Source organism: Thermobia domestica, chromosome 13 (genome assembly GCF_964235325.1).
Source record: "Thermobia domestica chromosome 13, izTheDome1.hap1.1, whole genome shotgun sequence".
NCBI classification, from domain to species: domain Eukaryota; kingdom Metazoa; phylum Arthropoda; class Insecta; order Zygentoma; family Lepismatidae; genus Thermobia; species Thermobia domestica.
This window is the reverse complement of record NC_137466.1, coordinates 16,888,134-16,949,081: the sequence shown is the minus strand read 5'-3', so window position 1 is coordinate 16,949,081 and position 60,948 is coordinate 16,888,134. Positions and strand designations below refer to the sequence as shown.

The following is a 60,948-nucleotide window of genomic DNA, read 5'->3' as shown; positions in this document are numbered from 1 at the left end:
CTTTGACCTTTGACCTCGATGGTCAGTATTTTGGAACATGTAGTAGTTGATGACCTATTGCTAAATGTGGAAACACCACCTCAATACGTTGCTTCGTTTTCGAGTTATTGGGTTTTAAGTATTTTGACCTTTGACCTCGATGACCACTAATTTTGGGACATGTAGTACCTGATGACCTATTGCTAAATGTATGATATTCGTACTCAGCATTGTCGAAAACCCCCATATGCCGAGTTTCATCCAAATCGGTTGAAAGAGCGTATCGAATCGCTATGTTACATAGGTATTCATTGTCTTAAAATAGGGTTGAAAAAAAAATCTTATGTAATTTCTGCTATGGTAAAATAGGGGTTGGAAAAGTAATCATAAAAGAGAACGAGTACACCCCTTAAAATGTATTCTCTTGTCTGCTGTGTGTTCGTAGTCTCAGTGTAATTTCTGCTATGTTAAAATAGGGGTTGAAACGAGTACACCCCCTGTGCTATGTCCGCTATGTTTCGTAGTCTCTGTTATGGTAAAATAAGGGTTGGAAAATATGCTCATAAAAGGGAATGAATACACCCCTAAAATGGAGGTTGTGTTTATTATCTGCTCTGCTATGTGTTCGTAACTGCTATGTTACATAGTCTTATGCTAAGGGGTTGAAAACAAATACACCTCTGCTATGTGTTCGTAGGGGTTGGAAAATATGCTCACAAAAGAGAACGACCACACCCCTAAAATGCTGTGTGTTCATAGTCTCAGTCTAATTTCTGCTATGTTAAAATAGGGGTTGGAAAATAAGCCATGTTCTTTTATTAGCTGTGCTATGTATTATCTGTTCTGCTGTGTGTTCATAGTCTCAGCCTGTTCTGCTGTGTGTTACGTAGTGTTATGTGTTATCTTCTCTTCTATGTGTTCGTAATCTTATGTGTTATCTCCTATGTTAAAATAGGGGTTGAAAAATATGCTCATAAAAGAGAACGAGTACACCCTTGTTATGTTACGTATTCTTATGTATTATCTGTTCTGCTGTATGTTACGTAGTGTTATGTGTTATTTGCTCTGCTGTGTGATGTTCGTAGGGGTTGGAAAATATGCTTATAAAAGGGAACTAGTTCACCCCCTAAAATGTGCTCATAAAAGAGAACGAGTACACCCCTAAAAAGTGGTTATAAAAGAGAATGAATACACCCTCTAAAATGATTATCTGTAGACCGTGGGGTGTTCGATTGTAATCTTTGCTCGTTATGTTAAAATAAGGGTTGGAATGAGTTATGTATTCTTATGTATTATCTGTTCTGCTGTGTGTTCATAATCTCCATGTGTTCTATGCTATGTTAAAATAGGGGTTGGAAAATATGCTCATAAAAGAGAATGAATACACCCTTGTTATGTTACGTATTCTTATGTATTATCTGTTCTGCTGTATGTTCATAGTCTCAGTGTAATTTCTGCTATGTTCAAATAGGGGTTGGAAAATATGCTCATAAAAGGGAACGAGTTCACCCCCTAAAATGTGCTCGTAAAAGAGAACGAATACACCCCCTAAAAAGTGCTCATAAAAGAGAACGAATTCACCCCTAAAATGGAGGTCGTAAAAGACCGTGGGCTCACGGTGTACGGTGCTCAATTTCCCAGGGGCTTGTGAGTTGGCCTAGGTTGTCCTAGGTTGTTCCAGATCGATCCATTTTCTACTACTTTAGTAGCGCAAAGACTAATAGTATTAAAGGAAGTGTTGTGAATTTCGGAAGAAACCACATCTGTGTTGTCAGGAAATACCAAATTCAGGAGTATGAAGAAAGCAGATACAGAATTTCACAAATTAATTGAACGTCTCATGGATAATTGTGGATTAAATGGAGCAGGGTTTAATGAAATTTTGCGTAATTTCCCGAACATCTTGAATGTGGCATTTTTCGAAAATACAAGTATGGTATTCCTCTGAAGTTCACCATACTGCGTCTTCTAACACACTTAGAAGTCTTTGGGCTATTAATACTCAAAGTTCAATTTTCTGCACTTTCCCGAGCTCATAAGTCGAAAAAGACGCCACCTTCGACTTCGGTATAATGAATTTTTTTTGCTTGTTTTCATGTCTACTTTCAACCCCCAAGTGCTGTAATATGAATTAAGAAACACCATATTATATATATATATATATATATATATATATATATATATATATATATGTGTGTGTGTGTGTGTGTGTGTGTGTGTGTGTGTGTAACGAGGGATGGAGCGTATACCTACCTAAAAAATTAGCATTACATCACTGATTCAAATACATTAATAAGCAAAACAAAACGAAAAATGATCAAATACTGTAACTAGAATCGCTACTTCTGTGAGCAGCAAAGAAGCTAAAACATAAGTAAATAATGTGGTATATGTTCATTTCTGTCAAATAATTTTATCGCAGATCTGATAAAGAATGCAAGTAAAGTAACCTTCTATAATGTAGAGCTGGATAATGAAATTTTTAGAAAATGGTTTTCTAATAAACTTTTACAACAGAATTCACAAAAGCAAGATATGCAATAGCTCAAACCTTATAATAATAATAATAATAATAATAATAATAATAATAATAATAATAATAATAATAATAATAATAATATATGTTTCACATTTCGTAATTTATAATTCATATTTTACGTGTGTTTCGTTGCGTTACATTATGTTACATTACGCTAAAATGATTAAAAAGAACTGGAAGCTTTTAAAATATGGATCTGTAGAAAATTGAAGAGAATTAGCTGGGCCGAGCGGAAAACCAATAAGACAGTGTTAGAAATGGTGGAGGAGAAAAGAACAATTTTAGATATGATTAAGAAAATGAAGAGAAACTGGTTAGGACACTGGGCAACAAAGAATGCTAGAGGATATAGTGGCAGGAAAGAGAGGAAGGGGGCGAAGGAGACTACCATTAACAGATGATATCAAAACAGAAAAATCGTATGCAAAGACGAAGAGGTTAGCGGAAGATCATGGAGCATGGAAACTTCTGAGTTGCGGTAAGCGACTTGCCAATAATTGCAAATTACCTACGATGATCTCTCGTTGCACGTATACCTATTTTCCTCTTTCTTGGCAAAATTAATGACACTATAATGTCGTTCTGTGCCGTATTCAAGAGGGGGACTTTAGTGTTTAACCCACCATGAGCAAGATATTATGAAAAAATAAGCATTTGTTATATTAAGATATAAGTACAAAAATCATGCTTGTCCTTAAAGGGAATAGAATTGAGTAGTTTGTCCCCCTTCCCCTTGATGAAAGTCTACGTATGCCATTGGTGTCACAAAATACAGTAATTTCGATTCTTCCGTGTTATTTTCTCCGATACAATGAACATACACATGAAGGGTGGTGATCATAGCTACTGGAATAATCACCAAAAATAAAACAATTCCGGGATAAAATTAAAGCAATTATTCCATTAAATGGCTGAAGGTAGTGATGAGCAAATGCAAGACCAAGACTAAGACCCGGGTGGTCTTGGTCTTGCACATCTAGTTTTGGTCTTGGCCTTGCACTGGAATCCTTGGTCTTGGTCTTGCACACCCAGTCTTGGTCTTGCTTGCAAGAGTCTTGCAAGTCTTGCTTTTAAGAAATATTATGCTTTTCATAGGTAAATTTTACTCTGGATGTAAAGGATAATAAATTTTACAATGCACCAATAGTAACAGAAATACAATGTATGTTTCTAAATGTAATATAGTTTGCTTTCGTGTAAGTATGATGATAGTGTCCCCCGCTGTACAACATAGGCACAATCTTTATTTTTTTTAATGGGTGCTCCCTTTTCACACTTAGAAGTTTATATTTTTTTATATTTTTTAACATATCCAACGCCCACTGATTCCCAAACTGGAGAGGCTATCCCTGAGACGCATAAAAGAAAATTGAGACGGTACAGATTCCTGAAATATCATGAATTACAAAATCATTTTTACACTCTAAAGGCGTCATTTGTTTTTCTTTTCAACCACGATTATCTAATCTTTGTATTGAACAAACCACCAATTAAATATTGAGATTTTGTTTTACTGATTCCAATATATATATATACATATATATACACACACACACACACACACACTCATATATATATGTATATATATATATATATATATATATATATATATATATATATATATATATATATATATATATATATATATATATACATATACTCTATGAGGCAGAAACATGGACATTACGCAAAAGCGATGAAATAAATTGGAGGTTTTCGATATGTGAACATAGAGAGAGAGAAAAAAGAGAGAATTAGCTGGGTTGAACGGAAAACGAGTGAGGTGTTAGAAAATAGTAGCAGTAGGGAAGAAAAGAATTTTAGATGTAATTAAGAGGAGGGAGAGGAATTGGTTGGGATATTGGCTAAGCAGGAACTGTATAATGAAGGATGTGCTAGAGGGTATTGTGGAAGGAAAGAGAGGGAGGTGGCGAAGGAGACCGCAGTTGAAGAAAGGTATTAAAACAGAAAATTGCTACGTGAAGACAAAGAGACTAGCTGAGGACCACCGTAGATCGAAGCTTCTCAGTTGCAGCAAGTGACTTGCCAATAATGGCAGAAAAGTTATGGTGATGATATGTTTAGCAATGTTGGTCAAAACGAGAAAGAGAGAAAATTAAAATAATAATTATTACAATCAAATCTCTCAATATTTTATAATAATTTGCGTGAAAACTGAAAACGACTCAACTCTCTATGTCTTTTGTGTAAACTCAATTTATATAAATACCTTTGACGTATATCAGAAGTGTAAAATAACGGCTTCAAACTGCAAGTTATTTGAAATAACTGTACAAAATCACTCTCACTTGTGAATATGGATAATTTATTGTTGTATAATGTTATATCGCTCAATCCTCGATGTGCCGTATGCCTAAGGAGACTGAAAGTTTTATTAATAAAACAATAAATTATTCAATGTATAAGCATCCACCCATGAAATCAAAGTTGCGATCACATGAACTAAGTTTTTGTCAATGTCATGTAAATGTTAATTCGATATTAATTTTATGGGCCCACATTAAAAATTTGCAATGGATGCTTGAGCCTCGTAGCCAAGGTCATATCCATGTAATCGGCATCTATGATGTACGGAATTACCGATGTTCAATACTATATTTCTCTTTAGTTTTGGAAGAAGAACATCACTAATACGTTTTGAAATGAAATGAAGTATCTAGTTTAACGTCCAACGTTTATGCACAGACTAAGGGAGACGGTGATGATGAGAAAAATGATGGTGAAGATGACTAAAATGGTGGAATGAAGAAAGGGGGAGACGGAAAAACCCCGAGAAAACCCACGCACACGGTGTCTGCCCACCAAAAAAGCTCCATGGTGCAAGATGACATCTGTGTGGCTTGGAAACGAGTAATAACTACAGAAAACGCGAACAACCGATTCAGAAAACGACATACTGTAGCTATTTGCTACAGGGGCAGATCGACTCACACGGATTGCACAGACTATTGGGAAGACTCCAGTGGCATTTTTACTGAAGCCAAGTAATTCAAGTAAAAGATGTAATGATGTTTCCCCTTCCTTTTTACACTCTATAAAATAAATTCAAGTAGCACCGGTACTTGTGCAAGACTTGCGTAAGATCTTGGTCTTGGTCTTAGTATTGCACATCTTAGTCTTGGTCTTGGTCTTGTATCGGAATTCCTGGTCTTGGTCTTGCATGCAAAACTCTTGCGCAAACTGCAAGACCAAAACTCTTGCGCTCATTACTAGTTAAAAGACTCCTAGAAAGGGAAAGGAAATTTAAAGTGGAAAAAGAAATTTGTTACTTCGATCAGGGTTTGAATCCATTTAAAGGGTACACGGGAATAACGATCTAACTCTATTTTTAAACTTTGTGAAAAAAAAAGCTATTTAAAAATGTAAGGACCATTTTGAGTTTGTTCTCGACAAATTACGTTTGTTTTTTTATTCTTAAGTAATAGACATTTTTTATTGATTTATGCAGTCATTTAGATTACAATGATTAACAGTTACAGAACATTGCTTGAATAAGCAATACATGCATAGAGATAATATTTCGCCTTTTCTCTTGTTTGTGGGGGTTTTCTTTACTGAAACTTACTTACTCTCTTCGTCCACCTCATTTTTGCGTATTCTCAATGAACTGAGGTTCTGCTGCGCTTCTGGCCTACAGAATTACTTCAAGAATTGCAAGTCTTCAAATTTTACACGGAAAATTCCAATCGGCTGTCCCTGCTTTATTGGAGGCAATGGATCTGCTTTCAGTTCCCGAAGTTGAGAAGTTTCTATGATTTTGTATGTTTCATATAGACCAAACTATGACTTTCGAAGGTGAACCAGTATATCCAGTGTATCGACTAGTCTTTGCATTGAATCAGTGGAACTATGGAACTGAGAACTTCGATCGTTTTTCCGATGGACCTGTGGACTTCGATTGTTTTTCCAAAGTACACGATCCTTCCAAAGCTATATTCCAGGGACATTGATCACATTTTCGAAATACATAGTTTACTATATGTAAGACCACTATTCGTTGTTTAAAATGATAATAACTCAAATTCGCAAAAAAAAAAAAAAAAAAAAAGTACTTTTGTGGATCGTCATTCCCGTGTACCCTTCATTTGTTTAGCTGTTACTGGAGCATTAAACATATTGACATATATAACATACAACTATATATATGTTTTCAAATGGCTTTAACGTTAGTATCATAGAAAAAAGCATTAATCGAGTAGCGCATGTTAGCATGAACTGACCCGCATAATATTGAGTGAAATTCTCATACACTTGACAAATGGAAATATGCTAATTATTGTATTTGTATGTCAGGAAAAAATGTAACGTTATCATCTTACGTACATGTGAGACTTACACAGATAAAAATACAAGTTATTGTCAGTTAGTTATCGAAACATTTAAGAAAATTAACTTCCTTTGAAGTCTACTGGAACACTATCGTTTTCAGAGCAATAACAGAAAATGACAGCACAGAGTTGGGTATCTGTTGAAAGTTTTCGTTGCCCGCATGTCCAGTGAAGGAGGTGATAGGAGGAATGGCTTGCTCAAACAGCAGAACAGAAAACGGAAAGGAAAAGCGATTATGGACACATAAAATGAGGGATTATCCTTTACTGCCATTTTGAGTTTAATGGAAGTTCTCAGCGATAAATACAAGAAAATAAAGAAGAATATCTTTCAAAGGCATTGTCCTGCGATTAAATATCCGGTTTCTTTCTCAAATTACACAAAATATTTATGTCAAATTATTTATTGTGGGAAAATGCATTGGTGATTTAATGTAATTGCAAATGGACATAATTATTGGTTGTTAGTATGTTTATAAAATACTGCACTGAGGAATATATTTCTAATTTGAAATTGTATTAATAAAATTAATTTTTGTTAATAGCTGTTCGTTCAGAAGAAAGTTTAATATAATAATTATAACTTACATTTAATCGCAGGGAAAAAATATATTTAGAGGAATATCACTAAAAACGATATGAAAGAGTCACAGTTGGTACTTTCTTTCATTAAAGAATGAGCAAGGAATGAGTTTAGATTGTTGATTTTTAGTGATTTATTTATCTATTTACTAGCAGATTGCCCGTTCTTCGCACAAAGAAAATACGTTTACATAAAAGGGAATGGAGGCTGAATTTGGATATAAACGGCATCGGAAGTACCCTGTTCGACTCCGTTATTATTATTATTATTATTATTATTATTATTATTATTATTATTATTATTATTATTATTATTATTATTATTATTTGGAATATAATATTAAGGCTGTGAAATAATTATAACAGAGTTCTTGATATATCTTACGGGGTCAGTGAAGGTAAGCAGAAAAGTAACAAACGAAATCGAAGATAAACATCAGGTTGGCCTAGGTAGTACCACTTAAATAACTTTCTTTGACGCCCCTCCCCAAATTTTACATGCCAGAGACGCCAGTGAATATAACAATATTTAAACTATACATGAGTGGTATACACGTGAAATGACTTTTGCATCTTTAAATGTTGAGAAATGCTCTACATTGTGTTCGTACAATCAATTCATCAATTTGTAGTTTTTATACATTGAATCATGTAACAAGGAAACAATGTTTGAGGTGTAAGACTTGGGTGAACTAATGCTGCTCACGACACTCGAGAAATGTCTCGTCTCGTCTCGTCTCATGGGTAACACTAGCATTTGGTAATAATAGTCATAACTGAATTAGTTTCGCGAAAGATAATTGTTGTTTACTGAAGTTTAGCGTCAGTTCTCAGCACCGAGGCTCTATGAGACGTGAGTCTACAGATTAAGGTGAAATTCGAACAACCACAATGCGTTCAATGCTCTCACGTCAAGAATCGCGCCTGGAACCCCAAGCACCAAAGGATGAAGCCACATACAATGCATCTGATGACAAGTTTTGGTCCCTGTGATGAATCTTATAGTTCCCTTGATCATAGAAATGAAATGAAATGAAATCTTTGTTTTACGTCCCACGGTTATGCCGGTTAGGCTAAAGGAGACGGTGATGATGAGAAATGAATGAAATGGTGGAATGAAGAAAGTGGGAGGAAACGGGAGAACCCCGAGAAAACCCACGCACACGGTGTTTGAGTAATGAATGAAATGGTGGAATGAATGAAGTGGGAGGAAACGGGAGAACCCCGAGAAAACCCACGCACACGGTTTGTCCACCACAAAGTTCACTTGGCGGGGGCTGGGATCGAACCCGAGACGCCAAGCACCAGAGGTGAACACTCTACCACTGAGCCACCGCAATGGTGAAGATTGCAATGGTGAAGATTTAAGGGTGGAAACCACCCTTTGAACGTTAGGGGTGGTCTTTCAGCATAGACTGGAAACAACCATTTAATTTAGAAGAAAACATACTGGGGGGGTAGGACAGCTAATTCAGATTCTGACGTCAAAATTACAGAGTTCAAAATGGCGGATCCAATATAGTGATTACAATTACAAAATGTCTTCTGGTTTGAAATTCTCTGCATTAGCCAAGAACAATTATAGTTGCAAGAGATTACTGCAAGGAAGTTGCAGACCGATTTGAAATCCCTTTCTGTACTTATTTTAATGGGATGCTTGATTAAAGTCAGTCTCTGCACGTCTCACTATACCATTTACAGAGACACAAACAGTAGAAAGTGTGGCACAGTCAATAAATTCTATGACTCACACCTACACCATACAGCCTTTAATTTCTGAAAATGGTGTTCTGTTATCACCGTTGTTAATTTGGTAGGAAAGAATGGAACATTTGGCCGTATAACCCAAAACAACATCTTTTAATCTGAAAATGTTTTTGTGAAAGAATCAACTTCGGGAAAATTATCATCAGGTCTCGTGAGATCATGATTTCAAGAGGTTTTCCTCCCAGCGTACGTATAATGCAAAGTCCATTTTATTATTAGATTCGTGGAGTAGTCATAATGAATCAACTTTTCAACCTATTTTATGAACAAAAGAGTACTTCAAAAAAGAAACCATTCGGCACTAACAACTGGTAGGATTCAGCGTCTTGATGTGTTAATCTTTAGGCCGTAGAAAAACTTGAGACATTTTACTGATATTGTCTTCTGCAATTATAACATATATTTACATCTCCGTAATAATATAATTTAGATCCAAATCACTGATTCATAATGAGGCTTCTTCTCCCAGAATTAAAATCTTTTTAGATATGCATGATACAAAAACAGTTATTTGGAAGAAGATTGTGCTGCATTTTGCGATTTGTCACAGTTATTGCTGTAGTAAGGTGAGCTTGGTGTAAACAATGTTTATGCTCACACATTTTTAAAAAAAAAAAAAAAAAAAAAAAAACGAAATATCAATACTGTGAAGCGTTTTCTCAATAAATTCATAATTATAGCAATTGAGGATATGTGAAGTCCTGACATAGTGAGAGGCGAGGGGACTCGCTATAGATCCTTCATAAGCACCCCGAATAGGGGGAAGTGTTTATACTCACTTTAATCAAGCATTCCGTTAAAATAAAGGGGTTTCAAATCAATAGAAAGGAATTTCAAATCGGTCTGCAACTTTCTCGTAGTATCCCCTACCAACTATAATTGTTCTTGGCAAAGTGAAGAGAATTTCAAACAGAAAACATTTTGTAATTGTAATCACTATATTGGATCCGCCATTTTGAATTTTGTAATTTTGACGTCAGATTCTGAATCAGTTCTTCTAAAACCCCTCTGGCAGTATGTTTTCTTCTATATTAAATGATTGTTTTCTCTCTATGCTTGGAGACCATCTCTAACGTTTAAAGGGGAGTTTCTACCCTTAAATCTTCACCATTGCCAAACCAAAAAAAAAAAAAAAAACGTGTCGATTATTTTTCGATTTTCTACAAGTATGCAAAGTTTCATTCAAATCGGTGAGTGACACTTCCGTAAGCCTCCTTGTGAGACATAAGACGTCCTTTATGTAACCATATCGTCTTCTTCTTTACTTCCTTATGTGCGGTCCCAGGTTTGATCCCCGGTTGGGGCACTCAGTGAAAAACTATAGCAGATATTTTAGGACAGCCACACTGAGTGAGGTTTTTCGTTTGTTTTTCTCATTCATACTAAACAAATGCCGGGATGGTGCTATCTAACATAATAGTCACAGGTCGTTTCCTTCCTTCCCCATTCCTTTCTTCCTCTCCAATTCCTCGGACAGTGTAGTCGCCGAGGTACGTCATCGCTCATATAGTAGGGGAGAATGGGGTAAAACTGAGAAGTCGGGTACAAACCGGGTACCCCCTTCTAGCCTCTGTATGTGCTGTGATCGCGCGGACAACGAACGAACTACATTCTACCTTGACGAAGGAGCAGTGGCCATTACCAGAACGCAATAGACTCAATGCTTTTGTTGCTGTAAAGAAAATTCTGTTTGAGTGTTTTTTACTTACGATTTTTGAAGAAAACTAGATGGGTTATACTGCGTTCCTGTTTCTGCAAGAGTAAAAGTATGTAGCTGTCTTTGTACAACATTTAATTACCTTCATTATCACTCTAAGTAATTGTCTGTAGAGTATAGCGTTTTGTATAGTCAAATGACGCCATGTGTGATGAAACCTGTACGTGCGGGATCCGGTTTTGCCCCTTAGGTTTTTAAAACATAGAACGTCTATTATTACGTTTTAAATACTTTTATTTGGTCATATTAGTTTACATTGTAAGAGATTACGAAACAAGATATATTAAACAGTAATAGTAAAATATTATTATTGTATATAGGCCTAATATTTATTGTAAAATATCCTTATTGTATTATATTAATGTTTAACATAATACAATAATAATACTTTAGAATAATAATCTTGCATTTTTCCGCTCTCGTGAATTGATTGGTTGGTTGGTTCCACTTTTACGTTCTGTATCAACACTATGGCTATATGAGACGGGGTCTACTGCTTAAAGTGACAACTCAGGCACTACTCGAATTTGTATGCGCGTTGTGAGGCCCCCAGCGGGATTTGAAGCAAGAACGGAAGACACTGTAGTGGTAGGGCCAAGGAATCCTCAAAGCCAGCATCAAGACTCAACACTGTTAAAAATACTTACTTAAAAATGAGTAAAATTGTCTCAAATTTGAGAACATTGTGTTCTCAGAATAGCTCCGAATACATTGTTCTCAAAAGTGAGGAAGTGTGGGTGTTCAAAATATAAGAACAATATGTACTCAAATTTGAGTAAATTTTACTCACTTTTGAGTAAAAATTCTCTTAAAGGCGAGATAAAATATTCTTAAATAAAATGAGAAACAGCTATTTCTCAAAAATAACGAGAACACATTTTCTCAAAAATGAGAAAGTTAACCGTAAAATGAGATGAATGTAATCAACATTGAGAAATTCTTTGTTCAAAAACTAGTAATGCTCTCCTCATAATTGAGAACATGTATACTCAAAATTGAGTAGAAAAGTATTCGAAATGCTCAGATAGCCGCAAAATTGAGAAACACACGTTCTCAAAAATTGAGAATAGTTCCTCTCAGATTTGAGAAAAACTCTTCTCAAAAATGAGAAGGGTTTTTTTAAAAAAAAAAATGAGTAAAAAAGTACTCAAAAATGAGATTTTATTAGTATTCAAAAATGAGAAAGAAAGTGCTCATTTTGCTGCCTTCCTGGCACACAGAAAATTTCCGGAACTAAAAAGGTAAATAAATGACACACTGCACTAGGAAATTTATAGTTAAGTACTCCTTTTACATATTAATATTGAAGTTAGACAATTTTGTCTTCAAAGCTGGAAAATAGAAGTAACTTTTAAAATACTTTAGAAAAGAGTATATATATATATATATATTTGTTTCGTTTTAATTAAAAGAAAATATGTTGTTACATTGTATGTTTTATTTGTCAAACTAAATCTACACATTACATACTTCAAATAATTTTCATGGAGATATTCGTAATTCAATAAATAAGACTTTTGATATTCCATCCGTGATTATTTTGTTCGACTTATGTTTCAAACGCACTTACTACGTTCATCATCAGAGTTGTACTATTTCAGGGAATTGTTATATAATTATCGTTATATAAATTTAATTGTTACATGCATTAGAAGGGAGCCATAAGACAATATTTGAAAATGCGCAGTTATATGCAGATCCACTCATGGATATAAAAGGTTATTAAGAGAAACAATAGAAATTAACTTGAATGATGGGGCATTGAATAGGGGATGGTTTGAAACTAAGTGAAATTTAGAATATTTTATTATTATAAAAAAGGAGAAAACGAAAGCAATATTAATAACATTGAAGAAAACTGTTAATTTATAAATCTGAATCAAACTGTAATATCTAACCTTATTTCTTTGTTAAATATTCAAATATAAAATAATAATGTCAGAATTAAATTATATAACAATTCTCCAAATTAGTACAACTCTGCTGATGAACGCTGTAAGTACGTTGAGACATAAGTAGAACAAAATAAACACGGACGGAATATCAAAAGTCTTATCTATTGAATTATAAATCTATACATCTTTAAAGCACATTAGTTGAACAATTTGTAAACAAAATTATGTAATATTTAAAACAAAAGTTATATTCTAAATAACAAAGAAATAAAAAATATTACAACTGAAGGAAAATGTAATCATCGTTACATTTTTGAACAGTTTTCTGATTATATATTACATTTGCATTTTGCAGTACAGTTTTTACATGTTATCAGTAATACCTACTTATTATTTGTTGAACATCTTTTGTATCGGAAAGCAACATATAGTGTGTCATCAAATTGTTCATACGATTTACGTATACATAAAGGATAATAGTTATACAAGTCAGTTATTCTAGAAACTCCCACGTCCTTAGTCCCCTGAAAAACATATGAATGATAATGCTCACTGAAGCCTACAACTGTGAGAAAATTAAACACAACAACTGGCTCCTCATTCAACAGCAGAATATCAGTAATTTTTTCCAAACACAGGTACTTCTGTCTCATCACTATATTCAACACATATCTGACCAGTTATCGTAAAACTGCACATAAGAGTATTCATTACTGTGAAGGCTACTAGGCTTGCAGGTTCGTAAATAACTTTGATTTTAATTCTTGGGTGACAGAAGATACCTGTGCTGTGGTGTCAATTTTGAAAAAGCATTCGTTGAAAAAGTCCCAAACGTTTTTGCACACGGGGCTGAACTCAATGTTTAACTCATAGCACAGTTTGAAGGCAATGTCAGCAGCTTTCAAAAGCGACTAACCTCCGGTACACGATCCTCCACTATGAGAAAAACTTGTACCGGTGTGTATCGGTTGCCAATGGACAATATAAACGACTGTGTTCGAGATCCTCCCAGAAGCCTTTCATTTTCCATAAATGTATCTATGCCTTCACCTTCCTGGAAAGAGAGAGATTATGTAATTAATGACAATAGAAATAAACATCAAATTAAAGATTTGTAGACCTGATTCTTCTATGACGATGTATCGAATAATATTAGTGTTACTACGTTCTAATACAAATTAGTATCAACTGAAATAAGAAGATATAAACTCTAGTAAAGACAGTAAAGTGGACCACGCAATATTTCTTCAATTAATATTGAAACCAGAAGTTGTAGCAGATCTACCACTTAGTGTTTTAGTAGAGTGATTAGAGTGGAGATAGAATATATTCTAAGGACGCTTAAACGATTAAAAAACCGCGTCTCGCTATCTTTTACCGTTTGTACTCTTCAGCGACCAACATTAAAACCGGAAGTGGCTGATGTCTAATACTTCCGATTTGATCTCTCAAAACTGGTATCTTTTCTCAGAAGGCCAATTTAATTACTAAAAAAGAACGCTTTTTGTTATCACTTATGTTTTTATTCTATGTAGATCAGTATTGAAACCAGAAGTTATAGTATATTTCTACCATTTCCGACTTCGGTACAGAGCTAAGGTTGGAGATATTCTTGGTACTTAACTGATTGCATGAAAAAGCTTGTTTCTATCTACTGCTTCAAGTAAGTGGATTACATCCATTAACTAAGATAATTATCTAGTTGTTGATTAAAGAAAACAATTTAAAAGTTATCTTTTGTTGAAGAGTTATCGTGCGGAGTAACGGACGTACTAACCAGAGGTATTCACCCTCGCAAGGGTAAAACTCTCAAGAGCGTCCTCACCTTCAAATTCTCTCGCCCACAATAACGAGGAAGATGACAAGTTTCGACAGGGAGGGCGAGAGCCAACTGTCACTGCGAGGGCAAGGGCGAAGGCGATGGATAACTCTCTTCGCGAAGGTGAGGGTGAACGAGGGCGAAGGCCAACCACCACTGCGAGGATGAGGGTAAGTAAGGTCGGAGTAAAATGAACACGTATGGGACTAACATTACAATATTATATATATATCCCACCTGCGTGATCTTAATAAAAATCAAATGAAAGAGTTGAAGACCTGATTCATCTATTGCGATGTTTCGAATAATATTAGTGTTGTCACGTTGTGAAAGGAATTAGTATCAACTGAAATAAGATTATAAAAATAAGGAAATTGAAAGGTAACCAAAAACATTTCGACCTATTTCATTTATGCAAGATAAGAAAACAATAATCGCGAAAATTAGTTATTTCCGCTTATGTGTGACGGGTAAAAGTTAGTGGCGTGTTCTAGGGGAGCTCGGAATCAAAGCATGTTCTGGCACACTTAATTCATTTACCCAAAGTCGAACAGTTTTAAGAAAGAGCATGAGTCACCAACTAAGTAAAATCCTTTCAAGTTTCCTTCACGGTTTCCCTTCCAGGGGAAAAAAATCACACTACAAATTCTAATTTCTGTAAAATTGCACTATTACTCGATTCCATCTTTTTAAGCAATTGTCAAACAACAATTACTGGAAAAATTGGGGAACTGTAGCGTAACTAAGGATGGGATGCCCCCCTCCACCAGCGAAAATATCAAAAGGGCCCTTCCTCTTTACACATTCATTACACACGTAAGAGTTGTACAGCAGTACAATTATGTTTTCATCTGGCAAGTCACTACTTGCTCATATACAAAAATTGCACATTATTATTATTATTATTAGCAATTACATGGAAGTAGAAATGTTTCTTAAAAGAAATAATTTCTTCCTAAATAAATTAATAAAGATGTTCACATTACAACTAACACATGAAAACTCGTCAAAACTTGTGAAACTTGCTCACATATTCCCAAACAGCTTTTTTTTTTTTTTTTTTTTTTTTTTTTTTTTTTTTTTTTTTATTAAGGGGAATTCGCTTACTACCCTTTTCAATATCAACCACATTCTTCGCTTTCAGTGCTCAGGATTGGCAAAGGGCTCAACCAGTTTCGTACTTTTGCACCGGAATGGAGCAACTGTCCTCCCAATTAAGCTTGCAGTTTATTGAGAGGACCCATTTGAGTTAAAATTTTCTTACTCCGTATGATACGATGTGAACAGGAACTTGTAAATGAAACTTGGAACAGATTTACCACACCCCAGGAAAAAATACTTAAATGAAACTAAAATGTATTCTGAATCTCATTCAGTAAAATGCGTCCTATTAGAGCCCCCAGATATATATTTTTGTAAGGCTTTGAACTGGGTGAAACAATATCTCATTTATTTAAGTTGTGAATCACCATACTATTTCCAAAAGTACTGAAAATAAGTTAAGGCGTTCCTGCTGCCCCACCATGTGAACAAAATACATTCTTTTAAGATGAAATATAAATGTAATCTGGGTCCTACTTTAGTAAAACATCATCTGGCACCCCTAGAAAGTATCAAACACGTTTATTAAAGATTTCACTTTAAGGAGGGGGGAACTCTTCATATTTCATTATTATTCTAGGGAACCTCAACTTTATATATTTTAGAAGGTCCAAATATTAATGCTTGATCTTCCAAGAAAAATTTCAAGTTACGGGGCTGAGCTGAATTTCATCTTCGACATTGTGCTACGAATATACGTTTTGCTGGCTTTTAGTGTACCGAATGATCGCTCAGGATTGGCCTTCGTCACAGGCAAAGTGACATACAGTTGCAAAGGAGTACACAAATTCAGAACACTACTAACATTGACATTTCTCTACGACGAAATATTTGGCTAATTCATTCCAAGTTGAAATTTCATTAAATTGTTTCTTCATTCCTCGTCGGAAACTTGTAAGTTGTTGCAACAAAGATGATACATTTTCTGAGTAGAAGTTACAATATCTATTAGACAATATCTGTGTGTCGATGACAAATACTCTTGTGTACATATTTACACATGGAACCTGAGAATTGATAAATATACACGAAAACTTGATCTTACTCTAGTAAAAGCTTAAAAAAAAAAAAAAAAAAAAAATTATCACTGACAAACAGAGGACACTGAAAACAGGCGGATCTACAGCTTAACTTGGAACGCGATCTACAAGAGCTTCCACCCGTAATTGAGGTCGAATTTGCCACACCAGTCTCATACGCTAACCATAATCACGAAGGAACATCTCAATGTGGAGTATGCAGCCGTTTTTCTTACTACGATCAGTATGTAAGATTAATATTTCATGATCATGCTCCGAGGAAAAGTGACAGTGAAAAATGAATGGAAACAATGAAGGAAGAGGAAACCAGAGAATACAAAAAAACCCTTTGTAGGTGATGATTGCTTATTACACAAGATCAAATAGGGAAAAATAAACACCAAAGATGAGTGTTTACAACTGAATCACTGCGGCTGTTTTTTCTTTCTTTTTAAATCAACATGAATATGTCACTGGCATCGCGCTACTAAATAAAACTATCTTCCACAACACAAAGGATACGATGAAATATTACGTTCCTAACTAATTGTACAATGTACTTACTTTCTGCCGTAATTTCCTGTGTCAAAGTATGCTTCTGAAGGAAATCGTTAACTACATCCTCTGCACATTTTCTGCCACAGTTCCTTGCTTCTAATAAAAGGTGGTCAGCTATGAGACCGAAGTTCAAACACAAAGAGTCGCCTGTCTCGCCAAACAACTTTTTAAATTCAGCGTCGATCTGAAATATAAAGGTTTAATTCTTATACAAATATATTCTATTAAATAATATATTATAGCTTGTTCTAGTCATGAAATTCTAAAATAATTCGTTGTCATACTGTTTTACTGCAATGTTAAACAATATACAGGGTGTCCGAGAAGTCCTTCCCTGATTACAGAAATTGATAACTCAGGCTAGAAATAAGATAGAAATATGAAACTGGTGTTGAATTGTTTACAAACTATAAAAATTTTTGTCTGTGTTAGGTTTGTTCTGTTTTACCAAGTCTCAATTTTTTTTTGTTTTAGGTTTGTAGTACGTAAGTAAGAAGCCCAAGAAGCCATGCCAACCAACCAGGAGAAGGCACAGTGTGTCCTGTGGTACCATGAGACACGATCACCAACCACGGTGCAGAGACAGTTCCAGACAACATTTGGGAGGACTCCACCTGATATCAAGAGCATTAAAGCCTGGTATGAGAAGTTCACGAACACAGGGTCGGTTGCTGACCTTCCGAGGTCTGGTGGAACCAAGAACCTCAGCAGACACGCCTGATGTGCTACGTGCTACCAAGGGTGCTCATGTGGAAGTGTACTGATGTGACCAAAACTTTTATAGTTTGTAAACAATTCAACACCAGTTTCATATTTCTATCTTATTTCTAGCCTGAGTTATCAATTTCTGTAATCAGGGAAGGACTTCTCGGACACCCTGTAGAAATACGTATACCTGAATAATGTGAAATATGTCACTTTATTTACAACTTATAAACAGCAATTATATATATACTCTTGTTCAGGCAAATCAAACTATGATAAAACCAGGCAGCTCCTTTTATGTTATTGGTTGTACATACAACTAGTAAGGCAGATATTCCCGAAATTAGTATGACGAATTGCTACCTAATAATATTTATTTTTATATTAATTGGGTATCTAATAAAACACTGAAATAAGACTAAACTTTCCAGCAAAACGTATAAACCTGCTCTTCAAAAAGTCTAAATATTTTTAGTTTACATCGTGTTTTTTGGTATTGAATATTATATTCATGACATTTCGGTAGCGCTTGCTACCTTTACAGATGGACGAGTAACTCACACGCAAAATATTACACCTCTGACGATGTCATCATACAGTTTTGCATACATGCTTTGTCTATAAGTTACCTAACTATAATGAGGAAGGTAGAAGGAGCTACCGAAATTATCTGAATTAAAATGCTTAATACTATAAAAGACGGAATGAAAGACAAATGCTAGAAGTATTTTGTTACTATTACAAACCTTGTGAAATCATATCGCTGAACAAAACTGACATGAAGCAAATGAAATGAAATTTGCAGTATTATGTCCCACATTTATACTCCGCATGCTTCAGAAAATGGATATTCATGAAAGTGAACGATTATGAGAACATTGGTGGATCAATAACGTGGAAGAAATCGAAAAGAATTCAGAGTATGTCCACGGATACGATGCTGTCCCCAAACCAGGGTGCGAAATCATTAGTCAAAAGTCGGGGAGGAAGAGAATTTAAAAAAAGAAAACTTCGCACTGAAATGTTTTTCGATATAGAGAATAGAAATATTTTAATATAGAAAGCATCAATAATTATTAAACTATAATATTAGAGATACCAGTAACCAGTAGTTCATCCATTTAATTACATATGAAATGCATGTTACATATGAAATGTATTACATACGAACTACTGCATTTGTTTTATAAACTTCTGTACTATTTAACTTTATTAACTATTTAATTTAGTATTAATTATTTAACACTATTTAATAGGTGCCCTCCTGTCAGAAACGAGCGCTCTACCACTGAGCCACCGTGCCCAATATATATCAAATGATGTTTACCAAAAAGTAATAATCCAGCACAATAACAGTAAAATGCTGTGTTAAATAGGTACTACTTACTATTGTAACATCAAGCAGTCTGGGCCATTCTTCAAAAATTTCCTTGACAGTTTTACTTTGCTTTGCAATTTCGAATCTACGTCCGTCGAATGTGTCTTTCATGAACTGAAGTATATTATCTTGTGGAAAAGTATTTTCTTTTAACCACTGTTTTTTCTGTTGAAATAAAATTGAGAAGTCCGCTTCGTCAGGTAAGCAACGAAGTTTGGTGCAACAATCTCTCTCAGGACGGCCTTTCTGCTGCTTCTCTATTGTAGTTACTTTTCGAAACCTATGGTTCTTTATTCGCTGCACAATAAATCCTGAGGAAGGACTACCATGTGATCCAGCACAAAACCACTACTCCTGTACGGGGAAAGAAGAAAAATAAAAATATACCATTTAAACACTGAGCTATTGTTTGTGAAATACCAAACCGAAGATAGTACAATGTATTTAATCTTACATTTATCCGTGCTATTTAATATTTTGGTGAAGTCTGAATGCTTATATATATGTATATAGGGTGTCCCATCCAACTTTGCGACCTGAAATAGCCTATTGTTGAAACGACCTAAAATGTGACAAATCCAGTAGCGCAGGAATGTACCCATGTCAAGGACGTTACAATTTCAAGTTGGCCTCCGGGGTTCTATGGTGGAAACCCTGGATGCACCTGCTGTTCACAGAATTTTATTGGCCCCTGACATGGTTACATTCCTGTGCAATAGGATTTGCCACACTTTGACAATATTTCAGGTCACAGAATTAGGTGAGACACCCTGTAGAGAAGGGGACTCAGAAGTAGAGATGGACGGTCCCGAAAATAACTATATTTTTCTAACGAAGCTTTTCCTATGCATTTGCCTGGTAAATATGGGACTAAAAACTTTCAACCATAATGAAGAAGTAATAGTACATTCCATCTTTCTTTACCCTTTATAATCTTAAAAAAAAAAATCTGATTACTGTATTCTACAGAAAAAACGACATGAAACAATTCAGAAAGCAAGGAAAATCCCATCGATACAAAGAGCAGTACTCTGGTTGAAATGAGTTCTTTAGTTGCTATTAATTATTCCTAGAGTTATTAGAGTAATGAACAACAAACAATATATTTTAGTCAAACATTTAATAGTGCTTGGAATAATGGTTCTCAGAATGCAATAGTTCTTATTTAGATTTCATGGAACAAACTTATTTTCTTGCAATTTATGCCTGAACTAATTCTTCCCTTAGTATCATTTTTGGAGCTGAAGACACCGTTTGTGTAGGAGGTTACGCAGAAAAGATTATTTATACACAGAGTATTTCGAGGCGTTAAAATTCAAGCGAAGAAGATTAAAAACGCTATACCGAAGTTTCCTACTTCAAATTTAGTAACGTGGTACAACACTAAAGGAATAACAAATTGTGTAATGAACTTTTACTTCATTATACTAATATCATACTCATAATGGCTGTCATGATTTACATTTTGTAAACTGCAATTATATTAAGTTCTAACAGAATATCTGAATCTTACAATAGTGCTTCCCGAACGCAGAACGATATGTAAGCAAAATTCTATACCGAAACAAAAATGGATTCGTATTTGTTTCTGGGTTTATCATAATGTTTCCTTGTCTATCAGGTTAAATTTAGGAAACCAGTACGAAACACGTGGTAGGATGTATAACTTGGAGGAACTTGATAAAGTGGCTACTCAACCAATAAGACCCTTTTATGTTGGGTTACATAACATACTTTTGACCTCCAATGAAATGTAAACTTGAAAAGCAATTAGATATCAAGTGAACACTATGAAACACAGGCAGTAAGCACTCCAGAAAATTTCACTGAGGGGAGTGTTCAAAATAAAAGGGGATATATTCAGGATAGTGGTATATATTTTTACACAAACTCGAAGAAGGTAATATAGTTTGTTATGCAACTATCAGCGAAAATAATTGGTTCAATGTATCCCCACGTCCTCGCAACTTTCATTCATGCACCTCAACCTGCTTAAAAAAAAAAAAAAAAAAAAAAAAAAAAAAAAAAAAAAAAACTGTAGTTGATATATTTCTCGGAAGGGACCGTAACGTCTAGAAGGAAAGAATTTAGCGTGTTTCTTTCTTTTGTCAACTGTCGTGAAGGCCGAAGTCCTGAAACAATGAGGTCGTGTGTTTGGTGAAGCTGTATATGAGAATGTGATTACTTCGTATCTTGAAGGGAAATAAATAAAATCAGAAGGATATTGGTTTCTTCCTAAGCATAATTTTGTTTAATTGAAGTAAAAAAAAAAGATATGATATGGATTGATAGAATTGGATTTGGAGGACGAATTCTTTTCCATCCAAGGGTGTAGTAAGCAAATTCGGGGGGGGGGGGGTTTGTTGTCCTCTCTGAACACAGTACTCACTGTGATTCCAGTACAAGGAAAACGAAGGTGGTACTTAAACAAAAAATAAAAAGCTTAGAAATTCAGATTGTTTCAATATAGAAATATTCATACCATAAATTCCAAGACCATCCAAACAGCCATCTGGTATAGTCAAGTGAGTTGCGATTGCGGTTTCACATTTGCGGTAACAAGAAAATCAGTTGCCTGTTAAACGATAGCTTAGACTATGAAAGATAGAAATAATTTCAGTATTCTCTAAATCATTATTCCCTTATTTAATTTAGTTTTCCTTAAACAAACGAAATTATAAGTTCTACGTCCCACTTTTATGACAAGTATTCTAAACGGGATAGCAATTATGGCAATAAATGAAATGGTGAAATGCAGAAAGTTGGAAGAAACAGGAGAAATTCGAAAAAAACACGCACACGGTGTTTGTCCACCACAAAGCCCACTTGGCGCGAGCTGAGATGGAACCAGGGACCCCACGCATTAGAAGTGAACGCTCTATCACTGAGCCATCGCGGCCGCCTCGTTTTCATTAGATTCCAGAGCACAAGCAAGGAAGGTGAGAGTAGTCAACCTTAAACTAAATTAATGGAAGTTAATTACTAACATAATGTTTCTGACTGTACCAATGTTCATGAAAATAAACAAATAAATAAATAAAAAACCAAATCATTTCTACTTACTATTCCCTCTCCATCGTTCCCTTTCAACACGGGGAATGTAGACACTTTATTCATTACACCATTATCGTCCACCTAATTATCATCTCCCACAGTTTTGGTGCATAAATGTGGAAACTTAAACTGAAACCATGCATGCTTAACATTTTTTGGTGCTGGTGGGAGGGGATGCTCTGTTCAAAACAGAAATCTAGAATCTTTACTTGATCACAACTATTCTGAAATTAGAATTTATAATTTCGATTGAGGCCAAACATCGCTAAAACAACCATTCAATCAATGAATCAAAGAAAAAGCATCAAAGTAAAAAAAAAAAAAAAACACCAACAAAAACAATAGTATCGTGAACATACCGACGTATCATATTCTTTTCTAGTATCAAGGCAGCTTGTAAATTCAAAAGGATTCGGAATATATTGAAATAAAAAGTCAAAAGGACGATAATTTTCGAAACTACTGACTCAATTACTTCTCGATTTAGGCCTACAATAAAAAAAAAAGATGTTTTGTGCTCTACCGAGTTTTGAAAAAACGCTCTTCATATGAAAGATGGCTCTATTAGATGTTATTTTCCGCCGGCAGTGTACTTCTGCATAGTGTGCAGAAGCTATATTTTATGTTTACAAGTGGAACGTTACTAGTGTAAAGCAATGGCAAGTGCTATTCAAAATCGCATATTTGCCAAAATCCACTTCTTTTTAACTGTCCATGCTTACGTGTATACCCACCATCGCTGACGCGCCTGCTCCCTTCGGACGCTTACCCGCGCGCGGGTCCACCAGGCACTTGTGCTTTTTAGTGGCCATCTAGCAGAGGTTAGTTTGTGCTTTTGCAATAGTTTTTTATGCCATACATCCGGAAACCCTATTTATACGCAAATCGAAAGAGAATTGTAATTTTTCAACAATTATCTCTGGTGGTCCCCTTGAATTTTATCTATGCCAACCGAGATATTTTCATATCTCCCAGCGCAAATCTTTTAGGAGACAATAAGAAGTAAATTAGTGAAAGAACTAGAATTTTTCAACAATTATTTTTAAAAATCTTTGTTTTACGTCCCATGGTTATGCCAGTTAGTCTAAAGGAGACGGAGATGATGAGAGATGAATGAAATGGTGGAATGAAGAAAGAGGGAGAACCCCGGGAAAACCAACGAGCACGGTGTTTGACCACCACAAAGTCCACACGGCGCAAGCTGGGATCGAACTAGGGACCCCAAGCACCGTAGACAATTATTTTTAGTGGTGCGCATAAACTATACCTACACGTGATTTTTTGTAAAAAAAAAAAAAAAAAAAATTGCTTGGCCTCCTCAAGCCGACATCACCTGAAAAAAACCCCACTTTAAAACCCTCCTGGGTTTTTGACCTATTTGTTAGTATATTATTGATACAACTAAGGTGATCACATTGTAAGTGATTTTTATCAGATTTTAGACTTTCCTTGGGCGAATTGAAGGCTTTCACATTAAGGTATATAACAACATTCAACATAAAACCTTTATCAAATTCTGAATGCACTAAATGATTTTTTTTTTTAACTTACCTTAGATTGAGTTAGTTACAGAACAAATTAACGTATGGATTATGCTTATAGCCTATTTGAAGTAAAATAAGCAATTTTGTACTTTAGAAAATATTTTCCGTGAATAGTATGCTCGTCGACTTGGCGACACCGTTGGACATAATCACTCAGACTTTTGACGGGTTTAAGGTCATAGGTGCCGGGACTAATAGTACATATCAAATTAAATTGTCAAATTAAAGAAGCTTAATGCTCGGGGTTCCGAAGACTATGTAACGCTTACTATTTCAAGTGCTGAGTTCAACTTTCCGTACTAGTGGAAGTTTTGATGTGAACGCCGTGAAAGAAGTGCTCGGGAAATTCCCGAATTAAACGCAGAAGAATCGGAAATGAATACTTTAACAATAAAACTACTTATTTTACGCTTAAGCCTGCCATACGTCCCGTAAGAAACGGGAATGTCAAGTTTTTGGGCCCGAGTGTCTCGCGTCCCCGTAAATTTAGTTGGAACAGGGAAATGTCCCGTATTTTGACTCCGTTCCATTTCTGCTATCAATATCAGCTTATTCGAAAAGTGAAAAACAAAAAATTCTGACTGACTGGGAATCCTGTAATTAGTGAATGAACAGTATGCTGTTGCATGTAACAGTTTCGAGGAAGTTATAACACCACCCTGTTCGACTTGATAGCGAGCGAAATTTGCAATGCTACTTTTTCCATTGCATTTGATGGAAACTCAAATACTCTCCGGAATATTAAAAAAAAAATTAAATTAAATTAAAAAAAAGCTTTGTGTGTTTCTACATTTACAAACACAGGGAAGCTGACTAACCTTTTCTTCAGCAACACATTAGATACGTCAACAAGAATTATAATCTTTTTCAGAGGCTAGAGGCAAAGAATTGTGCTTTGGTCCAGGTCTTAGAAAAATGTAAATCTGGTCCTGAGAATTACACACAACACAAGGAGAAAAATCAGCTTTTCATGAGATTAAACTGATGAACGTAATTTTGGCAGATACAGTCATGTAAATAAATATTGTTAAACGCGCGAAAAATATTGAAAGTAGATTGTACGGTACCAATAATTTAAATAATTTGCATATTGCTTTCCTGTAAAGCATTTTTATAGCACATTTTAAGTTTTTAGGCATATTCAATCCAGGGATGTAATGGAGGGTATACGTGAGTATACAGCGTATACCCACCTCTAATTTTTGGAAACTATCGTATAGCCACCTAAAATTTAGGAAGTACGCGGATATACGCTATCCATAGTATACTCACTTCATTGGAACAAAAAACAAGCAACGAGTAGTGTACGAGACATGAACCCACTACCGGGAGCGGATATTGATTCCGATCACAATCTCCTAGTGGCGGAAGTGCAAACGTGGTTAAAGTCGATCAGAATAAATGGGAAGAGAAATCGAAAATGGAACGTAGAACGAGTAAGAAATATTGACACCGCTCTGAAAGAAGAGATTAAACCCGAAAAAAACCCATATGAGCCCATGTGGGTAAGTATTTGCTAAGATATTACAATTCTTTTTCGATATGTTTATAAATTCGGCTTCCGGATGCATGGCATAAGAACTAGTGCAAAACACAAACCAACCTGTGCTAGGTTGCCACTAAAACACGGTAATGCTTTCTAACCGAGTCAGCGCAGGGCGAAGGCGGTGGGCTTGCGAGGCAGGGCGGAAATGCGTCCGAAGGGAGCAGGTGCGTCAGCGATGGTGAGCATACGCGTAAGCAAGGATAGTGAAAAGTAGGGGTTAAGTTCCAAAGTTGGGCGTCCGTTTCCATGAAACTTTTTAAAATTTACAGGAAAAATATGGATAATTTAATCGTTTGTGTGCTTGATACTATATAAAGGTCTCGAAAAATCTGTTTATGTGTTATATATAAGCGGTTATAAACATGGGACTATACGGCGAGCGGAGGGAACTACTTGGCGCAAGATAACCGAACAGTTGCATTGTGGGAAAGAAACGAGCATTTATGTTATCAACATGGCGAATGTACAAGAGCAATGAAGTAACAGTTTTAACATTTGTGAAGCAATACGTTGATAACGAGCAAAATCTTTTAGAAGTTTGTGAAGAGCACGGATTAATGAACCTAATAACAAATTGCAGAAAATATGGAAAGGAGATAATAGCGAAAAAAACGTGGCGAAAGCGGACGCCCAATTTCGGAATAAATGCCAAAAGTAGTGGGATCTAGCAAAGATACGAGTTTCAATAGCACTTGTCATGGTTTAATAGTAACGCTCCATTTGTAAACATAAAATACAGCTTTTGTGCACTGTGCAGATATACACCGCTGTTGAAAATAACATCTAATAGAGTAATCTTTCAGATGCACTCACTTATTTTATCCATCATAAAGCACTTGTCATGATTTTACACTGGCAACACTACATCTGTAAACCTAAAACAAAGGTATATTACTTTGCATAAAATTCTTTCGCCTGCAGAAATGTGTTCCTTATGTCTTTTCGGCAAATATTTAGCAGAAAGGGTCCAACTCTTTTCACTAAAAAATTTTACAATTTTGTTCTTTTCATACAAAGTATTCAACTTTACCTCTAAATCTTCCAAAATGTGGTCCACCAAAACTAGGCTTACACCACCACCGGATTTTCAAGTATTAACTTGCTTTAAATTGGCGGGATTAATTAACAACCCGTTATGTCTTAACAAAACGCTAATTGCCTTCTAGTATCTACCATGGAACAACTAAGTATCCTCCAATCAGAAAAAGTCATATATGTCATATACATTTTTACTTGAGGTTATAGTTAAGGAGCCGTACTTCCCATTTAGGGAAGGACGAGAAACGCCATACTTTCAGGAATTATTCATTGACTATCTAGGATGTTAAAAAGTAGGTAATATACTGAGTTCTTGCCCTTGTACTTAGGGTGTTTAGGTAGTGCAACAGTAAGATGTATCCTCGTGCACGGGAGATGAGAAGTAGCTGTTCTTAACTATTACCTTACTTGATACGACAGGTGCATAATTTATAGCTATTTCCCGACTTGTGGCCCCAAGAATGCGAGCCCTCCCGCTGGTATAATGGCATCGGCTCGATTTCAAAGGGACGCTAAATTCCAATTAACCTAACAAACGATAGTGCACAATTTACAGAATAAATTGGAATGTCGCATATCACTAACAGAACAAACACATAGAATGCCTAGAAGCATAGAGTGAAGATATATCAGTGGCTAGAAAGATTGTTCATGATTTTAGAAGGAAAAACTGCACCGCCAATCGATTACAATGTTCGTACACAAACAAGGTTGTTTACACAAGGTTTCATATTGTTTACACTTAAAAATACACACATATTTCATTATATAGATATTAAACATATATTGCAGGTAGTACTTACTCGCAAAGTCTTCTATCAGGCTTGTGAAGCCTATTTCTTCTAAAATACCTTCCATGTTGATCGAAAACTGCCACAATTTCTTCCATTATGCCTCTTCAAATTTTAACTATACCCATCCGCTAAGTAGTTCCTCCATCAACCAGAATGAGAACATATAGTTCCAGGATTATAAGGAAGTTTGTGCACTTATGTTAGCTCGTTTGTACTTGTTTTCCATAGCCTTGCATTTGCAAACTGTCTTTTATATCTCACGATATTTAGTGATATATCTATATCATAAAACAATATTTTTTAAGACTACAGTATTACTCGTTTTTGAGAACCAGTCTCTGACTCAAATATGCAACTAAATTTCCTCATTCTCATTTTTTGAGTTATTTTCTCCTCAAAATTGAGACAAATTTACTTTTTTTTTTTTTTTTTTTTTTTTTTTTTTTTTTTTTTTTTTTTTGAGTACTAAAATGTATTCATTTTTGAATAAATCATTTTTAACAGTGAACAAACAATGAAGGTTTAGCAGTAAGAGTCCCAAAAGGTCCTGCAACAGTTGTTCCTAATGTGTCAACACAATCGATTCAACACCTTTTGAACCTGAACCACTCAATTTACACTGCAGTTCAGTGATGCCAATTCCTTCAGAGTCGTTTTCCCTTCACAAGCTTCAGAATTTCCCTTTTCCGGACAAAATTTCCCTTCATCCAAACAGTTCAAGTACTTAGCAAACGTATTTTTAATCGTTTTCGTTTCCACCCCCTCTCCCAATCTTATAACCACATACAAGCAGATACCTGACAGCCTTCCTTTGAGCTTACGCAGAATTTGATTTGATTTGTTGTTTAGGTATCTAAGGCGTCGCGATAGAGGAAGGGAAAGGATATGGAAAGGTGTAGGCCAGGACCTATGCTAAAGGTGCAATCTGTCCATTTGCCTAGTGTGGCTGAGGAAAAACCCTATAAATACCTCGGTCAGGACGGACAACCTAAATAAATCAAAAAATATAAAATAAATATTATGTAAATTTAATTTTTATCCTAGACATTATTATAGATTTTAATATTAATGTAACCTAAGGTACAAAGAAAATATTAAGTATATATTTGATATGTACTTACTTCAGAACAGCTCTTCCATATTTACTGAAACGAATACGGACAGTTACAAAGAAAACTACCTGCTACTGTCTTTGGCTGTACACGAGGAATGTTCGTAAGCACAATACAAAGTTTAGAGATGCGGAATTCTTAAGAATTAATAATTCTGTGCGCACAGTCACCAGAAAATTTGTAAACTTACACAAACACACATACACTAATGACTCAGTATTCGCCCATATATACATATTTACATTCACGACACGCAGATTTTCTTCTCTTACATCGATTAATCCTCTTCACAATCAATTTTCTGGTTGGGAAAAACATCTTCTGATTGGGAAAACCAAACTGTTACAATAGTTGGAGTGATAATTTAATTGAGAAATATTTCATCTTATTGCATTGCATTTAATTCAACAATGGGAAGATTAATTTTGATAAAAGATTTTAAATCATCATCATTATCATAGGTATTCTGCCTTTATTGGCAGGTCACTTGCCGCAGCTGAGAAGCTTCCATGCTCCACGGTGCTCCGCTAACCTTTTCGTCTTCGCGTATGATCTTTCTCTTTTAATATCATCCATTAATTGTAGTCTCCTTCGCCCCTCCCTCTCTCTCCCGCCACCATACCGTTTAAGACGTTCCTCATGATACAATCATGATGATCAGTGATTTTAAATATGCATTGTTTTTCGAATTTAACTGAATATGTTGATCGATGTGCAATGTTGATAAATATTAACGAATGCAAAGCAAGATAACTTGTGATAATATATGTGAAATATGTGCAACGGATTATGTTTGGAACAAATAGGATGTTGAATTTATACTGAATTTTAATGAGAATAATCAAATACGTAAATATATTCAATCTGTAAATGATTGAAGAGAGGTTCAAATTTCCCTGCAATATTGAAAGATCACAAGCAATTTCCCTTTTTCCCTTTTCTCCAAAATTTACTCAAAATTTCCCTGCGCCAAGGGAAATTTCCCTTCAATTGGCATCACTGCTGCAGTTCTTAGTCCTTCACACGTAACTCGAATTACGTGGTGAGCTTCGACTGAGTGTACTTCTGTGCTAGGTCTCCAGCCGATTTTGAGTGCTCTTTAGTTTCGTTGTTCTCGCATTATAGTGTATTTGACTTTACTAGTGTTCTCTTCCTTTTATTTACTACGTGTGTGGTGCATTAGTGCAAGGTTTTTTTTTTTTTTTTTTTTAAATTTTTTTTTTCACTTTCGTCGCTGCCAAATATGGCAGCCTCCTCAGACGGCCATGTGCTCCAAACAACTAATATGGATACTTCATCATCTACTAATTCTACTTCTCCTGTATCATCTGTGCCTTATGCACACACTACCAACAACAGTTATAAAAATCACCACCTCGGACCCTATGTCGTCCACGTGTCCTCCACGTCTGCCTTGGGCAAGCAACATCCTATGAAGTTAGGTCGACTCTTATATAATAACAATCTTACCGATGTCACCGATATTCGCACTCTTGGCCCTCAGGGTTTAAAGGTCTTTTTTCGAACTGGCAAAGCAGCCAACGATTTCCTACATCATCCTTTATTAGCAGCACATAATTGGCGTGCTTATATTCCGAATTACGCCGTTTCATGTCAGGGTATCTTACGAGGAGTCGATCCGTCCTTAACGGACGATGAACTCATCACTGCGTTACGCAGTAGCGCTCCAATCTTGCATGTTCGCCGTATGTTTCGAAAACGTTCTTCGTCTGATGTTCCTACAGCTCCCCCTCCCTCTGACTCTTCTTTACCTCCTATCTCCGATTCTCCACCTCCTGTTACGGATTCTTCCATCCCCACCGGAACAATCGTCGTCACCTTTGATGCCAACACTCTCCCCTCCCATTGCAACCTTTTCTATTTTCACCTACCCGTCGAAACATATATTCCGAGACTCAAGCAATGTACCAACTGCCTTTTTTACGGCCATTTTAAGCAGGCCTGTCGTGGTAAACAATCTTGTGTTAGGTGCGGCCTACCCAACCACCCCTCTTCCTCCTGCTCTGCACCTCCCAAATGTAAGCACTGTGCTGGTGACCATGTGGCTACCTTCCCTCAGTGTCCTGAACGTCTTCTCCAAATTCAACTTAATACACTGATGGCTACAGAACATCTATCCTATACTGATGCCAAACGACGCTATTTAACCACGACCCCTGCACAGCGCTCCTTAAAGGGAGATCCACTTCCCCATTCCACTTCGTCCCTTCTTGCCAATTCTAGCTTTACTCCGTCCTCTATCCCTACCTCCGCTTCCTTTTCATATTCAGCTGTTACTTCTCGGCCTTCCACTTCTCATTCTCCTCCCTCTCCTTCCGGTGTTAGAAAAAAGCGCTCTCTCAGTCCTCACTCTTCGCCTTCTTTTTCTGCCCGTCCCCCACCTCTTCCAACTGACCGATCCCCTTTAGCATTTTCTCCCCTTCCCAGCACTGTCACAGCTTTTCAGAAACCGTCAAATGCGGCAGATCCCATACCTTCTTTTTCCTCCGCTGTTTCGTCCATCCTTTCTATTTTAGAAAAATCGCAACATAAATTTTCTCCTCCCGACTATAAATCTTGCATCACCATACTCAAGCTATTACAATCACATTCACTATAAAATCATCTGGTTCCTGCTTTTCTACTCTCTTACAATGGAACATGAGGAGTTCTCGCAGTAAAATGTATGCCTTACATCACCTCATATCTCTATTTCATCCGTCTTTTCTTTTACTCCAAGAAACCTGGCTTACAGATTCCTACCGTTTTAACACCCCTTCCTACCATTGGCTTCATGATGTTCGCCCAGATGGTCGAGGGGGACTCTCTCTCGGCATTCATAATTCTTTACCTTACGTACTACACCCTCCTCCCATCCAATACCCCGAAGTTCAATGTCAAATGGTCACCGTTCACTCTCTCACCCTGGTTAACCTCTACATTCCTCCTCACGTTCACCTTCCTGATCATCTCTGGCTCTATCTTTTTAATTTCCTTACCCCTCCCTGGATTGTAGGTGGCGATGTAAATTGTAATCACCCGTTCTGGGGGGCTCCTTTTTCCAACCCCGCTGGCTCTGCCCTGTATCGTCTACTTCCCACCTTACCCTGTACTCTTCTGAATACCGGCACTCCTACGCGTCTTCCCCGTCCCCGTGAACTTCCTACCGCACCTGATCTCACCTTTTGTTCTCCAGCTTACTCTAGCCACCTTACATGGACTGTTACTTCCGATCCTTATGGCAGTGATCACTTTCCCATCATTTTACATAACTCTACTTCTCCTTCCTTTTCATCCTCCTCCTCTATAGGTCGCCCATATTCTACTAACCTCGATTGGTCCCTTTATTCTTCCTGCTTTGACCATTTCTCTCCCCCTCCCTCGTCTAGTGATCCTCTCCATCTTCACACTACTTTTTGTTCTCGCCTTTCCCAAGCAGTATCACACTCCCACCTTGCTTCCTCTCCCTCCATTCGTTCCTCTTTTGTCCATTCTCATTATCCTAAATGGTGGACTAGGGAATGTCAACAATGGATTTTTCGACGACGTCAAGCCCTTAAAACATACCTCGCCACTCGCTCCTACTCCAATTTCCTGATATATCAACAAACCCAAGCCACTACGACCCGTATTCTTCAACAAACCCGTCGTAATGCCTGGCGCCAATTTTGTTCCAACTTACGTTATGGTTCCTCTTTATCCTCCATTTGGAAATTTTACCGGTCCCTTCGTAACAAGACATGTCGTCCTCCCTCTGGTGAATCTATTTCCTCTCCCTGGCTTCATCAATTCCATTCCCAGTTAGCACCATCCACATGTCTCTTCCCTCCTCTTTGGCTTTCACCTCTCTATTCTCCAGAACCATCAACCCCTATCCATCTTCCTTTCACTATGTCTGAACTTTCTCTCATCTTATCCCGTCTACCCAACTCCTCATCTGGCAAAGACGGTATACATTACCGCCACCTACAACATCTTCCTCCACTGTACCAGAACTTCCTACTCACCTTATATAATACTGTATGGTCTTCTGAACGCATTCCCCCTCCATGGAAAGATTATGTTATTATTCCCATCCTCAAACCCACCAAACAACCAGGTATCGCTGAACATTATCGTCCTATTGCCCTCTCCTCATGTCTTTTAAAGGTCTTCGAACATCTCCTGAAACAACGCCTCCAATGGTTCTGTGAACACCACCTTTTATTTTACAAACAACAATACGGTTGTCGACTAGGTTCCAGTGTTTCTGACTGTCTGTCTGTTCTTATCTCTGATATTTGGCTTGCTTTTTCCCGTACCCAGTTTGTTTTTGCCGTATTTATTGATCTTTCTCAGGCTTATGACTCAGTTCCCCTTTATGATCTCATAGATATACTTTGGCAACAAGGCATCCCGTCGAAATATCTCCGCATCATTTACAACCTTCTGGTCCAACGTATCTTGTATCTTCGCCTCGGTTCCCAACTCTCTGAAGGTCGCACCACTTCCCAAGGTCTTCCTCAAGGTTCTGTATTATCTCCTCTTTTGTTCAATCTCTTTCTGGCCCCGATTCTTCGCCAAACCAGTAACACTGTCCGGGTTCTTTCCTATTGTGATGATTTAGTCTTCTATATTACTTCTCCCTCCCCTCAACTAGCTATACCCCAACTCATTTCAGCTCTCACCACTTTCTCCACCTGGTGTTGTACACATGGCTTAAGAATAAACTGGAACAAAACTTCCTTTCTAGTCTTTACTCGCAAACGCTCTCCCGCCCTACCCTCCCTTACTTTCACCGGTATCACTCTTCCTCGCCGTCCTTCAGTTAAATACCTTGGAATCGTTTTAGACTCTTCTTTACGTTGGACCCCCCATTATCATCATCTACATCAAAAAACATCATCCTTCTTACGTTTAATTCGTTCTATTTCTACTTCTACTTGGTCTACAGATTTTCGTGTTCTCCTCCTGTTCTATAAACAGGTTTACTTACCTATTTTAACGTATGGTGGTTTCTTTCTATCTCCATCTCCTTCTCGAGTCTTTCAAAAATTCCAATCCCTTCAATATACTACTCTCTGCCGTACTCTTAGTCTCCCTTCCACCACTGCTGCCACTGCGCTTTATTCTGAGACCCGAGTTCCACCTTTAGCAATTCACTTGAAACACCTCTCAGACAAATTCTGTCTTCAACGTTTCCAATTTACACGATCCTCTCTCCTCCCTAAACTCACTCTGCTTCGACACCTTCATACAGGCCGAAAACGTTCTCCATATCTCGCATCTCTCCCTTTCATATACTCCAGTTATCTAGATCTTGCACCACATCTATTACACATCCAGCGCACGTATACTCTCCCTTGCTACTTGCATGACTATCCAGTTCTTTCTCAATCATTTTCTATAATTTTTCCCCAATATCCTTCTACCCAACTTTTCCCTCCCGCAACTTACCAACATTGCTTTTCCTCATCCATTCCTCCTCTCCCTCAGGACACTGTTCATTTGTACTGCGATGGTTCTGGCCAGGGCGTGCATTTGGGATCAGCCTTCTACGATTCCTCTCTTCAACAATGTTTCAGCTTTCAACTGCCCCATTATGTCTCTACCTTTCTCACTGAAGCTTATGCCTTGTTTGCGACTCTTCTTCATTCTCTTCAGCATCAGTATACATCTATCTGTATCGCCACTGATTCTAAATCTCTCCTCCAATCCTTACAATCTTCCCCCTGGACTTCAAAATCCTCCTGGATTCTTTATGAAATCCGTTTTCTTTTATACCGCCGGACTACCCTCAACTATACTACTTGCTTAATTTGGTCCAAAGGCCATGTCAACATCCTCGGGAATTCTCTTGCCGATGCCGCAGCCCGTTTCGGAGCCCTGCATGGCACTCCCATAGATCTTTCAGTCTCGCCTATTGACCTTTTCCCACGACTTATTACACTTCATTATCAACGCTGGACTGCTTATAATGCCTCCTGTACAAAGGCCCGTTGGTACTGGTATCATCCTTGCTCTCTCCGCTCTCCATCTTGGTTTATTCAACATCCTTTCTCTCCCTCCTACCTCCATTTTCTGCTCCGTAACAGACTTCACATTCTGTATACTCCCCAACGCTTATATCTTCTCCGAAAACGTACTACTCCACTTTGTAATTGTGGTCTCGATACTGGCTCTATCGATCATCTCATTTTCTCTTGCCCTCTTTATCAACAATATCGCCCGCCATTTCTCTCTATTCTTCATAAATTTCACGGTTCTGGCCCTTTTAATGTAGATTCGTTTATTTTTACTTTATCTCCACCTGTTCTTATCGCCTATTATCTATATTTACAAAGAACTAAGTTATTTAGCATCTTATAAGCATCTCTAAAGATTCATCTCAATTCCTCATCTTTTTCTTTTCATCATACCGTATATAATTGCCGGGAGAGCGATCTTCGCTAAGGCAAGATGCAACCACAGAAGAAGAAGAAACACACGTAACTCTAAACGTTTTCTCGAAGCATCATTCAGTGTTTCACCCTCCGAATTGATGCCCCCCCTTCCATATACTGAAAGAAAGACGCAGCCGAAGGAGGACAAGAGAAAAGGAAAAACTATCATTTTGAAGCATTAGAAGAAAAGGAAAAGAACAATGAAGGAAAGAAGAACAAAGATGGACAGAAGACAAATAAACGAATCAAAGAAAAGGCAAGTTTTAAAGATCTCAAAAAGGAACAACAGAGAAAATAAGCGTCCGTAACAAGAGAAACCGAAGGAGCAAATATGGGATGAATCCAGTGAAGAGGATGATAATACTGCCTGCATGAGTGAGGACTTCAATGGGTGGTGAGGAATGGATCCAAAGCATCCAGTTGGGCTCATGAAAGCTGCCCCAGTGATTCTTTCAGGGGGTGAGCCGGGGGGTATTACCCCCCCGGAACTTGAAGGCTACCCCCCCGGCGCATTCTCAAAGAAAACAAAAATGTTAAGAAACCTATATATTTCTGTACTCGAAAAAAGAAACAACACAAATTTTGGCTTGAGTACGTTTGCGAACGGGAAAGAGAACAAAATGTATAACCATCAGATATAGAGACAACGGTTGTAAGCTGTCCTTTTGCAAAATTTTATTGGGCAGAAACAATGAAGTTAGGTCGTATGGCGGTAGTGATTGTTGCTTGGTGGCAATCGGCTCGTAGCTGGAATAGACGGTTCGCTTTATCCCTCCTCTAACCCCAGGCCTGAAATGCACCTCTGTATATAGGGTAAAGGTACCGAATATGGAATACTTTTTGTTTTTTCTTTATTTCTCAGAAACGTGTATTCCAGAATAAAATTATTATACATCATAATACTTGTGGTACCTTTGTAAAACAAAATATAGGTATGAAAGTTTGTTCCACATTATTGATTTTTTACAATATTACGAAATTGAAAGAAACTCAATTTCCCATATTAGGCACACCCCGCTCCTAATATGAAACACTACCTGTTCTTAAAATGGAATACTAGAACAAAATATGCGCATCTTCCTACAATGCGACATTTGGATAATTAGAGCATGGGCAATGCTTTCGAGCAATTTATTTGCTTATTTAAGAAATAAATTTATCTATTAGTTCAAGAAAAGGAGCAAAGGCCCAACTCCGAGATCACATCGGCCCTTAAGATAAGTCTACGAATTGGAAAAGACTCGATCCTGACCTCAGGGAAAGAACCATCCGACATACGCCTGATAGGACTGAGGAAAACCACAAATATTTCACGCAGGATGGGTGGTCTGAGCAGGGATCGTGCCCATGATCGAAGTATCCAAATGTCGCGTTGTAGGCATTGCAGCCTATATCTCATATTTGGTAGGTCTATAAGACAAGTGCACATAAAATTACATAACATTCTTAAGATAATTAAAATATAAAACAGCAGAAATACCAGAAGTACAAAAGATAATTACAAAGATAATTACGTAGTACAAAGATAATTATTGAACTTAACTTGACTTCTTTATTATTAGGTCTATGTTTGTAATTACTGTAATAGGCTACTTATTTTAACTTTTGGAGTAGCTATAATATCTTTCAACTTGGAATAAGTATGTTTACTAGCTACAACCAATAATAAAAATAATAGAACGGGAATCAAACTACGTGCGACAAGTAAAGTAAAAAAAAAAAACTATATAAAAGAAAAAGTTCAAACATACTGGATTAGCGTGTCTTATGGCGTCTAAATTTTGATACCAATTTTACTTTGCAGAACAATGGCCACAAATATATTTTTCTCCACCCTTCACGGAAGACATTTCGTGGGATTACCTTTTACAAACTGGGCATTTTAACCAATCTCCCTCCCCTGCACTGAGCGACTACAATTTACCACAATGTCCGCTTTCCCCATCATCGTCAATATCATCAGTAGGATCACTTAAACTGTCACTACTTTCGTTCAAGTCATTCACTGATTCTTCGGATTAACTATCTAATTTGTAGTAGTGTGAAGTCCTTTTATTAGATTCGATTGGTTGTTTCGATTGGATTTTGTTGGGTGGGGCTTAGAAAGCTAAACATCTTTTTAATTACTTGCAATGATGAGGTAAAGGCCCGTTGTGATGAAGTAGAGGCAGCTTCTAAATCGTTTTTGTGCGGAGTACTCGTAAGTACTTTTGTCCACTTTGCTTTCGACTACGTGTGCTGCGATGCTGCGGCTGTAGTTGTGGTAGCGGACTCACTACTTCAACCGGTACTGTCGTGCTGTACTCTTCAGTTAACACTGTATACGACACGGCAGTTGAGACATTTGAACAAATAATTAATCTGTGAAAGTTTTATTCGAATTGGTTGATGTGCTCTGGAGTTATCGCGAGACACACAGACACACACAAACAGATACCCACATACAGAGTGTCCATAAAGTCTGGGCAAATAGGGAATTCTAGTAATTTGTTTTTATTTTTCAGATTGAATGATGACTGACTAAAGAAGAACGAGTCGAGTTGGTATTCTTAAGTGGACGAAAACGATGATCGTATCGCAAAAATGCGCAAGAATTTAACCTTCGACACCCTCATTGTCAACCTATTTGTTTTACTGCCGTCGGGAAATTAATCACCAAGTTTAAAGAAATAAGCAGTATGTTGGAGAAACCCCGTTCTGTGCTAGGACCTTTCTTCTTTGATGAACATATAACTAGTGAGACTTATCTAAACATGATGAGAGACATACTGATGTCTCAAATTGAGCGTTTGAGTGAGGGGCTTCCAGACTGGTTTCAGCAGGATGGGGCCCCTGCCCATTTTGGTGCAGCTGTTAGAGATTTATTGAATGACAATTTCCCTCACTGGATTGGGAGAAGAGGTCATGTGAAGTGGTCCCCTCGTTCGCCAGACCTTTTTCACTTTTTTTTTTTTTTTTTTTTTACTGGGATATGCTGAAAGAGAAAGTTTATTCCATGAAGATTAGAAATTTAAATCACCTGACAGAACGCATTACCAATCGGTGTGCTGAAATCGACGGCAATTTAGACCTATTACATCGAGTTCACCTTAATCTTAAAAAGCGCATCAAATTATGCATTGAACAGCACGGAAATAATGTAGAAAATATTATTCATTAGCATTAAATTGACTAAATTATGCTTTTCCCCTTGTATCCAGACTTTATGGACACCCTGTAGACAGACAACACAAATGCGAAACATTTCGACTAGGAGACTTCCCTGATGCTCGGTCTAAAACAATGTCAGGTCTAATATAACTTACAATTCAGTTATTCTTCTTCACTTCTAGTTCACATACGTATGAACCTATTTAGGAATATTCCATATTAGGATCCTGGTGGTATTCCATATTAGGAAAATCGCCATTTTGGATAGTTATCTTCCTACATACGCTTACGTTATTCTCTGTGTACTGAATCTTTATGCCTTTATGGTACAATATATATGTAATCTAAATATCACAAACTCAACAATAATATATGTCTCTTTGCGTATATTCAGCAGCCTGGAAATGTACGACCGAAAACTCAAGTTCTTCAAAAAACTATTCTGCAACGAAAGGAAATGTTATGTTATCGTTCGGCAGCAAACCACTCATGCGCAGACGGAGGCTGACACAGTGCACAAGTTTACGTAAAGTCTATTCGGTGGCAGCACATAGCAGACAAAATAGTCTGGTATTTCATATTAGGAACGTATTCCATATATGGCGCACCCACCCTATATATATATATATATATATATATATATATATATATATATATATATATATATATATATATATATATATATATATATATATATATATATATATATATATACTAAAAACATGCCCCTCTTTCCCTGCCTGTTTATCTTTCTATATTTATTTTAAATGCATTTTATTACTATAAGAGAGAGAAGTGGGTTCGGACATAACTTGGCTGGCGTCTTTCGCTGTGGACAATTTTGAGACAGTTCTATAACTGCAACGTACTGTTGGCGTGTGAAGTGTTGTGTGGCTTAATTCTAAACTTTGAATGCAGGCTGTTTGACAATTCCACAAGAAAACTTCAATTTTCTGTTGTTCTTGTAAAACCTGAAAAATGTGCGCTGGGAGGAGACGGTACAATAGTGTTTATTGCGTGATTGTTCGATTTTGCGTGCTATAACTAACTTTCAAATTACATTTTTGATGTTCTTTTTTATTATTTATTTATTTTTCTTGAAGTGACAGATTGAAAATCACAGTGATGAGCACAAAACGAAAAGCAGGTACTTTACTGTCATACTTTACCAAAAAAATAAAGCATGGGTCATCGCTCGAAGAGTAAGTTCAAGAGTACCAGAAGGTAGTCCCACTATTTCCTCATCTCACCCACAGGAACCTATTCCTTCAACTTCTTTTAACGCCGGATGTTCTGCTGTACAGGGAAGATCGAAACATGAATATCGTTTCATGACTTCTTGGACAGATAAATACAAGTGGTTAGTTTATGACGAAAATCAGGGAGGTGCATTTTGTGGTGTGTGTTCAAGATATTATCAAAATGATTAAAATGTAGCACAGAAAACTAAAGGCGTATTCATTACAGTTCCGTTCACAAATTTCAGGAAAGCAACTGGTACTACAGGGAAACTCCACAAGCATGATTCCTCTGAATATCACAAAAGTACGATGGTGAAAGAAAATCTTCGAATTTTACATGAAAATAAACCTATTCATTCAATTTTACAGCAACAGAGCAGCACTGAAATCGAAGAAAACAAACAGGCTGTAAAAATTCTCTTGCGCAGTTTATATTTTCTTGTGAAAGAAGAAGTGGCTCATACGAGTAAATATGAACATATTGTAAGAAATTTGATGGCTCCGTGTATTCAAAGTTTAAACGACTGGCTTCAGATAAAGAGTGAGCGTGCAACATACTGCAGCAAAGACACAGCTTGTGAGATGTTGGAGTGCATGGGAGAAGTGTTAGATGAGGAGTTTGCTGCTGAACTTAAAGAGAAACCTTTTGCGTTAATGGCTGACGAATCAACTAACACAGCGAATAAATCAGAGCTTTCTGTCTGTGTGAGATATGTTACTGACAGCTGCGTAGTGAGGGAGAGATTTCTATGCATAACTACGCTTCAGGACACTACCGCCGAAACTATTACAATTGTATTGAAAATGAAATAACCAAACGAAATTTGTCATTTGATAATCTTGTGGCATGTGGATTCGATGGGGGTTCTAATTTCTCTGGTAGTGTTTCTGGGGTGCAGAAGAGAATTTCAGAAAAGGCAAAGAGAAATGTCCCGTACATACATTGTAGAGCGCATGTTTTGGCCCTTTCAGTGACAAGTGCAAAAAATTTGTTTCCATGTGTAAAAAGATTTTTTTTTACGTTGTGAGGGACATTTACAAGATATTCCGCCAATCTCCGAAAAGAGAAGCTGCTCTTCACGATGTTCAAAAAATGTTACAGGACCCTACTTTGAAAATTCCAGAACCCATGGATGTACGTTGGCTCAGTCATCACAAAACCATTCAAACCATTAAGAAATGTTATGGATCAATAATGATGACGTTAGAGCACTTATATAAAGAAGGTGGAGATTTTTGTTCTTTGGCAGGTGGAATAATAATTGAAATGGAAAACTTGACCTTTCTTCTAACATTGTGCTTGTTGGTAGAGATATTGGGATCCGTGTCAAATCAAAGTAAGTACCTGCAAAAGGAAGACTGTCAGTTAGCGAATTTACCCCAGCTCATTTCAAGTACTGAGGCTCACCTGAAGTCAATTTCTGAAGATGCATATAAAGCAGCAAGGCAAGAATCTAGTACGATTTTTACTACCTACGGCGAAATGAAAGTTAAACTTTCAGGAATCCGAACAATCAAGTCAGATCCATCTGAAGAAAAGAAATGTTTGGGAATGCTTGCTAAATTCGCTGATGCTGTAGCCACTGAAATGGGCAGAAGGTTTAATAAGCAAACTGTTGATTTGATTTCAGCGTGTTCATGTTTTCAATCATTTGATTCTATTCAACATATCAAAGAATCAGATGTGAAAAGTCTCTGTAGCATTCTGTCCGGCATAGATGAAGATAACTTATACGCAGATCTTCAGTCATTCAAATTTCTGGCACCAAATATGAATGACAAGATGTCGCCATTAAAATACATTTTAACATCTTCTTTTGGATACGATGAACTTAAAAAAGCCAGTGTAAAAATTCTAACAGTGCCAATATCAACAGCCACCATTGAAAGATCTTTCAGTGCCATGAACAGAATAATGACACCGTTGAGGAATCGATTAGGGGAAATTTCCTTGGACCATTGCATGAGAATTTCCATTGAAGGAGAAGTTCCTAGTGAAGAATTTCTCTGCAAAGTTATGGAACGTTATGCAACCAAAAAGCAAAGAAGAATACGTTTACGTTAAGTGAAAAGTACTTGTAAAATAACTAATATCAATTTCCTTTTTTTTTTTTTTTTTTTTTTTTTTACGTGAGAATGAAGTTATTTTGTGAGTTGACTGTGGATGCGTGTATTCGGGAGGAAGAATTGTCTTACAGTTTGACTTACGTGCTTCACAGTTCAGTTTTTTAGTATTACATAATTATGTGGATATTATGAAGTGTTAGTGATTGAACTGCAAACAATGGTGTCCATCTCAGCTTTGTCGGCAAATTAGCTTAGAGGAACACAACAGGTAGGACTACAAATTCTTAATTTAAAAAATCGCATGTTGTTATAATCATTAGAATCATAAATGTGCTATAAAGTAGATTTACGAGTAGGAATCTAATTCTTCAATCAAGTACTAACTGAGTATTCTATACGTGTCTGTTATTTTCTTCATAAGAAAATTCTATCTTTAAAAATCGTCCATACGCTCCACCACTCCTCTGTGAATATATTTTGAATTGAGGGTACTTTGCATTGCGAAATCATTGAACCTTTGGTTTCCAACGTTACCCCCCCCCCAGACCCTGAAAATACCCCCTCGGAGATTTTGTTCTGAAAGAAACACTGAGCTGCCCTGTGGCCGAAGAGGAAGATGACTATTTTATTTGCGACTTGCGTCAATTGGCCTTCTATTACAGCAAAAAAGTAAAGACAAAGACAATTACATTTATTAACAACTCATCAAGTTGTGTCCTTTTAGACTTATATTATTCCTATATTTTACAACAATAGTTACCTTATGCCAATAAAAAAGAACTTGAATTTTGTGGAAACTTTTAACATTTTTATTTTCTCATAACAATAACATGTCTACCCGGTTTTACCCCGCTAGTGGGGCAAAACCGGGCAAAATGACTTCTTTTACAAAAACAGTACCTACAATTACAAAAACCATTAAATCATATTTTTGAAACTGTGGCTGCATTAACAGATAAGTAGTGCATACTTTTGGAAAATTTTGTTTCTTTGTAGTAAAAACGGTGATTTCTGGAAGCATTCAAGCCTTAGGGTCCCGGTTTTACCCCACTCTCCTCTATATGTGTGGATGGGGTATGGCTAACATGGCCATAGATTCTGAAAGCCCAGAAATCTAAATGCTAATCCTTGACTTTCTTATAATCACTAAAAGCAGAATAATACATAATACTTTTTTTTTAAATGTATCACTTATCTATCTATACAGAGTTTTTCAAAACAACACCTACAACGTTTGGGAGGTGATTCCTGACACCAAGATAAGACGAAAAGTATAGTCCATAGGGATGCGCTCGAGTCGAGACATGTCTCGAATCTCGACTCGACTCGACTCGAATTCGAGTCGAGATTCGAGTCGAGACACACGTTGTAAAATTCGAGACGAGTCGAGACAAACGTATTTCTCGACTCGATTTTTCGAGTCGAGACTGCTCGTAAAAATCTCGACTCGACTCGAATGTCTCGAAAATCTTTCTATAATTTTTAATATTATTTTGAAGAAAGTATTCACTCGGAAACAGCCTTGAAACCAATTGCAGCATTTATTACTTTAGAAAATTATAGAACACATAAACTTAATAGTTAATCTTTCGAGATCACGATTTAATTTTCAGCTTAATTGAGTTAATTAAAACTAATGTCGTGATATTGATTGTACTTCAAATATAATAATAATAATAATAATAACAATCGATTATCTACTTTGTATAAAACTATTATTCGTAGCCTATATGTTGTTTGTATAAAACTATTGCGATAAAGTGAACTTCATAAATTCTCTGAATGAGCAATTGGCAGTCTATAGTAATTTAGCATAGTTATAATTATTGTTTTCGTTCCCATGAACGCAATAGGACTACATAACTTCTGGATTATTCGCTTTCCTAACAATTTTGAGGTATTAATGTGTTGCATCGTATCACGAGTTACGAATAATAATAATAATAATAATAATAATAATAATAATAATAATAATAATAATAATAATAATAATAATAATAATAATAATAATACCCACACTTTCTGGAATTCGAAATAGGGCCTATTGAAATTTAGCTTTTTCGCGATTTTGGACAGCCCTAGCTCTGAAACCATGCACGTTCCGCTATAGTTCCATATGAACTTTTTCTCTTATTATGAAGTGAGGAACCACCTCTTACAGTTTGTCGGTATAGTTCATTAACACCCTGTATATTGTGGATACGTATCTAGTGGTGTGATATTTTTATCTATCTAGAAGCGAGGATTTTTCATTTTTACTGCTCACTATGGCTTCAAAACACGCACAATTGTGCGGGTCCACTTTCTCAGAACGTACGATAGACCCACACATTGTTTTAATAAAAATGTTCTATACATGTTTCATGTAGTATGGAAAAACCGGTTTTTTTGTAAATAATCTAAGAATTTCTACTCCCGTGCGGAAAGGGATATATTAACATGTGTGCATGTGTTAGTGTATTTTCAATATGTTAATTAATAATAAGTAGCCTTAAATTTAGAACTTTCATTCATTAAGAAATTAAATAATTACTATAATTTGGAACATATGTAGTAGCCAAACTACATCACACTGATGTGTTCCAATAGACCGCGACCATGGGTCTGATAGTTTATCCTTATGCTCTCTTAATACTGTGTTACTGTTGTGTAACATTGATGACTTACAGTACTTGATATCACTACGCTCCGAATATGCCGACTATTAACGTTAACTATATGACTTCTACACAGTTGTAATGGAAATGTATGACTGAGAAGCCAGACAGAGTGCGTAACTAGAGGCGGGTGTCCGGGGGCAGACCAACATCTCACCTCAATTGCTTGAAAACGCTCACCTTTGAGTCTAGTTTTTTCTTGCATTATGCTATACTTGTCATGTAGTTCAAACTATGCAAGAGAAAAATATATCGTAGTCTTCACGTTTTCGAGATATGTGCATGCGCACAATTATTTGCGCATTATGCGTAGGTGCAGACAATTCGTTTTAATTCTGTTTTAAAACTAACACGTATCTACTATGGATTGCAAAGTTTGCTTGTTCTCAGTGGAGCCGTTCCCAAGATATCACGACAAATGCCATTTTTAATGAATCGACTGTATCTCAGAAACTACAGCTTTTTCGACAAATTCGTGCTACTTACATTAGTTTTGCAAAGTGTCCTATTAGTCTACCAAGTTTAATTAAAATCGGTTGTTGTGGCCCAGACACCTTATGGATGTGTCACAGGCCCTTTCATTTATTATCTACAGTATGAAACGTTTTAAATAGTTGTAAATTTCCATAACTGCTCTTCAAGTAGATTTGTATAGAACCAAAGGTAGTTTTTTCAAGTTTAACAAAACTAATATAAACATCATGAAAAAAGCTCTTATTTGTAAAAGAATACTAATGATCGCTTTTGGCTGTTGCAATGGTCTGTCCAAGCAGCTTGATAAAAATTTATCGTAGCATAACGACAAAAGCTGCTTCTCTTATATATATATTGATGAGGAGTTAGGTTAAAATAGAATTATAATCCAAAGATTTATTAAAATTGATCAAAGATAGACACAAGATGTTACAGAATTAAAGTTTAGACAGACAAGAACTTACAAAATTAAAATTTGGTAAGGAAAGACACTATTAAAGTTATTTCAAGATTGTGATGAGATCGTAATGTTGTCAAAGTCCTTGTTTTGTTTTTATGTAAGATAGTAAACACAGATATGTGGACATGTGGATTTGCAATGTTGTGATGACAAAGAACAACAAACAGTCAAATTGCATTGTAAGATTTATTGTAAGATTTGTTGTAATTAATGTTTGTTAACATCAAAACAATTTTTGGGATATGACAAAACTGTCAGATTACGGAGATAGACGTCTGGAGATTTTGTCTATTTGATGATCATTGCAGAAATGTGAATTTCGGCAATGGGATAAGCAAACACGTGTAGTGACGTGAATCAAGGTGACAGTTTAGAAATCCAAATTGTACAGATAAATACTCTACCAAGGATGAAACGGGGGTAGAAGGAGAGAAGACGACGAGTAGGAGATTCAATGGAGAGTTGCTAGAGAGAGTATTATACAGCGAGTAATCTACGAGTAATATTCGACTATTAAGAAGTTGACAGTTGTCAGTTATCAAGTTCTATGTACATTTAAAGTTCTAACTCCAAGTAATTTCATCCATCCAAGTCTTCGGAGTTTTACTAAGCTGCACCTTTATTCAAGAAGACGACCAACATCTTCAAATTAAAAGGTATGTGTTTGCTATCTGATCACCGTTATCAAATAGAGGAATTAATCAGCCTTTGTTGAGTTGTGATCTGGAAATGCTTTGCCTATCCCGTGCACACCATACAGCTACACATTAATTACAATCAATTTAATGACAATACAGATTTTAAATAATGAAATTCGGCATTGTATTTGTTTTCTTTGAGATACTTTTACTAGCTATTTCCTGGGCATTTTAGAGAATGTTCAGAGGACAATCTCCCTACTTTCGGAGCTACGCTATTGCAATATAAGGCACTACGTAGGGGGGTTGACAATATATATAAAAATCTTGGTGAGATGAGTGTAGGGATGGCATCGAGACGAGACGAGACTTTGTACAGTCTCGGTCTCGTCTCGGTTGATAAATGGCAGTCTCGGTCTCGGTCTCGTCTCGAGTCAAAAATCGTCGTCTCGGTCTCGGTCTCGTCTCGATCAAAGGATACTTGTCTCGATCTCGGTCTCGAAGGCCAAGTCTCGGTCTCGTCTCGAAAGTCTCGAAATAAATAGTATGAAATAAAAATTGTGAAAGTATTATTATTGTACAGCCTGTCGTTTCCGGTTCTTACTTTTTGCCTTCATTCTTGACAGAATTATGGTATGATGTATTTCTTCGTAGCTAATTTGCTAGCGCTAATGCTTTCCATCCGGGTTCAATCATCAGTGGGTATAACATACCTGGGATAAAAGTCTAATAGTAACCCATGTTTCACTTCAGCAATAGACTTTGTCTCAAATAGCCTCAGTATTGCCTATAAAATTAAACACTATTAAATTAACTCCAGTACTATACAGTAGTTTATTTACTTCCTTTGAATCAGAATTGTTCAATACCTCCTAACGAATAACGCAACACATAGCAGCACGAATGTATTTTATCGTACCGAAATTGAAATTTTACAATTTCTCAGTTATTATTCAAAACACTCTGCTTTGAATGTCATTTTAAAAACAGAATATAACGTTCATTATCTTAACAAATAGAGTAATTTTTATTTTGTTTCAAATTGATCAATTGCTTTATTACCGTTTCACATCTGAGTGTTTAATTGACACTTTAAAACAGGCACTTCCTTAATCTTATGGTGTGAGCTACGGCACTCATCTTTGCTATCTATGGTCTCGGGTTGATAAGTTAGATTCAAAGTCTTATGTTTCGTATAGTTCGCGTTTCACTTTAAGTACATTCTGTTTCTTATACAAGTTTATAAAGTCGTAATGTATTATATAAGCATATGTTCAGTGCTGTAACATAGATTAAGCTTATTCCTGAGTTCTCAACGGTGCACGGGGCCGAGGTGGCTCAGTGGTAGAACGTTCACCTTCGGTGCTTGGGGTCCCGGGTTCGATCCCAATCCCCGCCAAGTGAACTTTGTGGTGGACAAACACCGTGTGCGTGGGTTTCCTCGGGGTTCTCCCGTTTCCTTCCACTTTCTTCATTCCACCATTTCATTCATTACTCATTACCGTCTCCTTTAGCCTAACCGGCATAAACGTGGGACGTAAAACTCAAAGATTTCATTTCATTTTTCTCAGCGGTGCATGTAATCTTTATTCCAGAAAACTAATTATGCGTTCATTACGCTGAAATTTTATATTGCTTGAAAATTACTTGCGAAACATGGATATACATATTATGTAAATATATAGGTAATTCGAGCTATATGTATCTATTTTCTCTGTCCCAGCAAAACAAGTGATTCTTAACTTTCTAGTTTTCTTTTGTGTTAATTTTCGTAGTTTTGCTGCAATGTGAAGGATCAAATTTGTTTTCGCTGTACGAATTTCGTTAAATTTTGGATCTGATTTTACCCTACTCTACCTGATAAAAGTTATATATAGGGTAACTTCGGCAAATAACGCCAGTCGGGTAATAACGCCATTTAAAGCTTCCCACAATGCTAGCATAAACACGTGGTTCGTAAGGTTTCTGCTTATGAGTGTATGCTAAACAGTGATGCCTGTTGTCTTTGTAGACACAAAGACTAGAGGTCAGCCAAGCATCAGTAAAGAGAAACTGGTGAACAAATGTTGACGTGACAGCCGCTGAGCAGAGGAAAGAGCTCGAAAATTTTTAGTGTGTCAAATGATGTAGGCAAATTGTTTGGGTAAAAGTGAGATTTTACTATTATTAAAGGTATGCGTTGATAGGGCCGTACTTGCATAATATTATGATATAGATAAAATATGCAGGACCACTATTCTTGGTATAGAAATAATGGCCAAAACAAAATCTATTGTTTCTGAAAATAACGCCACTCCCTCTAAACGCTAATCGAAACTAATAGTGGTGTTGAAAGTTTGTTTTTCTTTGTCGTTGTGGTCACTGGCGGATCCACGGGGAGGGCGGAGGTGGCGACCGCCCCCTCCAAAGAGTTTTTTGAACTTCCAGCATTTATTATTGGAAAATTCTAATATGGTCTTTTCCCGACCGATCCAATCTGTGTGACAAGCCTAGCAGGGGCTAATCAAAATGTGTGGTACTTAATTATACTTAATACAGATATATTTGCATTGTAAATACTTCTTTCCCTAGTTCCTTGGGAAGATCACGTAAGCTCTAAAGGAGCGAGAATATGATTCATTCGTTGGACGAACAGCTGTAAGAAGGAGAGTAAACAGCCCACTCTTTGAACTAAAAATGTGTTATTGTGTCCTAGAAAAAGGATATGAAATGAAATTCGGAATTCCGGATTATAACCTCAATTACCTTTACGACCTTGAATAAAGAGAAATATAGAATCTTCAGCGCTCCTTACCGAAAAGCTCTCTGAATCTGAAAGGAGACTTTTCGGTTGGTTGATAGACTAATATGTACTTACGTCGTTTGTCAAAATCGATGCTTTACAGAACGAGAACTAGAGTTTAAAGTTGGATCTGAACCACTTTAGTGCGTTCAATGCTCAATCACCGGGAATTAAACCACAGAGCCTCATGCATCAAAGATCATAAGTACGTTCGCTTGCTACTAAATCAACAGAGAGAGCTGTGACTTTTGGGGTTCAACACGGAAACATTAGAAAGAGACCAGGCATTCATTATGACTTCTAATGGCATTTCATCTTTTATTGAGAAGTAACACAAGCTTACAAGCTATTATTGTAATTCATATATAAGAGACGAAATCCTGAATGACAACCTTCACACAGGCCAAACCGCTTAAGCTAGAAACTTGAAATTTGGACAGTAGATAAGATTTGTTACGTAGGGTATCACTAAGGAAGGATTTTTTTTTTGGAAATTCGAAGAAAGGAAGGAAGAATGGGGTGGAAATTATTTTAATAAGATGGCCATCTCTTCGAACCCGTTAAGACTAGAGACTTGAAATTTGGCATTTGAATTTCTCATTTAAAATAATTTGACACGCTTTTCAACGTTTTTTTGATATTGTAGTAAAACGGAGAAAAAAGCGATAGAAAGAAAAAGGGGCGGGGATCGCAAATATTATAATAAGATATCAATATCTAAGAATCTTTGAAGGTTAGAAACATGGAAATTAGTGTATGGACTTTTCAGTTAAATAATTAAATACTTGTTCCAGCGTTTTTGATATTTTGCCTAGAAGGAAGGAATGGGATTATTATTATTATTATTATTATTATTATTATTATTATTATTATTATTATTATTATTATTATTATTATAAGATGCCCATACTCGGGATCCCTTATGATTAGAAACATGAAAGTTCATAGTTTGATTTTTTATTTAATATAATTCAACATGTATCTGAGCGTTTTTTTTTTTTCACTTAACGTAGAAGAGAAAGAAAAGAGATGGGGTGGTTCATTAAAGTGCCTTACGAGATGTTTGAATTTCGTGACGGAGTTTTAGCTCAATCCAATTCTATATGAAAGACAGAAGGAAGAACGCGAAATATTGTGCCACAATAGCACGTAAGAGCATTTGCTATATTGTGCAAGGCCGTATACCGAGCAAATTGGGGATCTGGGGACGAAGCCCCACCTAGACGAAGGCTAGTATAATATAATTTTATTGCTGTTCTAAGCATAGCTATACTTATACTATGTTTCATGGACGCCACACAAATATAGAGATAGATTAATTTTCTATTATTCTTTAGGGGTCTATGCACATATACTTTTGTTATCTATTTTTGCGTAGCCCGAGCCTATGTTCTAACTGTTGTCGCGCAATTGTTATTCAAAATATAAATGATTAGAGCAAATTATACACTCTTTCGTTAAAATGAATGTTATCGTCAATACAGTATTTTCTTTTGTGCGAGTACTGTGTCAGACAGTGCATCTGACATGTTACGGTGATTGTGTGTGAAGTGAATCATGACACCGCACGCCTCCGAAACGGAAGTATTTAATTTAAATGTACAGAAAGAATGTACTTCCATTACCAAAAAAAAAAAAAAAAAAAAAAATACAAATTCGGGTCCTAAAGTGGAATCGGGTTTACACCCGCCGCGCTTCAGCCCCGGATTCATATGCGTCCCATTCTTGCAAATTAAAATTCTGGTCACCTTGAAGCTACGCTCATCTTCCAGGAAGCGAACCGCCCCTCCCAAACGATCCTTCTGGATCCGCTAGTTGTTGTGGTAGAGCCGGAAAAGTCTAGTTTTATGCTTTCATGGCAAGACACCCTAATATCGTGTGCAGAAAGACGGAGAATTTGAGCTATGCTAAACTCATGCGTTTCAACAGAACTATATGAACGAATTGTATATGCTATTGGGAATACACTTGATGCTATGAACCTTTTGTGATAATCCTGAACTTATTTACAATGCAGATTAAATGCAGGACTATAACTAACGTACTAGCCTAAAAATTTTGTCAAAGAAAAGAAGCAAGCGAGTACTTAATGCCACACATGGCGAAAAAGGTGAAACTGTGAGTGTTATTGCGTGCACTGATGTATCAGGTTCAAATTAGATCCCTTCGATGGTGTTATACAAGAAAAAGTATTTAAAAAATAGTTTGATGATGATCTTCCTTCAGGTAACACCTATGCAATGACACCTAAAGGCTATGTTACAAGGGAGAATTCCGTACATTTCTGGAACATTTCAACAGACATCGGATCCCTGGCCGAGCACTGCTTATTGTATATTGCCATCGCAGTCATCTTGATATTACCATTTTAAGTGCTCCTGAGACCATGCATATTAAACTGGTGTGCTTGCCTGCACATTGCATCCATGACCTTCAATGGCTCGACAAGAGTTTCTTCAAATCGTTAAAATTGTAGTGCTCTGAAGCGGTTGACAGTTATCGACGAACGCATCCCGGATTAACACTTGGGAAGCCACAGTTTCCAAAACTGTTTTCATAGGCATGGTTCCGTTCAGCAACACTTCAGACCACAATTTGAGGCTTCAGCGCTACAGGGCATCCTTTTAACAAAAATGCTATAATTGGTGTCGCTTTTTCCCCAAATGATGTCTCAGAGCAACAGCAACCTCCACCAACACCTCCAAGCACATGACCAGCTTCCATCTCTCCTTCAACACCACCGAGTGCCCACTTCATCCACGAGCTTCTGCCTACAGTTAAAATACTAGGAGCAAATCTCATCCCAGGGGGATTTCTCTTACTGCCAGAGGAGTATTGGTAACACTAGACCTATTCACAAGAGCTGGCCCTTTCCCTTCTTTCGGCACGAAGAAACAAGCATCCTCTGGAAAGATGAAGGATGGAAATATGCTCTGCGGGGACTGTGGGGGATATTACTATCATCTCAGGGGTCTTAAAACGTGGATTCAATGTATTGAATGCAAAATTTGGTTTCACGATTTATGTGATTCTGACAGCATTGTTAAATGTGGCTTCTGAACATTTTGTGATGCTGGTTGTGCATTGTTGTCTGGCTCCGAGGAGTAGTGTTCCATATGACTGTAGCTGTTATGTTAAGAGTTTCGCAATCATCACAAGAGTTGCCGGTTAACGACATGTACGATGACTATGAGTTTTGTGTACCAGCAAAGCAGGTAGCACATTGCCAAGAACATTGTTTAGTTGCGTTCAAAATGTATTTCGTTACGATTCCGTTGTTATAAAACGAGTGGCGTTATTTGCCGACACGTCTGGTAATAACGCCATCTCATACTCACTCCGATTCTCAGTGCATTGTGGTCGACATTGTATGTGTACGATTTTTGTTTTCTCATTGGATTATAGCAGTGGGTTCACTCCATCTTCCATGTAATTTGCACGGTTCTAGATATAAAAACACTTGAACACCAGAACAATATGTTGAATTGGTGGCGTTATTTGCCGAAGTTACCCTATACATGAACTTTAGAGGTAGACTATGCTAAGCCATTTTTTGGTTGAAATTGAGTTAAGAATACTTTTATAATAGACTATGTTCTTTCTAGTGATGTAACAATATAAGTCTAAAAGCATCCCATTACTTTGTAACTACTTAGTAGACCCTATAGTTTGAAAACAGTACTTACTATAGGTCTTACTTAAGGACCTGGTTTTTCACTTCTCTTGTAAAATTAGTAAATTATGACTTGGTTTAGTTTACCTCTGAGGTCCAGATATAATAAAATCATAGCCATAACCATAATTGTTTTTGTTCATCGATCATAATTTCTTACAATATGTCCAGCACACTTTCCAGCCCATGTTAAAAATTATTCAATTAGTACCAGTCATTAGTTGCCAAATAATTCATTTCTACTGTATATATTTGGCCTACAAATAGTTCAAATCCGCTAGTTTTGGAGCACAGACACACTACTTTTTGATCTTCGAATCTGGCAACACTGACTCAATGATTTAAATCAACACAATGTGAGGACCTCTATTTGGTCTAGCGGCTAGCACGCTTGACTTCGGTTCGCGTGGTCCCGAATTCGATTTCCAGTGGGGGTACAGTTGAACGACCGAAGTGGTTCGGTTTCCATTATAATCATTAGCTCCACGTCTCCTTTAGGCGCCCTAATATAATCATGGGACGTTAAACTAAAACAAACCAAACCAAACATCAACACAATGTGTATTACTAACTGTAAGTCCTTGAATAATTGCATATAGCTATATGGTATGGATCGAGTTTGAGGTGGCCGGTGGTCAAACTAAAACAAGTGAAATGTAACTAAGGTGTATTTAGAACTTTTAATTAAGCATAGGTTTGTGTACATCAGGCCTAAGGCTTAGGGGAACAACTAGTGGTACTGAAAAGTTATCAGTTACATTTAATTTCAGTTACAATTTGCATTTACATGTATTGCCGTAACGAAAACTTTGACATTAACATTATAAATAGACCAAAGACTATGAAAAACGTCGTCTTTTGAACCCATTCTTGCACCATAAAGCAAATTACGAGTTATTAAAATATTTTGCAACTTACGATGTTGGCACTTATTTAGAATAACATTTAGCAATTTATTTAAGTTGGCAACACTGCTTAAAATAATGCAACTACAACTTGTTTTAATTAAAACAACCAAAAACTATTGTTGTAATGTTATAGAGGCAAACTAAAGCAACAATCGTTATAAAATCTTAACACAAATGCGTTATTTTAAGCAATAAAGCAATCACTATCCATGTGTTTGGTATCTCTGAAACGGTTTGAAATAACAATTCTTGTAAATGACATTATGATCACTTAAGTCTTTTGGAAGCATGATGAGACGTGATACGAGTATGTCAGCACGTTTTCGAAGTAAAGTCTTTAGAAAATGTTAAAATTTTTAATTCCTGTAACTTTGTTCCTTCCTTCATTCGAAATACATTATACCATGATCACAGTATTTGACGCTAAGATACAAATGATGCGCATTGTACCGTCTATGCTATTTGAGTTATTAGAGATCTCCAAAATGTTAATGTTAGTGATACTGTATTGTCCTTTGTTACACTGAATAATATATGCGGTATTGTGGTTTTATTTAATATCTAAATTAGAAATAGATAATACCTTACATCAAGGTGACCAGAACTTTTACTTTCAAAAACGGGACGCATACGAATCGGCGACCGGGGGGAGGGGGCTTATATATCTGACTTCCACATTGCAGTTTGGGACTCAGCAGTGTTTTCAATTTACGAAATATACAAGTAAGAATGATAACACACCATTTCTAACTTAAGTACAACCCAACAATACTTTTAACTACTTGAACACTCAGAATTCCAACTCAATTTTCACTTGAAGCACAGAACATTCAATTCCCATTTGAACATTCAGAAGTTCCAGACACAGATGAACCTTCCCAATGAGTGCTGGTACGAAAGAGTGTAGAATTTGCATTGAACATTTACATTTTGAATAATAATTACTTGACACCTGGGTCATTTTTCTTTAAAAACGGGACATTTAGGCGTCCCGTTTGAGAATCAGATAAAAACGGGACAACGGTGGAAAAGAGGGACTGTTCCGGCTAAAACGGGACGTCTGGTCACCTTGCCTTACATAGTGCAACTTGAGAAAATATAACTTTATTTTGCGTTCGTAACACTGCTTGTTTATAGGCGCGGATCCAAGGGGAGGGCTATAGGGGCTATATACCCCCTTAACGCTCAGGTAAAGCTACACTAAATAAAATGAGCTTCAATCCTGCTTTACACTGGATAAAGAGGCAAACTATGGTTTAGCCCCTCCCTTGATCATATCCTGGATCCGCGCATATATATATATACACTGCTCCACAAAACTTAAGCAACTCGAAGAAAGTGGCAGAAAATAAAACGACACCATCACTGCACCAAGTATAATGAACAAACCGACGGTCCAGATGCACAATGCAACACAAGTGAAGACGAACAATACAGTTAGGATGTACAGAGTGACCAAAAAGTTCAGCACAACAATACCTCAACAGGTGAAGCTGGATTGTGCGAGGGCATAGGCAGTCAATATGGCGTGTGACCACCACGAACAGCTATACAGGCACGACATCTGGCCTCCATGCTGCAAATCAGAGTGTTGATCAAGTCTTGCGGCAGATGTTGCCACTCCTCGAGGAGAGCTGTTCCCAGGTCAGGGAGAGTGCGTGGTGGTGGACTGTGCTGCGGTATTCGCCGTCCAAGAGCATCCCACACATGCTCGATGGGATTCAAGTCCAGCGAATATGCAGGTTATGCAATACGCGTAATGTCTTCGCTCTCCAGATAGTCGGAAACAAGATGTGCACGGTGTGGGCGGGCATTGTCATCCATGAACAGGAAGTCTGAGCCAAATGCTCCGCGGAAATTGCGCACATGTGTATTCAGGATTCAATCCCGGTACCGCTGTGCTGTCAAAGTGCCATGTTGCACAATATGGAGGTCCATTTTCCCATTCAGCATAATTCCACCCCACACCATAATGGAACCACCGCCATAGACGGCCGTTCAGCAGTGAAGTTTGGACGATAGCGTGTTTCTGGCTCTCTCCACATTAAAGTCCTACCAGAATCAGACGACAAACTTAATCTCGACTCATCGGAGAACATGACACGCGCCCACTGGTGTTCCCCCATGCAACATGTTCCTGACACCATGTGTAACGCGCACGTTTGTGCTCCACTTTCAATGGCGCACACAGCACAGGCCTTCCTGCATACAGTCCTGCTCTGTTGAGCCGACGACGAACAGTTTCACGACTCACGCGTTGTTCTGTAGCCTGAAACAACTCATTGGCTTGTTGAGGGCGTGACTCTTGACGGTTACGTTTGGCAGAAATTGTGAGAAATTCGTCATCGACGGCCGACGTCTTCTTCGGACGGCCTCCTCCATGACGTCTACTGACTTCACCTCCATTTTGGAAGCGACTCCACAACCTTGACACAACGCTTTTGTTCACGTTGAATTCCTCCGCCACTTCCACTTGTGATCGACCCAATTCCAACCGCCCAATTATTCGCCTGCGGTCAAAGTCACTCAAATGTCGTCTATCAGTCATTGCAAGGTGTGTACCCCACACAAGAACCACTAACCCAATGCTTGGAGCCTCGGACACTACTGGGCTGTGTGTACGCCTCATGGCATAATTTGTTCACCGCGCTTGCAACGGTGCTGCTTATGCGATAGAACGTGTGCTCGCCTTGCCTGTGTGTCTCTGACGCATCTCTGTGTATGTGCATGCCACTAACCAGTGCTGAATGGGCCCCACACGTCGCTTATATCACGTTCTCTCGGGTTGCTTAAGTTTTGTGGAGCAGTGTATATAGGGTGACCCATTTTAATCTTTCCACGGAAATATCTCGAAAACGGTTAAACATAAATAAACTGAACAAAAACTCAAATAGGAAATACTATGGGACAAATCGAATGGTGATGTCATGGTGTCCCCCAGGGCCGGTCTTCAAGGGCGCCCGGGGCCCAACTCTAAAATTTTAAATGGAAACATGAGGCGAGTGACACCTCGTTAGATAGATCTTTAAAAACTGAAAAGGAATGTGGCAAAAGATTTTTTTATATATCGGTCACCGTTTTCAAAATGGCAGCCAAATTATGTTACCTGTATCAGTTAATTGTCCTGTAGCACTAACATGAAAACGGTTGAACATAAATGAACCAAACAAAAGTTCAAATAGGAAAGACATGGAGGCACATCGAATGGTGTTGTCGCGGTGTTCCTAAGGGTCGCCCTTCATGGGGACCCAGGGACCAACTTTAAAATTTTAAATGGAAACATGGGGCAAGTGATACCTCGTTCGATAGACCTTCAAACACTAAACGGAGTTGTGACAATGAACAGAACAAAATGTGAAACAGGAAAATGACATAAAGCACGTCGGATGATGTCGTGGTGACCCCCAGGGTCGCCTTTCATGGGGGCCCAACTTCAAAATTGTCAATGGAAAAAACATAGGTCAAGTGATATCTCGTTCGATAGATCTTTAAAAACTAAAAAGTGCTGTGGTAAAAGATTTTTCATATCGGTTACTGTATTCTAAATGGGCGCCAAGACATGGTGCTTGTATTAGATAAAACGTCCAGTACCACTAATATGAAAACGGTAGGAGATAAATGAATAGGATAAAATTCGTATAGGAAATCGCAGAAGGTATTTATCATTTCAACGGAGAAAAAGATTATTAAAGTATAAGTGAGATAATGCTAAAGAGGAAATCTAATTCTTAGATAATTATCTTTCGATCTCCCTCCGTAAGTGGGTGAAACTAGTGCTCTCAACGGGTCGGGTTGAAGACCGACCCGACCCGACCCGTGACCCGAATTGACTGACCCGACCCGACACGACTGACCCGAACCGTGATCCGATCTGATTGACCTGACCCGATAACCCGACCCGAGCTGACCCGGTTGACCCGACCCGACAACCCGACCCGAGCTGACCCGATTGACCCGACCCGACAACCCGACCCGAATAACCCGACCCGACAACCCGACCCGAGCTGACCCGATTGACCCGACCCGACAACCCGACCCGAATAACCCGACCCGACAACCCGACCCGAGCTGACCCGACTGACCCGACCCGAGTAGCCTGACCCGACAACCCGACCCCAGTTGACCCGACCCGACCCGAACTGACCCGATCCGAGTCGGGTCGGGTCGGGTCACGGGTCGGGTCGGGTCAACCCGACCCGTTTGAGAGCACTATAGTCACAACACTGGGTGAACGCCAAAATGCACTCACATTGGGAAACTAGTTTTAAAAGCATAATTTTAGAAAATAAAGCATAAAGCATAATTTAAAATATATAGCACAATTCTTGGAAAATTCTCTTTAACTGAAAGTTTAACATACTGTGTTAATATTTTTTAAAGCCAATATTTACAATGCAAAATCATTGAGAACATAACAATGCAACAATGAAAAGCTTATTTTCATTTCTGTAAACTTTTCGGTGTAATCCTTTGATGTGGAGAAAAGAAAGTAAAAGAAGAAATTTTTCCGCCAACAATGAATAGTACGCAAGAACTCGATACTATATTGTTACAGTGACGACGCCAGCTTTAAGTTCTTAAGGGGGCAAAGGAGGGGCAGATACATTTTCGAGGGGCGGCTATTTGCCATACCAAAAATTACATATTTATTACGTTTGACTTAATTTACATTACATTGTGTATTTCGTTGCTGTTTTTATGTTAGATCTATATGATTATAAATTAAACTTATTTCAAATAAAATTTGTAACTAACAAATACGTAACGTCTGCAAATGAAATATTTTTCAATGAAACTTTTGAAGCCTAAACATAAATTGAATTACTTTCGCGTATGCTACAAGTAACACATTCGTCTATATGCTACGTATCTCTCGCTCTCTCCCTCTCTCTCTCTCTCTCTTTCTCTCTCTCTCTCTCTCTCTCTCTCTCTCTCTCTATATATATATATATATATATATATATATATATATATATATATATATATATATATATATATATCGGGTGGGTGTGCAAAAGATGTTAAGTCGCAAAATGTTACTTTTGAGAAAACTCAATTTGAAAGTTTGAAAATTCGACAAAAATCAGAAACTACAATATATGATTTTATTTCAATTAATATTCCTTCGTGCACATTATACTCAGTTTTTAGTGCTTAACACCTTATAATAAAAAGGTTATAGATTTGTTTTTAGTACTATATTTCAGAACTTGTGGACTTATCTGACTTTGCACTTAATACTACTCAGAGCCGTAGCTAGAGATTTCGGCGCCCGGGGCGAAGTAGAATTCGGCGCCCCTACACTCATCTTACTAATCTTACCAATCATTATATATATATATATATAAGAAAAGCAGCTTTTGTTGTTATGCTATGCTGAATTTTTATAAATCTTCTTGGAAAGACCATTGCAACAACTAAAAACGATCATTATGTATTCTTTTTCAAATAAGAGCTGTTTTCAAGAGTCTTATTTTGGACTTTTTGTTAAGATTGACAAAACTACGTTTGGTTGTATACAAATTCACTAGGAGAACAGTTCAGGAAAATTACTACTATGTACAACGTTTAATACTATCGATAAGAAATTATATTTCAATACATTAACAACTGTGTGCTTTTAAATTGTTCGAAATGGGTGACAGTATTAATTTCCAATAATAATTGTAAACATTTTAATTTTATTCTGTATGTGACCACATCAATAGCATTTTAATTTCGATCTTTTTACTGTAAAAAATATTTTGTGAAATGTAGTGGAAATTCAGAAGGAGCCTTCTTTGTGAATTTCTAAATATTGATCGATGGAGGTGAAGAATATGTTCAATGTTTGTACTTAAAATCCAAAATATACTATGGCTACTACATATGTTTGAAATTATAGTAATTACTTAATTTCTTAATGAATGAAAGTTCCGAATTTAAGCTACTTATTATTAATTAACAAATTAAAATACACTAACACGTACTTATATTAAGAGTGTGCCTACTTATGTTTTGTATGTATGTAGATAGATAAAAACATCACACAACTAGACACGTATCCACAAAATAATATGCTGACAATACAAAAAGTTGATGAAAAATGACCCCAATAAATTCCTTCAAACTGGAAGAATTCCATATGATAATGGAATTTAAAAATAAATCATTGGTAGTGATTAGTATCTAAAAAAGTTGAACTTCTTTGGGCTAAGTTCTGATCCCTTAAGTCCTTATTCTACAACTGCTTGAAGTTCGAAAATGTTATTGTTCCCCTCGTTTACCTTTATTTTTAATATTATCGCACAAACAGCAGCTTGAATGTGTCTCTTCACTCTTCTCACTTTCATACCTTCATTCTCACCGTCGCACAGTGGGGCCGAACCAGGCAATTCTTAGCAAAAACTCGAAGAATGAAGTAAAAGATTGACTTGATATAATTTGTTATAATGAAGCCTTAATAGTGTACACGTAAGATAGTGTGCAGGAAAATAAGTGATAGCAACTTACAATGAACTCATGGGACGTGTAAATTTGGTTATCCGCTGAAGCCGGAGAGAAGATAGGAAATTGATTTTGAATGCGACTATTTCTACATTGCGTGTAGATATTCAGTGACTGGTAAACATGGTGACACGACCGACATGTATGTATCGTTTTTTATATTTAGAATATTGATGTGATGTGTAGTCAATAATCATATTAGCAATGATGCTAATATCATTATCATATCCTTATGATAATCCCCTACTTAATATCATATTTGGAAAATGCTGTGGCACTGAAAGCATATAAAGTATGGTCAAACGATAGAATGGCATTTTACTAAAAAATATGGCATAATATGTCTGTGATTTTTTAATATGTCGTAACAGAAACATTGTTCTTACTGTACGCAAAGAGAAAACCTGCACATATTTGCACGTTTGGAAAATATAGCACATGAAAATGTTTGAGGAAAACCGCATTCTGGATGCAATGCTGCTTTTGAATTGAGCTGGGATGAATGTGAGAACAAGTGTTAGGTTATTAGACATGCACGCAGTGACAAAGTTGAATATAGGTCGATTCTGGGAATTTTGCCCCCAGACCCATCTTGTTTCCAACATCTAGTCATACTTCTCTGTCATTCACCAACAGAACTAAACTCTAGTCAAACATATTTGATTAATGGTGGCGACATTTTGAAACGCCAATGCTAAACAATCTATGGACCATATTAAAATGGTGTTGATCAATTCAGTATTGTGTTTTTGTGATGCATGCACAGAAGTGACATTGTAATCAACTGTAATGAGCCTCCGCTCGCTCCAGCTCAGAGTGTTCCAATCAAGCTATGAAATGAGTTCACGTAATGCACGATGCAATATATGAAACAACCTGAACAGGTTACTGATACTTATAAATCATAATATGTTTAATGTATCTGATAATATATTCATATCGAGAACTTGTGATGAGATAATTTTTATGTATTGAAGGTCCTTGCATCTTCATTGTCATAACGAATCCTCCACAACTTTGAAATAATTTTGAGAAGCAAGAACTTTTCTTCAATTTTATTACTCTTCAGTTGTAAAATGACTAAGTACACTCTTTCCTTTCATACATAAGAATATAAGCCAATCGTAAATTGCCAAACAAAGCATATTGCCCACGCGTTTCTTTATGCCAATCATACAATCTGTTATATAATTTAGGCGCGAATATAAGGGATATTTTCTTTTATGATTAAAACTCTATGTTTTTGATTAAATAATGTCGAAATAACATTATTGTAGCCACTGCATACGCCGAACTAATTGATTTCAATTTTCCGCTTCATATTGCGAATTCTTATTTTTGCCAAGAATTCAGTGCTTTGGCCCCACTGTACGACGTGATTAATCCGATTGAATAGAAAAACGTTTTGAAGTCAGCAAATTCATCACTGTCAAAACGCCGAACACGACTTTGCTCGTTTCTGATTTTGAAAATGCTCATGCGTACACTATAAGT

At 36.9% G+C, this 60,948-nt stretch overlaps 2 protein-coding genes and 1 long non-coding RNA gene across 4 annotated transcripts; 2 read left to right on the top strand and 1 right to left on the bottom strand.

Moving 5' to 3' along the window:
• Positions 1-11,179: 11,179 nt before the first annotated feature.
• Positions 11,180-28,016, bottom strand: LOC145668030 (uncharacterized). 2 transcript variants are annotated; one of them, XR_014127947.1, is made up of 5 exons: positions 27,394-28,016; positions 22,472-22,686; positions 19,418-19,762; positions 17,332-17,509; positions 11,180-13,882 (listed from the first exon to the last, which is right to left on the bottom strand). It is a non-coding gene; the product is annotated as an uncharacterized LOC145668030 (long non-coding RNA). The 2 variants fall into 2 exon arrangements; XR_014127946.1 differs by lacking the exon at positions 22,472-22,686.
• Positions 28,017-29,539: 1,523 nt separating this feature from the next.
• On the top strand, positions 29,540-31,125 carry LOC145669137 (uncharacterized). Its single transcript, XM_081737481.1, has one exon. It carries the CDS (start codon positions 29,740-29,742, stop codon positions 31,114-31,116), a length of 1,377 nt encoding a protein of 458 aa, XP_081593607.1. The 5' UTR covers positions 29,540-29,739; the 3' UTR covers positions 31,117-31,125.
• A 9,382-nt stretch (positions 31,126-40,507) lies between these two features.
• On the top strand, positions 40,508-41,374 carry LOC145667510 (uncharacterized). Its single transcript, XM_081734986.1, has one exon. It carries the CDS (start codon positions 40,508-40,510, stop codon positions 41,372-41,374), a length of 867 nt encoding a protein of 288 aa, XP_081591112.1.
• The last annotated feature ends 19,574 nt before the right edge of the window (positions 41,375-60,948 follow it).

Bases quoted from the DNA above. Each gene is read 5' to 3' on its own strand.
- LOC145669137 (XM_081737481.1), top strand. From the start codon at position 29,740: ATGGCAGCCTCCTCAGACGGCCATGTGCTCCAAACAACTAATATGGAT.
- LOC145667510 (XM_081734986.1), top strand. From the start codon at position 40,508: ATGACGTTAGAGCACTTATATAAAGAAGGTGGAGATTTTTGTTCTTTG.